Source organism: Hyla sarda, chromosome 10, assembly GCF_029499605.1.
Source record: "Hyla sarda isolate aHylSar1 chromosome 10, aHylSar1.hap1, whole genome shotgun sequence".
In the NCBI taxonomy this organism is placed as follows: domain Eukaryota; kingdom Metazoa; phylum Chordata; class Amphibia; order Anura; family Hylidae; genus Hyla; species Hyla sarda.
Genome location: NC_079198.1, coordinates 109516285 through 109588373, shown reverse-complemented (window position 1 = coordinate 109588373; position 72089 = coordinate 109516285). Strand labels below are relative to the sequence as shown.

The 72089-nt window shown below is 46.1% G+C and overlaps 1 long non-coding RNA gene across 1 annotated transcript; it reads left to right on the top strand.

Annotated features, from left to right (window-relative positions):
* Nucleotides 1–29302: 29302 nt before the first annotated feature.
* LOC130294020 (uncharacterized) lies at nt 29303–67823 on the top strand. Its single transcript, XR_008848358.1, has 3 exons — nt 29303–29409; nt 63702–63760; nt 67456–67823. It is a non-coding gene; the product is annotated as an uncharacterized LOC130294020 (long non-coding RNA).
* Nucleotides 67824–72089: the final 4266 nt, after the last annotated feature.

Here is a 72089-nt window from a genome sequence, read left to right as displayed (position 1 = left end):
CTAAAGTTGTTTGTCGTCCTCCTCCTTTGCCTGGTCTGCCTCCATCTTATCATGATTTCTCTGACGTATTCTGCATGAAGCAGGCTGAGTCTCTGTCTCCACATCGTCCTTACGATTGTCTTATAGATTTACTGCCTGGAACCACTCCTCCTCATGGAAGAATTTACCCGTTATCGGTTCCTGAGACCAAAGCCATGGCAGAGTATATCCAGGAGAACCTACAAAAAGGATTTATCAGTAAGTCCTCTTCTCCTGCCGGAGCAGGTTTCTTCTTTGTAGGGAAGAAGGATGGCTCACTCCGTCCATGTATTGACTACAGGGGACTCAACAAAATCACGGTCAAAAACCATTACCCATACCGTTTCTCGGCTACATTGTTCCTCATCAAGGCCTGCAGATGGTTCCAGATAAATTGTCTGGGGTTTTGGATTGGCCTCATCCTTCTGGCCTACGAGCTATTCAACGCTTTCTGGGATTCGCTAACTACTATTCTCAATTTATTCCATATTTCTCTTCTTTGGTTGCCCCCATTTGTGACTCTCACTAAAAAGGGCTCCAATCCCAAGTCATGGCTTTCTGAGGCTGAACAGGCCTTCACCTGTTTCAAGTCTGCATTTTCCACTGCTCCCGTGCTTTCTAGACCTGATCCAGAGAGGCCCTTTGCTTTGGAGGTTTATGCCTCTTCTGTTGGAGCTGGTGCTGTTCTGACCCAGAGAAATGCGAAGGGCAAGACTGTGACTTGTGGTTTCTTTTCCAAAACTTTCTCTCCTGCTGAAAGGAACTACTCCATTGGATATCGAGAACTCCTCACCATTAAGCTTGCCTTGGAGAAATGGCAACATTTATTCTCATCCGGACAGCATCTACACAGACCATAAGAATCATCTGTACTTGCAGTCTGCTCAGCGACTGAATCCTGACCATGCAAGGTGGTCTTTGTTCTTTTCTAGATTCAATTTCTACATTCATTTCTGTCCAGCTAACAAGAACATCAGAGCTGATGCTCTCTCCAGGTCCTCTGACGTCATAGGTTTGGACTCCTCGCCAAGGCATATTATTCCTCCAGATAGCTTGATTTCTGTCTCTACAGCCGAAATTCAGCAAGTGCCTCCTGGAAAATCCTTTGAGCCCTCCAGATTGACATGCAAGGCACCGAAGTGGGGTCATTCTTCTCTGTTGGCAGGTCCTCCTGGTGTATGTAAGAATTTACTCCTTATTTCTCGGCATACTGGTGGCCGCATCTTCACAGTTTCCTGTGAAACTTGTGCCCGTGACAAAACTTCTCGCCCATTCCAGAGACTCCCTGGTCCCACATTGCTATGGATTTTATCACCGATCTGCCTCCTTCCCGGAATAACATTTTTGGCACACTGAAGGTGTGGTTTAGAGGTGTGGTATGGCGGGGTGTGTGGTGCAGGGCAGATGTTGTTACCCTAGGGGCAGATGGCATTAACCCCTTTAGCCTGGAAGCCTGTGCTATCATTTCTCCTGCAATGTTGCTGCAGTGTTGCTATCAGTGTGTGAAGAGTGGGAGAAGAGGGTTGCATTGACAATGCAACACAATAGGCAGCACATTGAACACATTTTATAAGTGGTCAGAAACTTGTAAATAACTCATGAAAGAATAAAGTTACGTTAAAACCAACCACATCATTGTTTTTGTTGTGAAATTCCCAATAAGTTTGATGTGTCACATGACCCTCTTCCTATTGAAAAAACAAAAGTTGGATTCAAAATGGCCACTATGGTCACCACCCATCTTGAAAAGTTTCCCCCCTCACATATATTAATGTAGCAGAGTAACCCTTTAAGCTGAAATATCCACTACAGGATGACGGTCCTAACTCATAAGGGAAACGTGTGACATAACAGCATGATGTCTCTAGGCTTGGCCTGAAGCCCGGAAAGGTCCTAGACATTTAGTGAGGTACTCACCTCAAAGTCTCAGAAAAATACTCTTTAACTGCTCCTGTATTTCCTGAGATAGGGCTAGGTGTGACCTGGGATGTTCAGGCTTATCTTCGCAAAAGTCCTGGTAATACTCCCAGTGGTTAGGTCTACTGAAAGGGGTACTCCCCCCACAGACATCTTATCTCCTATCCAAAGGATAGGGGATAAGATGTCTGACCACGGGAGTCCCGCCGCTGGAACCCCCCTGCGATCTCCGTGCAGCACCCTCACCCAGCATGCCCCCTCCTATAGACATTAATGGAAGGGGCATGGCGTGGCGTCATGAGGGGGCATGGTGTGATGTCACGTCTCTAGCCGCAGAAACCCCGCGTTCTAAACATACTGTTTAGAATGCCGGGTGCAGAACAGATATCGGGAGGGTCCCAGCGATAGGGGATAAGATGTCTGTGGGCGGAGTACCCCTTTAATATAAGAAAAGGCTACAAGACACTCCTCTCACCTCCTTACTCTACCTCTAACTAGCTAACTTCCTTCCTTTAAGAGAAAAGAGGCCGGACTAAGTAAACTCCTCCCACACACCAGAACATTCTGTAATGTAATTCAATGTAATGTAGTGCTTCACATTAGGGTCCTCTCTCATTACCAGCGCACAAAGGTTTCACCACTAGGTGGCAGCATAATGCCATTACACAGTAATAGTGCATGTAAATAGAACTTAGGCATACACAATGCAATTCAATATTAATGACAGATGGTAAAGACAATGCAAATATTCTACAACCAACTTGTTCCATGTAACAGGACTCTGTCCTGGGATACTGCAAGCACAGCAAGAAAACTATTAAAAAGTAATCCTGGAAATGGTGAGGAAAGGTCTGTTAGAACAGTGGAGAACTGTCCATAGAGTGACATACCGCAGACTGCATCATCCCTTTAAAGCCCTTTCTCACCCTGCCCCTGTCCCTCACAGTCGTGTGAATGGCGCAGACTTGCGGGATGCAGATTCGCTCATGTTGCAGTTTATTTTTCTTTTTTCTCTCATTGGGTTTTCTCTGTTAAGTATCTCAGCAAGTTAATGTACTGCGGCTGGTAGCATGGCGGTGTCGAGGAGCAGAACGGTGATAAAATGACTGAAAGGTGATAAATTGTATCAGTTATCCAAATAAAACATTTTTATTGTTTCCAGCGATAACTCTGCGCAGATCGTAATTAAAAAAACAAAAAAACATCAAGAGCATTTCTGTCGTATCGAAGCCGAGACAGCAGCACAATGGGGACTCTGCGGAGAGGGGCGGGTGCAGAACAGAAACAAATCTGCTATCAGTATGAACTGTTACTTATGTCTCCATCCCACAGGTAATAGTTATCTTCTTTGCGAAAACATCTGTGCGGGATTCACTGGGGCTCATGTGTTCTGCCAGAGGTGATGGGATCTGATAATAGATGACCAGTGTTCCCCTGCCAGTGACTCTTCAGCTGTTGCAAAACTACAACTCCCACCGTGCCCTGACAGCCAAAGGCACAGGTTACAGAAAGACTCCATTGAACAAATGCTGACATGACACTTACCGTATTTTTCGCCCTATAGGACGCACCGGCATATAAGACGCACCCAATTTTAAAGGTGCAAAATCTATTAAAAAAAAGATTCTGAACCCAGCAGTGATCTTCAACCTGCGAACCTCCAGATGTTGCAAAACTACATCTCCCAGCATGCCCGGACAGCCAACGGTTGTAGTTTTGCAACATCTGGAGGTCCGCGGGTTGAAGACCACTGGTATAGGAGGTAGTTCTCACGTGTCCCCGCCGCTCTGGACCCATCACCGTTCGTCACCGCTGCCCTGGATGTCGCTCCATCGATGTCGCCTGTCCCCGTGGTGTCCCCGACGCTCCAGATGTCTTCTTCCCCGGGGTCCACGCTCTCCGTCGCTGTCATCATGTCGCCGTCATCACGTCGCTACGCACGCCGCTCCTGTTGGATGACGGGACGGCGTGCGTGACGACGTGATGACGTCGAAGGAGAGCGCCGGCCATGCAGGGGATCCCGGCACGGAGCAGACACCGAGGAGGCAGGTAAGGTCCCTCCCGGTGTCCTGTAAGCTGTTCGGGACGCCACGATTTCACCGCGACGGTCCCGAACAGCCCGACTGAGCAGCCGGGTTAGTGTCATTTTCACTTCAGACGCGGCAGTCAGCTTTGATCGTTGCGTCTGAAGGGTTAATACAGGGCATCACCGCGATCGGTGATGTCCTGTATTAGCCGCGGTTCACGGCCGTTGATGGCCGCAGGGACCGACCCGATAGGTGTGTGTATTCGCCATATAAGACGCACCAACTTTTCCCCCCCAGTTTTGGGGAAGAAAAAGTGCGTCTTATACGGCGAAAAATACGGTAACTAGGGTCCGGTGGAGCTAACCTTAAGGGTAGGGTCACACGTAGTGTATTTCTGTGCTAGCAAAGTCTATGGGATTAATAATAAACACCCATGGAGTTTTCTAGCACTGAAATATGCAGCGTCAAATACGCTACGTGTGACCCTTCCCTCACTGCTGACCACTCTGCATGTTTCCCATGTTCTGTGCTGCGGGTTTGGTATCTCTCAGTTATGGTTCTGGAACATTTTTGGACCTTGCTCTTTATTAGAACATTTTAGCTTAATATGTTATTGTACCAAGGGCCATATTAGAATTAATTTACCCATGAGGCTGAAGGGTATGATGAAAATATGAGACTCGGTGCTAACTTCCCCTGTCGGCCTCTTGGTAACCAGCTAAGACTTCTAACCCTGTGGTGATATACACTACGGATCCATCAGAAGGACGATCAATATCCTCTTAAGACCTCTGCAGCCAAATGAATATATGTGTAAGATTATTTATCACTCAAGTGTAATGGCTTCTTGTGGAAATACGCCAGATTGCATTTTGCATACTTCAGTGAGAAAGGAACTATTAGTTGGGAATATATTTTGCTTGTAACTGTTGGTAAAATCATGTGGTACAGAAGAATATTAAAGGGTTATTCCGGCCTTATACATCTTATCCCCTATCCAAAGGAGGCATGCCCCTTCCCATAGACATGAATAGAGGGGGTGTGACTGTGACATCACGTCTCATTGGCAGCTCCCGACACAGAATGTCGGGGGCTGCACTGAGATTGTGGGGGTCCCAGTGGCGGGTAGGGGATAGGGGATAGGATGTAAATACACAGAAAAGTACAGAACAAGTGACCTTACCCTAAAGGGGTTGTCCCATCTCGCTGTTTCACTTTTCCGGCCACCTACTGCCTGTTTGCAGCCACAAGAGGTGGTTGGGAAAGTTGGAAGCAGCTGAAGCATGGAATGTATACAATTTGCATTACTCCCATTGACTTTAATAGGAGATAAGCAAATAGTGTAGCTCTGTGGGCTACGTTGTTTGCGCAACTCCCATTAACTGAGTAATTACCTCTTGTGGCTGCAAACAAGCAGGAGGTGAAAAAGCAAGATGGAACAACCCCTTTAATTAAGGCAGAATATTCATTAACGGGGTACTCCAAAGGATAGGGGATAAGATGTCTACTCCCCAGCAACGGGACACTCTGCTGCTGCACTCCAATGATTTGGTGCACAGAGCGAACTCCGCTCTGTGCCTGGCGATGTTCTAGCCATGAATGGAGGGGACATGGCGTGACGTCACAAACGCAAAAGCTGCATGCTTCCGTGTTCCGGTAACCGTTGCTGCTGGCCCGAAGATCGCGGGGGTCCCCAGTGGCCGGACCCCCACAATCTAACATCTTATCCCCTATCCTTTGGATAGGGGATAAGATGTTTTCAGTGGAGTAACCCTTTAAGGGTAGGGTCACACATGCCATATTTTGCTGTGTATTTGCTGCTGCGTATTTTCCTATTCCAATGGGTAGGAAAATATGCAGCAGCAAATATGCAGCAAATTACCGCACATGTGACCTTACCCTTAAAAGAAATCTCTAAGACCTCTTCCCAAGAGGAAACATCTATGATATTAAACCAACACTGCTATCTCACTACTGAACGTCTTTCCAAATGCATTTGGTTTAATTCTCATCCAAAGGTACTTTATTCTATCTATGGTCATTCATTATGGTTATTTATACAATCTTATTGGACTTCAGTCTTTGCATTGATAACCAGAATTACCAAAAACAATGAGCCCAGATTTACCAATCTGTCCTCAGGCAGACTGGTAAATCCCGGTGTTCCCAGATCCCGTCACATATACTACATATACACAGAAATATAATAAATATTCTAAATTCTATCATTTTGGGTGTGGATAGATATTAATATCCAAAATCAACTATAGTTTAGGCTCTTAACCTATCTTCTGCAAGTCTAGCTGTGCTTTTCCTTCCCAAACTGTTAAAATATACATCATTGGAATAATGGACCAATTTTGTTTCTTTACTATTCTATACAAAAAGTTGAATTGCCTTTTCATGGAATGCCCTCTTTTAGGTTAGAGTTTTTCTATTTGCTGATCCTTAAGAAAACTTTAATAAAAATTACTTTTTAAGGAGATTTCATGGGTTCCACGTCTGCATCCTCCTGCACAAACAAGTTAACTCATTAGGACACAAAAACATAAAAATGCATTAACAATGCATTACAGTGCAATAAATTATACTGTCACGATGCCGGCTGGCAGGAGGTGGATCCTCTGTGCCAGAGAGGGATTGGCGTAGACCGTGCTAGTGGACCGGTTCTAAGTCACTACTGGTTTTCACCAGAGCCCGCCGCAAAGCGGGATGGTCTTGCTGCGGCGGTAGTGACCAGGTCGTATCCACTAGCAACGGCTCAACCTCTCTGACTGCTGAAGATAGGCGCGGTACAAGGGAGTAGACAGAAGCAAGGTCGGACGTAGCAGAAGGTCGGGGCAGGCAGCAAGGATCGTAGTCAGGGGCAACGGCAGGAGGTCTGGAACACAGGCTAGGAACACACAAGGAAACGCTTTCACTGGCACAATGGCAACAAGATCCGGCGAGGGAGTGCAGGGGAAGTGAGGTATAAATAGGAAGTGCACAGGTGAACACACTAATTAGAACCACTGCGCCAATCAGCGGCGCAGTGGCCCTTTAAATCGCAGAGACCCGGCGCGCGCGCGCCCTAGGGAGCGGGGCCGCGCGCGCCGGGACAGGACCGACGGAGAGCGAGTCAGGTACGGGAGCCGGGGTGCGCATCGCGAGCGGGCGCCACCAGCATCGCGAATCGCATCCCGGCTGGAGGCGGTATCGCAGCGCACCGGGTCAGTGGATCTGACCGGAGCGCTGCAGTAGCGAGAGTGTAGCGAGCGCTCCGGGGAGGAGCGGGGACCCGGAGCGCTCGGCGTAACAGTACCCCCCCCCCTTGGGTCTCCCCCTCTTCTTAGAGCCTGAGAACCTGAGGAGCAGACTTTTGTCTAGGATATTGTCCTCAGGTTCCCAGGATCTCTCTTCAGGACCACAACCCTCCCAATCGACCAAAAAAAAAGTTTTCCCTCTGACCTTCTTGGAGGCCAGTATCTCCTTTACGGAGAAGATGTCCGAGGAGCCGGAAACAGGAGTGGGAGAAACAAGTTTGGGAGAGAAACGGTTGATGATGAGTGGTTTAAGAAGAGAAACGTGAAAGGCATTAGGAATACGAAGAGAAGGAGGAAGAAGAAGTTTGTAAGAGACAGGATTAATCTGGCACAAAATTTTGAAAGGACCAAGATAGCGTGGTCCCAATTTGTAGCTAGGGACACGGAAGCGGACATATTTAGCGGAGAGCCATACCTTGTCTCCAGGAGAAAAAATGGGGGGAGCTCTTCTTTTCTTATCAGCAAACTTCTTCATGCGTGATGAAGCCTGTAAGAGAGAATTTTGGGTCTCTTTCCATATGGTGGAAAGATCACGAGATATTTCATCCACAGCGGGCAAACCAGAGGGCAAGGGAGTAGGGAGGGGGGGAAGAGGGTGACGGCCGTACACCACGAAAAATGGGGATTTGGAGGAAGATTCAGAGACTCTGAAGTTATACGAGAATTCGGCCCATGGTAGAAGATCTGCCCAGTCATCCTGGCGGGAGGAAACAAAATGCCGTAAATAATCACCCAGGACCTGGTTAATTCTTTCTACTTGCCCATTGGATTGAGGATGATATGCAGAAGAAAAGTTTAATTTAATCTTGAGTTGTTTACAGAGAGCCCTCCAGAATTTTGACACGAATTGGACGCCTCTATCCGAGACGATCTGCGTGGGCAACCCGTGAAGACGAAAAATGTGTACAAAAAATTGTTTTGCCAACTGAGGCGCTGAAGGAAGACCAGGAAGAGGGATGAAATGTGCCATCTTGGAGAATCGATCAACGACCACCCAAACAACAGTGTTGCCACGGGATGGGGGTAAGTCTGTAATAAAGTCCATACCAATCAGAGACCAAGGCTGTTCGGGGACAGGCAGAGGATGAAGAAGACCAGCGGGCTTCTGGCGAGGAGTCTTATCCCGGGCACAAACAGTGCAGGCTCGCACAAAATCCACAACATCCGTCTCCAGAGTCGGCCACCAATAGAAACGAGAGATGAGTTGCACGGATTTCTTGATGCCCGCATGACCTGCGAGATGGGAGGAGTGACCCCATTTGAGGATTCCGAGGCGTTGGCGTGGAGAGACGAAGGTCTTCCCTGGAGGAGTTTGCCTGATGGAGGCTGGAGAAGTGGAGATCAGGCAGTCAGGAGGAATGATGTGTTGCGGAGAGAGCTCTACTTCCGAGGCATCCGAGGAACGAGAGAGAGCATCGGCCCTAATGTTCTTATCGGCAGGCCGAAAGTGAATTTCAAAATTAAATCGGGCAAAGAACAGAGACCACCTGGCCTGGCGAGGATTCAGCCGTTGGGCAGACTGGAGATAGGAGAGGTTCTTGTGATCGGTGTAAATAATAACTGGAAATCTTGATCCCTCCAGCAGATGCCTCCATTCCTCAAGTGCTAATTTAATGGCTAGAAGCTCTCGATCCCCGATGGAGTAGTTCCTCTCCGCCGGAGAGAAGGTCCTAGAAAAAAACCCACAAGTAACAGCATGCCCGGAAGAATTTTTTTGTAGAAGGACCGCTCCAGCTCCTACTGAGGAGGCATCAACCTCCAATAGGAAGGGTTTAGATGGGTCAGGTCTGGAGAGCACGGGAGCAGAAGAAAAGGCAGACTTGAGCTGTTTAAAGGCGTCTTCCGCTTGAGGAGGCCATGACTTAGGATTGGCATTCTTTTTGGTTAAAGCCACGATAGGAGCCACAATGGTGGAAAAATGTGGAATAAATTGTCTGTAATAATTGGCGAACCCCAAAAAACGTTGGATAGCACGGAGTCCGGAGGGGCGTGGCCAATCTAAGACGGCAGAGAGTTTGTCTGGATCCATTTGTAGTCCCTGGCCAGAGACCAAGTATCCTAGGAAAGGAAGAGATTGACATTCAAACAGACATTTCTCCATTTTGGCATAAAGTTGATTGTCACGAAGTCTCTGAAGAACCATGCGGACATGCTGGCGGTGTTCTTCTAGGTTGGCAGAAAAAATCAGGATATCGTCCAGATATACAACAACACAGGAATATAAGAGATCACGAAAAATTTCATTAACAAAGTCTTGGAAGACGGCAGGGGCGTTGCACAGGCCAAAGGGCATGACCAGATACTCAAAGTGTCCATCTCTAGTGTTAAATGCCGTTTTCCATTCATCCCCCTCTCTGATGCGGATGAGATTATAAGCACCTCTTAAGTCCAGTTTGGTAAAGATGTGGGCACCTTGGAGGCGATCAAAGAGTTCAGAGATGAGAGGTAGGGGGTAGCGGTTCTTTACCGTGATTTTATTAAGACCGCGGTAGTCAATGCAAGGACGTAGGGAGCCATCTTTTTTGGACACAAAGAAAAATCCGGCTCCGGCAGGAGAGGAGGATTTGCGGATAAAGCCCTTTTTTAAATTTTCCTGGATGTACTCAGACATAGCAAGAGTCTCTGGGGCAGAGAGAGGATAAATTCTGCCCCGGGGTGGAGTAGTGCCCGGGAGGAGGTCAATAGGACAGTCATAAGGCCTGTGAGGAGGTAGAGTCTCAGCTTGTTTTTTGCAAAAAACATCCGCAAAGTCCATATAGGCCTTAGGGAGACCGGTTACAGGGGGAACCACAGGGTCACGGCAAGGAGTACTGGGAACCGGTTTAAGGCAGTCCTTGAAACAAGAGGGACCCCAACTCTTGATCTCCCCAGTGGACCAATCCAGGGTTGGGGAATGGTGTTGAAGCCAGGGTAGTCCAAGGAGAATTTCGGAAGTGCAATTGGGGAGGACCAAAAACTCAATTTTCTTGTGATGAGGTCCGATGCACATTAGGAGGGGCTCCGTGCGGAAACGTATGGTACAGTCCAATCTTTCATTGTTAACACAATTGATGTAGAGGGGTCTGGCGAGACTGGTCACCGGGATGTTGAACCTGTTGATGAGAGAGGCCAAAATAAAATTTCCTGCAGATCCGGAATCCAAGAAGGCCATAGTAGAGAAGGAGAAGGTAGAGGCAGATATCCGCACAGGCACAGTAAGACGTGGAGAAGCAGAGTTGACATCAAGGACTGTCTCACCTTTGTGCGGAGTCAGCGTACGTCTTTCCAGGCGGGGAGGACGGATAGGACAATCCTTCAGGAAGTGTTCGGTACCGGCACAGTACAGGCAGAGATTCTCCATGCGGCGTCGTGTCCTCTCTTGAGGTGTCAGGCGAGACCGGTCGACCTGCATAGCCTCCACGGCGGGAGGCACAGGAACGGATTGCAGGGGACCAGAGGAGAGAGGAGCCGGGGAGAAAAAACGCCTCTTGCGAACAAAGTCCATATCCTGGCGGAGCTCCTGACGCCTTTCGGAAAAACGCATGTCAATGCGAGTGGCTAGATGAATGAGTTCATGTAGGTTAGCAGGGATTTCTCGTGCGGCCAGAACATCTTTAATGTTGCTGGATAGGCCTTTTTTAAAGGTCGCGCAGAGGGCCTCATTATTCCAGGATAGTTCTGAAGCAAGAGTACGGAATTGTACGGCGTACTCGCCAACGGAAGAATTACCCTGGACCAGGTTCAACAGGGCAGTCTCAGCAGAAGTGGCTCGGGCAGGTTCCTCAAAGACACTTCGAATTTCCGAGAAAAAGGAGTGTACAGAGGCAGTGACGGGGTCATTGCGGTCCCAGAGCGGTGTGGCCCATGACAGAGCTTTTCCAGACAGAAGGCTGACTACGAAAGCCACCTTAGACCTTTCAGTAGGAAACTGGTCCGACATCATCTCCAAGTGCAGGGAACATTGAGAAAGAAAGCCACGGCAAAATTTAGAGTCCCCATCAAATTTATCCGGCAAGGATAGTCGTAGGCCTGAAGCGGCCACTCGCTGCGGAGGAGGTGCAGGAGCTGGCGGAGGAGATGATTGCTGAAGCTGTGGTAGTAGCTGCTGTAGCATCACGGTCAGTTGAGACAGCTGGTGGCCTTGTTGCTCTATCTGTTGTGACTGCTGGGCGACCACCGTGGTGAGGTCGGCGACAACTGGCAGAGGAACTTCAGCGGGATCCATGGCCGGATCTACTGTCACGATGCCGGCTGGCAGGAGGTGGATCCTCTGTGCCAGAGAGGGATTGGCGTGGACCGTGCTAGTGGACTGGTTCTAAGTCACTACTGGTTTTCACCAGAGCCCGCCGCAAAGCGGGATGGTCTTGCTGCGGCGGTAGTGACCAGGTCGTATCCACTAGCAACGGCTCAACCTCTCTGACTGCTGAAGATAGGCGCGGTACAAGGGAGTAGACAGAAGCAAGGTCGGACGTAGCAGAAGGTCGGGGCAGGCAGCAAGGATCGTAGTCAGGGGCAACGGCAGGAGGTCTGGAACACAGGCTAGGAACACACAAGGAAACACTTTCACTGGCACAATGGCAACAAGATCCGGCGAGGGAGTGCAGGGGAAGTGAGGTATAAATAGGAAGTGCACAGGTGAACACACTAATTAGAACCACTGTGCCAATCAGCGGCGCAGTGGCCCTTTAAATCGCAGAGACCCGGCGCGCGCGCGCCCTAGGGAGCGGGGCCGCGCGCGCCGGGACAGGACCGACGGAGAGCGAGTCAGGTACGGGAGCCGGGGTGCGCATCGCGAGCGGGCGCCACCCGCATCGCGAATCGCATCCCGGCTGGAGGCGGTATCGCAGCGCACCGGGTCAGTGGATCTGACCGGAGCGCTGCAGTAGCGAGAGTGTAGCGAGCGCTCCGGGGAGGAGCGGGGACCCGGAGCGCTCGGCGTAACATATACATTTAAACCTGAGTAGTGTGTCCGGCTTACACGCTCTAGGTGACATCCACCTGACAGGTCAGGAAGACAGGTGTATTCCGCACCAGGACACCACATCAGTTTATCTTGACCCACTCAGAGGGATTCCTAGCAGGAATCTCTTCAAATATTGGTATATTGGCTAAGATTAAAGCGTATCAGTCAGATCTCACAAAAAAATAAAAATAACAATATGTTACTCAATACCTAATCCTGACCACGTACATCTATTTTTTATGCCTCTATTACCTATATGTATTATAAAAATACCTCATAATTAGCTCACAGTGTTAGAAATCCTCTCAGGGAAGGGGGTGTGTCCCTTTTTTGTGGTAGTGGGAGGTGATTGGTGGGTCTGCTCATGCAGCCTTGTCCATGAGTTTTCTTTTGTCATGACTCATGGACAAGCCTGATGCGGCTGCAGGTCTGGATAGTGTCCCAGTAGGTATGGGGAACCTTTGCAGTGGCATTTTCAGGAGCAGTTTTCTTTATTTAATATTGAAAAAAAGAATTTAAGCAGCCATATTAAAAAATGTCTCTAATTTTTATTAGTAACAACATATAAAAAGATTTTGGATCTGAAAATGCCCATTTTACTAAAACTGTCTAATTCTTAGACAGTGTAAATGTAGACTCGGCAGAGTTAGGCTCTGTTCACACTATTATCAGAGGCTGCACTCTTCTTCCCATGAAAATACCCAACACCCCACTGGAACCCAACAGGCTCCATTACAGGTCAAGGAGGTCCATTGAGAACAGATGGTGTCCATTGAATGATGGGTCTGGCAATGCCGTCAGTTGAAATGAAACCATATTGGTGGTATGGTTAGAGGCCAAGAATGCATCAGATTTGTCACAGGAGATATTTGATAAATCTGTCATATTGTTACACTGTCTAGTTTAACTATAGTCATAACTACTCATTAGCTAAAACAATGGCAGAATCTTACCCAAGAATTCAGGCACACTTTTGACACACAGTGTTCCAACTTTTAAGGGGTAACCCTCATAATAAAAACTTATGCCCTGTCCACTGCAGTCGCCAGAAAGGCTAAGTGCTCTGGCCTCCACCTTTAGAACCAAACTGGTCTCAGCGGCAGCCCATTCACCCAATCATCAACTGAGCCAATCACCAACTGAGTGGGCCGTCACTATCAGGACTAGTACATGGGGTCCGGAGCACTCAGCAGTAACAAAACATTCCTGTAAGAAGATCATGGGGAAGGGTCAACTGACTGACCAGTCCATTCGGACATGGTACGAGGGCCCAGCCGGGGAGAGGGCTGCCGCTTCTATTGGGGATCCAGGACACTTGTCCAGCATCCCCAGGCAAGCGAGCGCTACTTTCAGTCGTATGCGCTTTTTAGGTGGAATAGCGGTGGGACAGAGGTGTGGCCAGGGGTGTCGTCTCACTGGGGGCCCTGATTGTTGTCAGTCCACCCCTGATCGTGGGGTGTCCCAGCAGTCAGCCCTCCCCCCCCCCCCCCCCCGTAATCAGAAATTTTCCCCCTATGCCTTAACCAGATAAGCTACATCCCTTTTTCTACCAGAGACAAAGACATGCCCCTTTTGTTGAACATGTCAGAAAAGTGTCTAAAACTCATAATAATGTGGGGCAAGTCACGTATGACAAGGTGTTTTTTTTTTAGCACATATTACCCCAGAATTCTGGCTCATTTGCAACAAAAATCTGCCCTGTTTTTTTTTCTTTGCTGATTTATTTAGTGTTTACTTCTCAGTGACATTTGCAAAACTGCTGTTATAATAAGGCACAAAACACCCGAATCTGCTTTGTTGGAGGGGGAGAGGCGGCGAGCGGAATAAAGAGGAATCTCTGCAGCTTCCAGACTGGAGATCTCTTAAAATTGTGCCATTAATTCTGCCAGCGGCGCACGGCTCTGGAATCCTAAACACGCGTCTCCATCTATAGCGCGAACCGCAATTAATCAGCAACAGACACAATTAGCCGAGCATAATCCTGTCACTTCTATAACTATTGCGCCAGAATCCGGGGGCTGGGGAACCACACATCCGTACTACAACATAGAAAAATTGCTTGTATGACAATTCCACAATGCCATCTCTGCAGCTCAGCCGTAACCCACAGAAACACGGATGATAATAATGTGCAGATAACACCCAGAAAACACACAGATAACGCAGAGATAACACACAGATAATAACACATAGATAACACAATGATAATAACACACAGATAATAACACATAGATAACACAATGATAATAACACACAGATAATAACAATGATAATAACACACAGATAATAACACATAGATAACACAATGATAATAACACACAGATAATAACAATGATAATAACACACTGATAATAACACATAGATAACACAATGATAACACACAGATAATAACAATGATAATAACACACAGATAATAACACACAGATAACAATGATAATAACACACAGATAACACAATGATAATAACACCCAGATAACAATGATAATAACACACAGATAACACAATGATAATAACACACATATAACAATGATAATAACACACAGATAACACAATGGTAATAACACACAGATAACACACTGATAATAACATGCAGATAACACCCTGGTAATAACATGAAGATAACACACTGATAATAACACATAGATAACACACAGAAAACACACTGATAATAACACATAGATATGTAATGGTCCTGCACTACACTTAGGCCCTGTCAGGTTGATTTCCTTAGTGATCTGGGGGCTTTCCTGCAGTGTCTCCCCTGCTGTTACTTTAATGTTATTTATTGTACTATATGTATAGTCAGTATACTAATGTATAGACAGTATAAAGGACCTTTGGTGGACTAATGTAATTGTCTAAAGGACCTGTGAGATGTTACATGTTATGTTTAAGTTAACCAGAGGGCACCAGCTTAACACATGACCCGCAGCATGACCTATGGGCTTCTGACTCAGCCCTCCTTTATAAGGGAGCGGCCATTACAATTCTCTCGCTTATTATTTTGCTGATTAACAGTGGAGACCAGATGTCTCAGTGCTAGTGTCTACCTGGAAGGCCTCAAATCTACAGTCACTTCCAGTAAGTCAAGTCTATGTCTGCTGTCACTGCCTAAAGTCAAGTCAAGCCTAAAGTCAATAAACTAAAGTCCATTACAAGTATAATTGGTCCCAACAAGCTGCGAGGTCCTTCTGTGTTCTTGGCCACCTCTCTGGGATTCTGGCCGAGCTATAGAGACTAGTGTTGAGCGGCATAGGCCATATTCGAATTCGCGAATATTCGCGAATATATGGACGAATATTCGTCATATATTCGCGAATATTCGCATATTCGTTATATTCCCGTTTTATTTTCGCATATGCGAACATTCGCGTATGCGAAAACTATCATATGTGCATATTAGCATATACAAAATTAACATACGCGAAAATTCGCATATGTGAAAATTCGCATGTGCTAATTTTCGCATATGCTAATTTTCGCATATGCGAATTTTCGCGCGCCAGTCTCACACAGTAGTATTAGAGCCTTCTTTACACCACACAAGCTGGAAGCAGAGAGGGATGATCACTGTGATGTGTACTGTGAAAAAAAAAAAAAAAACGAATATTCGTAATTACGAATATATAGCGCTATATTTGCGAAATTCGCGAATTCGCGAATATGCGATATTCGCGAATAATATTCGAATTGCGAATATTCGTGAGCAACACTAATAGAGACTATAACAACTGTCTGACCTCAGTAAAGCCTCCGTTAACCATAACCTGGTCATGGACTCTGATTTCACTGCCTAGCCATTGGGATAGCGGAGATATCTTTTAGGTTGTTCCCAATACACAAAAAACACTCTGGCGTCACAAACATTAGGGTTTAATAACACCTTGCCCCTAGGGTTAATACCATCTGCCCCATCCACCTACACCGCTACACCCCTTGGTCCCTCCATTCACTGTGGCTCGCCACAGAAAACACACATAACACATAAATAACACACTGATAATAACATGCAGATACCACACTGATAATAATGCACAGATAACAAACTGATAATAACACAACACACGCCCTGGTTTCCTAGAGTTCTCCTGTGTTAGGTTCAGTTTTGCAGAGTTTGTAGAGTTTTCACTAAAGGTACTTTCATTGACAGTGAGTAAGTCTTCAGGGATTGAGAAAATATCAGGAAAGTTAGTAGTTACTGTAGTTAGTAAGTTTTGTGTAGTTTGTTACTGTTCTTCATCCGGCTTTTTCTATTCCTGATCGCCATCTTCATCATTCCTTTGTGCCATTATCATATACAATGCCGCCCTACTGTAAGTCCTGGGAGTATGTGAGTACTAAAAAGCCACAGTTAGGACCCAGGAGAGTATCTGATATAGGTAAAGCCAAGATCTTCCATATATTGACCTGCCACCATTGTCACAGAGTGGAGCTGAGTTATTGGAATTAGACTAATAGAGAACCAAGTGCAAAACAGATACTGGAAGAAAAAATATATAAATCTCAGTCTACAATCAATGTACATGACTGTCACGATGCCGGCTGGCAGGAGGTGGATCCTCTGTGCCAGAGAGGGATTGGCGTGGACCGTGCTAGTGGACCGGTTCTAAGTTACTACTGGTGTTCACCAGAGCCCGCCGCAAAGCGGGATGGTCTTGCTGCGGCGGTAGTAACCAGGTCGTATCCACTAGCAACGGCTCAACCTCTCTGACTGCTGAAGATAGGCGCGGTACAAGGGAGTAGACAAAAGCAAGGTCGGACGTAGCAGAAGGTCGGGGCAGGCAGCAAGGATCGTAGTCAGGGGCAACGGCAGGAGGTCTGGAACACAGGCTAGGAACACACAAGGGAACGCTTTCACTAGGCACAAGGGCAACAAGATCCGGCGAGGGAGTGCAGGGGAAGTGAGGTATACATAGGGAGTGCACAGGTGAACACACTAATTGGAACCACTGCGCCAATCAGTGGCGCAGTGGCCCTTTAAATCGCAGAGACCCGGCGCGCGCGCGCCCTAGGGAGCGGGGCCGCGCGCGCCGGGACAGGACCGACGGAGAGCAAGTCAGGTACGGAAGCCGGGGTGCGCATTGCGAGCGGGCGCCACCCGCATCGCGAATCGCATCCCGGCTGGAGGCGGTATCGCAGCGCACCCGGTCAGTGGATCTGACCGGGGCGCTGCCGTAGCGAGAATGTTGCGAGCGCTCCGGGGAGGAGCGGGGACCCGGAGCGCTCGGCGTAACAGTACCCCCCCCCCTTGGGTCTCCCCCTCTTCTTGGAGCCTGAGAACCTGAGGACCAGACTTTTATCTAGGATATTGTCCTCAGGTTCCCAGGATCTCTCTTCAGGACCACAGCCCTCCCAGTCAACCAAAAAAAAGGTTTTTCCTCTGACCTTTTTGGAGGCCAGTATCTCCTTTACGGGAAAGATGTCCGAAGAACCGGAGACAGGAGTGGGAGAAATAAGTTTAGGAGAGAAACGGTTGATGATGAGTGGTTTAAGAAGAGAGACATGGAAGGCATTAGGAATACGAAGAGAAGGAGGAAGAAGAAGTTTGTAAGAGACAGGATTAATTTGGCACAAGATTTTGAAAGGACCAAGATAGCGTGGTCCCAATTTGTAGCTGGGAACACGGAAGCGGACATATTTAGCGGAGAGCCATACCTTGTCTCCGGGAGAAAAAATGGGGGGAGCTCTTCTTTTCTTATCGGCAAACTTTTTCATGCGCGAAGAAGCCTGTAAGAGAGAATTTTGGGTCTCTTTCCATATGGTGGAAAAATCACGAGTTATTTCATCCACAGCGGGCAAACCAGAGGGCAAGGGAGTAGGGAGGGGGGGAAGAGGGTGACGGCCGTACACCACGAAAAATGGGGATTTGGAAGAAGATTCAGAGACTCTGAAGTTGTACGAGAATTCGGCCCATGGTAGAAGATCTGCCCAGTCATCCTGGCGGGAGGAAACAAAATGCTGGTTAATTCTTTCTACTTGCCCATTGGATTGAGGATGATAAGCAGAAGAAAAGTTTAATTTAATCTTGAGTTGTTTACAGAGAGCCCTCCAGAATTTTGACACGAATTGGACGCCTCTATCCGAGACGATCTGCGTGGACAACCCGTGAAGACGAAAAATGTGTACAAAAAATTGTTTTGCCAACTGAGGCGCTGAAGGAAGTCCAGGAAGAGGAATAAAATGTGCCATCTTAGAAAATCGATCAACGACCACCCAAACAACAGTGTTGCCACGGGATGGGGGTAAGTCTGTAATAAAGTCCATACCAATCAGAGACCAAGGCTGTTCGGGGACAGGCAGAGGATGAAGGAGACCAGCAGGCTTCTGGCGAGGAGTCTTATCCCGGGCACAGATAGTGCAGGCCCGCACAAAATCAACAACATCCGTCTCCAGAGTCGGCCACCAATAGAAACGAGAGATGAGTTGCAAGGATTTCTTGATGCCCGCATGGCCTGCGAGATGGGAGGAGTGACCCCATTTGAGGATTCCGAGGCGTTGGCGTGGAGAGACGAAGGTCTTCCCTGGAGGAGTTTGCCTGATGGAGGCTGGAGAGGTGGAGATCAGGCAGTCAGGAGGAATGATGTGTTGCGGAGAGAGCTCTACTTCCGAGGCATCCGAGGAACGAGAGAGAGCATCGGCCCTAATGTTCTTGTCGGCAGGGCGAAAGTGAATTTCAAAATTAAACCGGGCAAAGAACAGAGACCACCTGGCCTGGCGAGGGTTCAGCCGTTGGGCAGACTGGAGATAGGAGAGATTCTTGTGATCGGTGTAAATAATAACTGGAAATTTTGATCCCTCCAGCAGATGCCTCCATTCCTCAAGTGCTAATTTAATGGCCAGTAGCTCTCGATCCCCGATGGAGTAGTTCCTCTCCGCCGGAGAGAAGGTCCTAGAAAAAAAAACACAAGTAACAGCATGCCCAGAAGAATTTTTTTGTAGAAGAACCGCTCCAGCTCCCACTGAGGAGGCATCAACCTCCAATAGGAAGGGTTTAGATGGGTCAGGTCTGGAGAGCACGGGAGCAGAAGAAAAGGCAGACTTGAGCCGTTTAAAGGCGTCTTCCGCTTGAGGAGGCCATGACTTAGGATTGGCATTCTTCTTGGTTAAAGCCACGATAGGAGCCACAATGGTGGAAAAATGTGGAATAAATTGTCTGTAATAATTGGCGAACCCCAAAAAACGTTGGATAGCACGGAGTCCGGAGGGGCGTGGCCAATCTCTCATTATTAACGCAATTGATGTAGAGGGGTCTGGCGAGACTGGTCACTGGGATGTTGAACCTGTTGATGAGAGAGGCCAAAATAAAGTTTCCTGCAGATCCGGAATCCAAGAAGGCCTTAGTGGAGAAGGAGAAGGTAGAGGCAGATATCCGCACAGGCACAGTAAGACGTGGAGAAGCAGAGTTGACATCAAGGACTGTTTCACCTTTGTGCGGAGTCAGCGTATGTCTTTCCAGGCGGGGAGGACGGATAGGACAATCCTTCAGGAAGTGTTCGGTACCGGCACAGTACAGGCAGAGATTCTCCATGCGGCGTCGTGTCCTCTCTTGAGGTGTCAGGCGAGACCGGTCAACTTGCATAGCCTCCACGGCGGGAGGCACAGGAACGGATTGCAGAGGACCAGAGGAGAGAGGAGCCGGGGAGAAAAAACGCCTCGTGCGAACAAAGTCCATATCCTGGCGGAGCTCCTGACGCCTTTCGGAAAAACGCATGTCAATGCGAGTGGCTAGATGAATGAGTTCATGTAGGTTAGCAGGAATTTCTCGTGCGGCCAGAACATCTTTAATGTTGCTGGATAGGCCTTTTTTAAAGGTCGCGCAGAGGGCCTCATCATTCCAGGACAATTCGGAAGCAAGAGTACGGAATTGTATGGCGTACTCGCCAACGGAAGAATTACCCTGGACCAGGTTCAGCAGGGCAGTCTCAGCAGAAGAGGCTCGGGCAGGTTCCTCAAAGACACTTCGAATTTCCGAGAAAAAGGAGTGTACAGAGGCAGTGACGGGGTCATTGCAGTCCCAGAGCGGTGTGGCCCATGACAGAGCTTTTCCAGACAGAAGGCTGACTACGAAAGCCACTTTAGACCTTTCAGTAGGAAACTGGTCCGACATCATCTCCAAGTGCAGGGAACATTGTGAAAGAAAGCCACGGCAAAACTTAGAGTCCCCATCAAATTTATCCGGCAAGGATAGTCGTAGGCTGGAAGCGGCCACTCGCTGCGGAGGAGGTGCAGGAGCTGGCGGAGGAGATGATTGCTGAAGCTGTGGTAGTAGCTGCTGAAGCATCACGGTTAGTTGAGACAGCTGATGGCCTTGTTGCTCTATCTGTTGTGACTGCTGGGCGACCACCGTGGTGAGGTCGGCGACAACTGGCAGAGGAACTTCAGCGGGATCCATGGCCGGATCTACTGTCACGATGCCGGCTGGCAGGAGGTGGATCCTCTGTGCCAGAGAGGGATTGGCGTGGACCGTGCTAGTGGACCGGTTCTAAGTTACTACTGGTGTTCACCAGAGCCCGCCGCAAAGCGGGATGGTCTTGCTGCGGCGGTAGTAACCAGGTCGTATCCACTAGCAACGGCTCAACCTCTCTGACTGCTGAAGATAGGCGCGGTACAAGGGAGTAGACAGAAGCAAGGTCGGACGTAGCAGAAGGTCGGGGCAGGCAGCAAGGATCGTAGTCAAGGGCAACGGCAGGAGGTCTGGAACACAGGCTAGGAACACACAAGGGAACGCTTTCACTAGGCACAAGGGCAACAAGATCCGGCGAGGGAGTGCAGGGGAAGTGAGGTATACATAGGGAGTGCACAGGTGAACACACTAATTGGAACCACTGCGCCAATCAGTGGCGCAGTGGCCCTTTAAATCGCAGAGACCCGGCGCGCGCGCGCCCTAGGGAGCGGGGCCGCGCGCGCCGGGACAGGACCGACGGAGAGCGAGTCAGGTACGGAAGCCGGGGTGCGCATTGCGAGCGGGCGCCACCCGCATCGCGAATCGCATCCCGGCTGGAGGCGGTATCGCAGCGCACCTGGTCAGTGGATCTGACCGGGGCGCTGCCGTAGCGAGAATGTTGCGAGCGCTCCGGGGAGGAGCGGGGACCCGGAGCGCTCGGCGTAACAATGACATTCAGCAACCAGGCTGTAATCCCTCCTGCCTCCAAAGGATGGCGCTATAATGACTACTGCTTTGGAGACACCTCTTACTTGCCTCTTACTATACTTCTGTAAAGTGCAGACCTTAATAATTCTACATGACTCACAGCAACCACGTCAGTGCAGCTGCTCGCCAGTCCTTTAATAACGTCTTTCTTTATTTAGATAACTTAATAGCTCTTCAGTTTTAGTGGCGAAGCTAAAACGGAAACAATTGTGAGACAATTGTCGCTTCTGCTTAATTGTGGAATCATTGAGGAGATAATTACAGATTTATTGCTGTTTGGTTCCCAGACTTATGTTTGTTGTAATCCGTCTGGACTAATGACTGGAGCGCAGCGCGAAGAGGAATCTACAGCGCAGAGAATCGCCAGGACATCTGAGACGCTAAGTGTGAGACATCAAATCTCAAAGGATTATAGGGAAATAGTGGGCCCACAAGGAACCTAGACAGAGGCTGTCCTGGAGGTAGAGGGAAAAGTGGGGCCAAGAGGACCCTACACAGATCCTGTACTAGAGGGTGAAGGATTAGTGGGGCCACGAGGAGCCTACACAGAACCTGTACTTGAGGGTGAAGGAATAGAAGGGCCACAAGGGGCCTTCACAGAACCTGTACTAGAGGGTGAAGGAATAGAAGGGCCACAAGGGGCCTTCACAGAACCTGTACTAGAGGGTGAAGGAATAGTGAAAACAAGAGGAAACTACACAGAACCTGTACTGGAGGGTGAAAGAATAGAAGGCCCACAAGGGGCCTTCACAGAACCTGTACTAGAGGGTGAAATAATAGAAGGGCCACAAGGGGCCTACACAGAACCTGTACTAGAGGGTGAAGGAATAGTGGGGCCACAAGGAGCCTACACAGAACCTGTACTGGAGGGTGAAAGAATAGAAGGGCCACAAGGGGCCTTCACAGAACCTGTACTAGAGGGTGAAGGAATAGTGAAACCAAGAGGAAACTACACAGAACCTGTACTGGAGGGTGAAAGAATAGAAGGCCCACAAGGGGCCTTCACAGAACCTGTACTAGAGGGTGAAATAATAGAAGGGCCACAAGGGGCCTACACAGAACCTGTACTAGAGGGTGAAGGAATAGTGGGGCCACAAGGAGCCTACACAGAACCTGTACTGGAGGGTGAAAGAATAGAAGGGCCACAAGGGGCCTTCACAGAACCTGTACTAGAGGGTGAAGGAATAGTGAAACCAAGAGGAAACTACACAGAACCTGTACTGGAGGGTGAAAGAATAGAAGGGCCACAAGGGGCCTTCACAGAACCTGTACTAGAGGGTGAAGGAATAGAAGGGCCACAAGGGGCCTTCACAGAACCTGTACTAGAGGGTGAAGGAATAGTGAAACCAAGAGGAAACTACACAGAACCTGTACTGGAGGGTGAAAGAATAGAAGGGCCACAAGGGGCCTTCACAGAACCTGTACTAGAGGGTGAAGGAATAGTGGGGCCACAAGGAGCCTACACAGAACCTGTACTGGAGGGTGAAAGAATAGAAGGGCCACAAGGGGCCTACACAGAACCTGTACTGGAAATGGAAGGAATAGTGAAGCCAAAATGACCCTACACTCAACCTGTACTGGAAGAAGAAAGAATAGTGGGGCCATGAGGACCCTACACACAACCTGTACTGGAAGAAGAAAGAATAGTGGGGCCATGAGGACCCTACACACAACCTGTACTGGAAGAAGAAAGAATAGTGGGGCCATGAGGACCCTACACACAACCTGTACTGGAAGAAGAAAGAATAGTGGGGCCATGAGGACCCTACACACAACCTGTACTGGAAGAAGAAAGAATAGTGGGGCCATGAGGACCCTACACACAACCTGTACTGGAAGACGAAAGAATAGTGGGGCCATGAGGACCCTACACACAACCTGTACTGGAAGAAGAAAGAATAGTGGGGCCATGAGGACCCTACACACAACCTGTACTGGAAGAAGAAAGAATAGTGGGGCCATGAGGACCCTACACACAATCTGTACTGGAAGAAGAAAGAATAGTGGGGCCATGAGGACCCTACACACAACCTGTACTGGAAGAAGAAAGAATAGTGGGGCCATGAGGACCCTACACACAACCTGTACTGGAAGAAGAAAGAATAGTGGGGCCATGAAGAGCCTATACAGAAACTGTACAGGAAGGAGAAGGAATAGTGGAGCCACAAGAAGCCTATACAGAACCTGTACTGAAGAGAAAAGGAATAGTGGGGCCATGAGGACTTTATACACAACTTGTACTGTTGGAAGAAAGAATGGTGGGGCCATGAGCCTACACAGAAACTGTCTTACACTATAAATCATATATTGAGGTGTCTTGCTGGGCCAGTGCCACCCATAGACAAAGTAAGCGCCAGCCTAGAGCACCTTCTTGAGAGGTGGGGGCCACCCAGCCTATGGACAGTATTTCTGTAAAGGTCAGAGCTTGCAGCTGGCAGATGTATGAAGAGCGCAGTGCTGAGCTCCGCATGGCCTCATGGGCACTTATTCTCGCCCGCTCTGACAGACAGTTTGGGATGGAGGCGGAGCTGTTGTACTTTAGGAACAGCAGTGCCCTGCACCCCTAGTGGTGGGAGAGGCCAGTGAACACCTAAAGGCTGCAGTGCTAAGCTGTGGCAGCCGAAATCAGCTACAGCCTGCCCTGGTGTGTGACCCTGCTGCACTGCCTACTGTACCTCAGCCTCGGCAGGGACTAGCGATCTCCCAAATGGAGCCGCTGTGTGCCAGCTAATGCCTCAGTGAGGCCGATGGTACACCCCCTTCCCATACAGCTCTATGGGAGCGTTCGTGCATCCCCGCCTCTACCATAGAACTACATGGAGGAGGTGTGTTGGCCGTGGCCTCCTGCACGGAAGAGCCATGGCCCCATACAGGAGTTTGCGGGGGTCCCTGCATTCGGACCCCCGCGATCAGACACTTATCCCCTATCCTGTGCAAAGGGGATAAGTGTTATATCACTGCATATGTCCTTTAACATCATACATCTGTGATACATACAGGGCCACCATCAGGGGGGTACAGCCAGTACTCCAGTAAGGGGCCCGAGCTCCCAGGAGGCCCGGGCCCCAGCTGCACCCCCCTTCAGTAGCCGGCAGCCCCAGTACAGAAGTAGCAGACTGCTGTTTAAAGCTTCCAGAGGCAAACAGAGGAGACCGCTGCTACCAGAGACATGAGGTACCTGTAATATCAGCGCAGGGGCCGACACTGCTGACTGACTGCTACAAGAGCAGAGAGGACGCCCCGCCCCTCCCCTCACACTATTGGTGGAGCAGGATCACATGATTTGTTTTTCCTTCTCCAAGACCCTGACACTCGGTTGCCACTGGTAATTGGAAGACTTCCTGTGCCTAAGGAAGCATCCATCAATCATTGTAAGTCGCTTTCTGGAGAGGGGGGTGGGGGGTGGGGGGAGTTTGTAATTTGGGGATTAGTAGGAGATAAATAGGCAATATCTCATGCAACAGCTGGAGGCACCTTAATTGAAAAACAATGAGATAGTGACTATTTACCTCCATCTCATTGTTTCTCAACCAGGGTGCCCTCAGCTGTTGCAAAACTACAACTCCCAGCATGTCTTTGGCTGTGTGCGCATGCTGGGAGTTGTAGTTTTGCAACAGCTGGAGCCACCCTATTTGGGAAACACTTTAATATCTATCTATTTATTTATTTATTTATCTATCATCTGTCTTTCTCATATCTATTTATCTATCTCTCTCTCCCCCAATAGGGCCCCTACTCACTAGACGCCAGGACTGGTTGCAGCCATATCTATCTATCTATCTAAGACGCTAGAAGATACAGCAGCACACCCAGTAGTAAAGTGCAAAAAATTGGATTTATTTAACCCATATCAGATGCGACGTTTCGACGGCATCCCGCCATCTTTTTCTTTTTTATCAATTCTTTATTTATGAATTTTCAAGACACAACAGTTGAGTCAATCACAGAATACAACACTAAGTATGTAAGTTCGCAAGTACATAGCGCCTAAGACATTCGACAGACTAATAAACGGTAGGTGTCTGCACAATGAGTCCCAAGTTTGTACAAGACCCTCGAAAAACCCACGTAAGAGACAATGCGGGCCAGGGCAAGACACACATGTAAGGACGTGAAAGAGGACCCACTGTCCACGAGCGAGGCCAGCTGCACTCGTGTACCATGGATAGTCTGTCTCAGGTGAAACGATTCAACTTACATGGTAGCGTGGAGAGAGATTGAGATGGAGAGAAAGATTAGGGGGGTGAAGAACATAGAGCAAGTGATCGGGAATTAGAAAGAGATGGAAGAGAAAGGTGGGGTGAGAAGGTGGAAGAAGGAGGGCGACCACAATAGGAGGGTAATGGAGGAGATGGGGGTGAGGAAGGACACAATAGGGAGAGGAAGTAGAGGTGAGGGGCGTGGGCGAACATGAGGGCAAGGGCCGACGCAAATGTGGGCTAAGTGCAGCACTGATGGAGTTCAATCGGTACTTCTAAACCAGAGTGCGTGGTTTGTGGGGAAAGGTTGGAAGAAACAAAGGAAACAGCGAGCAGTAATTAGGGAGTTCCAGGGGAGGCTAGGTACCTCCTCCACGGGGTCCATGTCTGCAGAAAACGGTCATGTGTGTGAGTCCCCCAGCTCGACAACTCCTCCAGGCGACATAACTGTGAGACTCTGCCCTTCCATTCATCAACAGTTGGCGGAGAGGTCTGACGCCAGTGTAGCGGGATAAGGGCCTTAGCCGCCGTGAGCAGATGTGCTGTCAGGGATTTGGGGTGCAAGGGGCACCCCGAGCCCGGGAGCCCTAGGAAGATCTGAAGTGGAGTAAGGTCAACCTTAGTGCCAGTCACTACAGTCATAGTCTCCCCCACATCCTTCCAAAAGTCAGTTAGGAGGGGGCAGTGCCACCATATGTGCGATAGTGAGCCAATGTCACCCCCACATCTCCAACACTCCGATGTCTGTGTGAGGCCCCAATGTCTGAGCAGCTCTGGTGTCCTGTACCACCTAACTAGCAGCTTATAATGTCCTTCCTGTAACTTAACGCATCTAGAGAACCCATGGGAGCTATCTAGAATCTTCTTCTTGTCAGCGTCAGTGAGGGTAATCCTCAATTCCTTTTCCCATGAGGTAAGGAAAAGCGGAGGAGTAGCACCATCTTCGTCCATATAATGTGAACGAAAGACAGAAAGCCGCGGCTTAGTGTCAATGTCTGTGGTGGCGAGAGCTAGTCTGTCTACCCAGGATAGGTCGGAGCCGATGGCATATTGCCTCAGTAAGGAGGCGCATGCGCGCCGTATAATGTAGTTTTGCATGAAATTTAGAGTCGTAGTCGGGATCAGCTCCCGGATTACCTCCTGAGACGATGGGTGGCCATCCCTACACAAAAGCTTCAGCGGTACGGATCTAAGATGTCTCCAAACACCATCCACCTCCGAGGCGCGTGGCGTCAGGATGTGCGGAATCAGTGAGCTCGGTAAAGCCGGGGACAGGGTAGGCCTGTCCCCCGCCATACGTCTGCCCGACCTATCAAAAGTCTTTTTAAGCAGGAGTGTGCCCCGCAGCAATGGGTTAGCTATCTGGGTATCCCGCCATCTTTTTCAAGCATGGTACACAGGTTACAACATCCACATTATATCAGGTGTGCAATTAACAAACAATCAAATGTAAACATTATCATAAAAGTGATCAAAAATACAATCATAAAATTTAAGTGTATACAATATATAAAGTGCATATATTACAAACCAATACAGTCATAACATCAAAATAAATTAAGCAAAATCCTCAAAAAATACACATATATCAGTTTCCCTAAACCGGAATCCCAGGTGTGCCCTATCAGCAGTGAATTAAAAACAAGTTAAAAACATGAAATCTACCTTGAGACAGATCCACATACTCCTGTACGCCCGTAGACGCCATATCGGCGTTCCTCACTTCCGCATCGGTACCCAGCAGTCACATGACCATCACATGATCACACAAGTCACATGGGCCTCAGCCGATTCGGCGCATGCGCATATGTTGCTGCATATCGAGCGTATAACTAGTGAATACCGTATTTTTTGCCGTATAAGACGCACTTTTCTGGGGGGAAAAAGTCGGTGCGTCTTATACGGCGAATACACCCCTATCGGGTCGGTCCCTGCGGCCATCAATGGCCGGGACCCGCGGCTAATACAGGACAACACTGATCGCGGTGATGCCCTGTATTAATCCTTCAGACGCGGACATCAAAGCTGATCGCCGCGTCTGAAGGGAAAGTGACACTAACCCGGCTGTTCAGTCGGGCTGTTTGGGACCGCCGCGATTTCACCGCGGCGGTCCCGAACAGCCCGACTGAATAGCCGGGTTAGTGCTTACAGGACACCGGGAGGGACCTTACCTGCCTCCTCGGTGTCTTCTCCGTTCAGGGATCCCCTGTATGGCCGGCGCTCTCCTTCCTCGTCATCACGTCGTCGCGTACGTGCGTCGGCGTGCGTAACGACGTGATGGCGGCGACCGAGAGTGAGGATACCCGGCCAGCAGCAGAGACGTTCCGGACGACGGGGACAGCGATGGAGCGACATCCAGGGCAGCGCTGACGGGTCCGGAGCGGCAGGGACACGTGAGTATTACCTCCTATGCAGTGGTCTTCAATCTGCGGACCTCCAGATGTGGCAAAACTACAACTCCCAGCATGCCCGGACAGCCAACGGCTGTCCGGGCATGCTGGGAGTTGTAGTTTTGCAACATCTGGAGGTCCGCAGGTTGAAGACCACTATTGGGTTCAAAATATTTTTTTAGATTTTGCACCAATAAATTGGGTGCGTCTTATACGCCGGTGCGTCCTATAGGGCGAAAAATACGGTAGTTATCAAAACTCTATATATAGCATTCTCAAAAATCTATTGAATATGTATAGATCTAACTACAGTGTATATAGCTCTCTCTCATTTCAGTGTGTAGACTACTGGAGGTTTATGCGTGTCCTCCAACACTCGTGGAGAACGCACAAAAACCGCAGTACAATGTGAACAAGGGCATAACTAAATAAACTAATAAAAGATTTATTTGTCAAATATAAAAAACAGTGAATTAGTGTTGTGATAAGACACATGTGGATGAGCTCCCGACGCGTCCCACCAGATAGCTGGAAAAACGCATCGAAAGCGCGTCCACGTGTGAAAGATGTACAAATAAGGACAAGGGAAGGTGAAACTAAAGATAGTGTTTGGGGGTATTTTATAACTCTATATTGATAAGTATGTGAAGATAAATTCTCACTGCGTCTCGCTAATAAAGTATAGGGAAAACGCACTAAAAACTACATGTGAAAAATAGAAATAAAAAAGCAAAATATGTGCTACATCATAGGGGGAGATTTATCAAAACCTGTGCAGAGGAAGAGTGGTGCAGTTGCCCATAGCAACCAATCAGATTGCTTCTTTCATTTTCCACAGGCCTCTTTAGAGGCCTGTGGAAAATGAAAGAAGCTATCTGATTGGTTGCTATGGGCAACTGCACCACTCTTCCTCTGCACAGGTTTTGATAAATCTCCCCCATAGTGATTAGTGAAAATGAATTCTAGCTGCACTAAATGAAGAATCGAAATAAATAGTGTCAATAATAACACTGAATGTATCTATATAATCATAACTATAGTTATGTCTTAAGATTATTGTAAGGAATTATAGAATTTCTTCACCAAATACAGGTGAACACCTCCTATAGCTGTTTGTCAGAGAATATATAAATTTACAAAAATACACTAAAATCAATTTATCATCACCAACATTAAATATATCCATGAGTCACAAAGGCTTAGATTTATCAAACTGTGTGAGAGAAAAAGTGGAGTAATTTTTCCATGCCAACCAATCACAGCTCAGCTAATGAGCTGAGGTAAAGTGAAAGCTGAGCTGTGATTGGTTGCTATGGGAAAATCCCTCCACTTTTTCTCTCTCACAGTTTGATAAATCTGGGCCAAAGTGATTATAGTTGGGCAGGAGAATTGTTGGATCTGTCTCTTCTGTATCATATTGCTTGAAATCTAGAAGAAAAAGAGAATAGTATCAGTATACTGAGGTATCATCAATGCTTATATACACAATATAAAGATTGGATTGTAATACATTCCTGTGTACTATTCTCCAATTATGGACACAGATTTAGGCTCTACAGATGGAGGGTGTAATGGCAAAGTCAACATTAAGTCCTTTGGGACGTAAAGATTCCAATTCAAATATCCAGAATAGCTCCCTCTTTTTTAACAGACTAACTCTGTCCCCCCCAAGCCCCCCCCCAAGCCCCCCCCCCCCCCACGTTTGGGCAACGGGACATGATCTACCAGTATATATCTCAAGTCGCCCTCTGTATGACCCGCCTCAATAAAATGTCCCGGATGGACTTACCGGTGTCGAAACATTTTGTTGAGGCGGGTCATACAGAGGGCGTCTTGAGATATATACAGGTAGATCATGTCCCATTGCCCAAATGGGCAAATGTAAGCGGATCCTCTGACCCAGGCTCCCACACAGCTTGCACCTTATCTCTATTTTGTCTTGCTTTTTTGGTTGTGCTGCTCTCCTGGAATACTATCTCATATCTATCTATCTATCATCTATCTATCTCATATCTATCTATCTATCTATCTATCTCATATCTATCTATCTATGTATCTCATATCTATCTATCTATTTATCTATCTATCTATCCATCTCATATCTATCTATCTATCATCTATCTATCTCATATCTATCTATCTATCATCTATCTATCTCATATCTATCTATCTCATATCTATCTATCTCATATCTATCTATCTATGTATCTCATATCTATCTATCTATTTATCTATCTATCTATCCATCTCATATCTATCTATCATCTATCTATCTCATATCTATCTATCATCTATCTATCTCATATCTATCCATCTCATATCTATCCATCTCATATCTATCCATCTCATATCTATCTATCTATCTCATATCTATCTATCTCATATCTATCTATCTATCTATGTATCTCATATCTATCATCTATCTATCTCATATCTATCTATGTCATATCTATCTATCTATCTCATATCTATCTATCTCATATCTATCTATCTATCTATCTATCTATCTATCTATCTATCTATCTAGACAAAGAAAGACAGACAAAGAATAAGTCAGCCAGCACTTTAGTTGATACCAAACTATTATATGGACCTGGCCTACAGGTGCACGTTACTAGGCTAGATATACAGCAACAGAAGAATGCAGCAGCACACTGCCAGCACAAGGATATAGGTGCAACATGAACATGCAGATAACACATGGAGAGCTATACAGCTATGGTGTAATAGATGCAAATGTGAAACTATAAAATAGTGAGGCACTTAGCTCGCAAATTTGTCTCCGCCGGCGGTCAAATAGCTTGGACCGTCCCACCGCGATAAGGTGGCCTCACATGTTCATGTTACACCTATATCTTTGTGCTGGCAGTGTGCTGCTGCATTCTTCTGTTGCTGTATATCTAGCCTAGTAGCGTGCACCTGTAGGCCAGGTCCATATAATAGTTTGGTATCAACTAAAGTGCTGGCTGACTTATTCTTTGTCTGTATTGCACATACGGGGGAGTGGCTACCTTCATGTTGGCCTTGCACCCCACCCACCTCTATCAAGTGTGTATATAAGGTGTCTTGGATGTTCCAGACCCTGCCATGCTTACTGAACTGTTCACACAGAGGCATATTCACAGTGTAGGGTCCGTCCCAATGAGGCCACCTTATCGCGGTGGGACGGTCCAAGCTATTTGACCGCCGGCGGAGACAAATTTGTGAGCTAAGTGCCTCATTATCTCATAGTTTCACATTTGCATCTATTACACCATAGCTGTATAGCGCTCCATGTTTTAACTGCATGTTCATGTTTCACCTATATCCTTGTGCTGGCAGTCGGCTCATAGACATACATTAACTATGGTTCCCGAATACGGCTGAGTGCGGGCGCCGCGATTAAGCCCCGCCCACCCCTCCTCCCAGCCGTATACGGGAACCGTAGTTACAAACCGTAGTGTGAACCCAGCCTTACATATATGGTACATAAATGGACCATACAACCGTCATACATACAGCAGTGTACATTACTGTATACATACATGCGCCATAGCTCTGTAATACCTTAACCTCACTCTTCAATTTATAGGATGTTAGTCAGTCATTTCTATCTATCTATAGGGGCATTATAGTTATTGTCAAAGGGGCCTGTGTGGGTGATAAAGATCAAATGTTTGTATAGAGGTGGGGGAGGGGTGCTAATGTGTGGAGCCTCAAATCAATGTCTGGAGGATTCTGCAGAGAGGTGTCATGGCTGGAGAAGCCTTCCTGATGGTGGGCCGGGCCAGATAGACCCACCCTGGTGTCTTGTGGCCTTCTCTCATTACATTTCTCCCCACTGCTGGCCATTTTTTTTGTTGTATTGCTAGATTATAGTTATGGAAGCAGGCGGATTGATAAGTGTGATACTCTGCAGTTGGACTCTGATCAATAAACATTTCCTATAAATATTTTATGGGTCTTTGATTTTTTTCCATCTCACTGACCCATAGGAAATCATTTCCATTATCGCTTCTCTTAGTTGCTCAGAGCGGAAGGCACAGAGATTTATTATGATCCAATAACTATAGGAAAAGCTGATTATAAAGGGGATGTACAGCAAGTCCTGACAGGGGTAAAGGGGAAGGTGCCCGTGAGGGGGATGGGTACAGGGCAGCTGAGGATAGAAGTCCCTCGGGCAAAGTCATTTCTTGTGGTCACGTATGGCTTGGTGGCTGGTTAACCCTGTATGCCCCCCTCTGTGGATCCTTGCACTTTTATAACTTGGGATTTGCACAATAGGTCATAGTTCTTGACCTCACAGTACACTTCGGTGTCTTGGGGGTGCACCCATTATGGTGTGTGCAGACACTGTGGTAACTTTACCAACAAGATATATACTCCTCACAGCACAGGGTAGCAGTTAGACTTTTGAGATGGATACTTGGAAATTGGTCCAGATTCCCTTTCTAAACTAACTCAGATTACATTCCCTAACTACTACTAACACCCCTCCGGTCCTTAAAAACTTGTTGTGAGCTTTATGTATCAGACCTTTCTCCTTGCTCACATTGTGTTTAGAATTTTAACAGCAAGTAAATAACCAAGTGTCTTATACAGTGACCCCTCGACCTACGATGGCCCCGACATACGATCATTTCAACATACGATGGCCTCTCAGAGGCCATCGCATGTTGAAGGCAGCATCAACATACGATGCTTTTGTATGTCGGGGCCATCGCATAAACGGCTATCCGGCAGCGCAGACTGCTTCAGCTGCCACCGGATAGCCGTTTACGGTGCCCCATGAGCTCCGGTGATGTCTCTTACCTGTCCTCGGGGCTCCGGCGCGTCATCTTCGGGATCCCCTGCATCATCGGCGCTCTCCATCGACGTCATCACGTTGCTGCGCATGCCGTCCCATCATCCAATAGGAGCAGCGTGCGTAGCGACGTAATGGCGGCGACGTAGCGCGCGGATGCCGGGGAAACAGAGGCCTTACCAGAGCGTAGTGGACACCTCGGGGACGCGGCGACAGCGATGGACGTCGACATCCCGGGCAGCGGTGACGGTCCGGAGCAGCAGGGACAGGTGAGTACAACTTCCTCTAACAGTGGTCTTCAAACTGCGGACCTCCAGATGTTGCAAAACTACAACAACCAGCATGCCTGGACAGCCAACGGCTGTCCGGGCATGCTGGGTGTTGTAGTTTTGCAACATCTGGAGGTCCGCAGGTTGTAGACCACTGTCCTATACTTTACATTGCACGGATCCCTCAACATACGATGGTTTCAACAAACGATGGTCCATTTGGGACGGATTACCATCGTATGTTGAGGGACCACTGTAATTGCATAAGGAACAATATATTAAATGCTTAGTTTGGTGACAGGTACTCTTTAAGTTGCATTGTTAGCAATAATACTGACTAGAAAGACTCTGAGTATGCTTTACACACTTCAGTGTTGCTAATAGTGAAGGATACAACCTTAGTAAATTTAGTAAATAATTATCTACCAAGCAGGGCCTTCACAGATTGGCTGACTGTTATTTAGAGATACTTGAGAAGACCTGTACTCACATTTGTAGGTATTACAGTTCCCTTATCACAGAGCATAACATACAAACAATTGCAGCAGTAATTCTGGCTGGAAGCGCACCAAGAGAAGTGTTTTGCAGAAGAGTACTTGTCCAGCTATTCACTCTTCTCTCTAGACAGAGAAGAAACAAGATAATTGAGACAAATTACCCTCTCGGTATGAACTGGAGACAGTCATGGGTAAAACCTCCTAAAGCCATTGTCACCCTGACCGACACAAACCTGACTGAACTAGAGCAACAGAAACTGGTTGTGGATGCACTGGCAAAGCCAGGACTTAATTACTTGCTTCACTGCAGGTTTTAGATGGAAACACAAAAACTGTACCAGACCTAAGTTTTTACTATGGTTATCTCTCCTGTTTGATATCTAGATTTTAGCTTGTCTTGTTTGAGTACTTTGTCAGGTTTTTATATTCTTGTACTTTTTGTTCTGCTTTGTGTTTCCTTAGGCCGTATTCACACTGTGCATTTTGTCAGTCCTGTTTTGACCTTGTTTGATTCTGAGCTAATCCGTCTATCTAGGAGTGAGTTAGTCTTGTGTTTGCATGTATTTGGATTTTTGTTTTCCTCCTAGGCTAGTATCCTGATCATTTGGTGGAGAGTGCCCCCTAGTTAGGAGCCTATTTGGCTTTAATATTGACTTCCCTCATTGATTGGAGTGGGGTGTCTAGTGTGTTCCATGTTCGGAGTCCAGTGTAAACAGTGCTCTTGTTATCCTGACCTGTTTAGTGTTCTGACATTCAGTTAACCTGTTCATTCCCTGCATCTCCTGGTTTTGTCTGCTGTATATTTTTCTTATCTGGTCTTGTTCATATTATCATATCTGCCGTTAATCTTGATCCCGGTTTCTGAACTGTATGTTAGTATGTTATTTCCGACCTTGTTTGTATTTAGATATTGTCACGATTCGGCTGGCAGGAGGTGGATCCTCTGTGCCAGAGAGGGATTGGCGTGGACCGTGCTAGTGTACCGGTTCTAAGTTACTACTGGTTTTCACCAGAGCCCGCCGCAAAGCGGGATGGTCTTGCAGCGGCGGTAGTAACCAGGTCGTATCCACTAGCAACGGCTCAACCTCTCTGACTGCTGAAGATAGGCGCGGTACAAGGGAGTAGACAAGAGCAAGGTCGGACGTAGCAGAAGGTCGGGGCAGGCAGCAAGGATCGTAGTCAGGGGCAACGGCAGGAGGTCTGGAACACAGGCTAGGAACACACAAGGAAACGCTTTCACTGGCACGATGGCAACAAGATCCGGCGAGGGAGTGCAGGGGAAGTGAGGTATAAATAGGTAGTGCACAGGTGAACACACTAATTGAACCAACTGCGCCAATCAGCGGCGCAGTGGCCCTTTAAATCGCAGAGACCCGGCGCGCGCGCGCCCTAGGGAGCGGGGACGCGCGCGCCGGGACAGGACCGACGGAGAGCGAGTCAGGTACGGGAGCCGGGGTGCGTGTCGCGAGCTGGCGCCACCCGCATCGCGAATCGCATCCCGGCTGGGAGAGGAATCGCAGCGCACCCGGTCAGCAGATCTGACCGGGGCGCTGCAGTTGCGAGGATGTTGCGAGCGCTCCGGGGAGGAGCGGGGACCCGGAGCGCTCGGCGTAACAGTACCCCCCCCCCCCTTGGGTCTCCCCCTCTTCTTGGAGCCTGAGAACCTGAGGACCAGACTTTTGTCTAGGATGTTGTCCTCAGGTTCCCAGGATCTCTCTTCTGGACCACAGCCCTCCCAATCAACCCAAAAAATTTTTTTTCCTCTGACCGTCTTGGAGGCCAGTATCTCCTTCACGGAGAAGATGTCAGAAGAGCCGGAAACAGGAGTGGGAGAAACAAGTTTGGGAGAGAAACGGTTGATGATGAGAGGTTTAAGGAGAGAGACATGGAAGGCATTGGGAATACGAAGAGAAGGAGGAAGAAGGAGTTTGTAAGAGACAGGATTGATCTGGCACAAGACTTTGAAAGGACCAAGATAGCGTGGTCCCAGTTTGTAACTGGGGACACGAAAGCGGACATATTTAGCGGAGAGCCATACCTTGTCTCCGGGAGCAAAAATGGGGGGAGTTCTTCTTTTCTTATCGGCAAACCTTTTCATGCGAGATGAAGCCTGTAGAAGAGAATTTTGGGTTTCTTTCCATATGGTGGAAAGATCACGAGTCACTTCATCCACAGCGGGCAAACCAGAGGGCAAGGGAGTAGGGAGGGGGGGAAGAGGGTGACGGCCGTACACCACGAAAAATGGGGATTTAGCAGAAGATTCAGAGACTCTGAAGTTGTATGAGAATTCGGCCCACGGTAGATCTGCCCAGTCATCCTGGCGGGAGGAAACAAAATGCCGTAAATAGTCACCCAGGACCTGGTTAATTCTTTCTACTTGCCCATTGGATTGAGGATGATAAGCAGAAGAGAAGTTTAATTTAATCTTGAGTTGTTTACAGAGAGCCCTCCAGAATTTTGACACGAATTGGACGCCTCTATCCGAGACGATCTGCGTGGGCAAACCGTGAAGACGAAAAATGTGTACAAAAAATTGTTTTGCCAACTGAGGCGCTGAAGGAAGACCAGGAAGAGGAATAAAATGTGCCATCTTGGAAAATCGATCAACGACCACCCAAACAACAGTGTTGCCACGGGATGGGGGTAGGTCTGTAATAAAGTCCATACCAATCAGAGACCAAGGCTGTTCGGGGACAGGCAGAGGATGAAGGAGACCAGCAGGCTTCTGGCGAGGAGTCTTATCCCGGGCACAGACAGTGCAGGCCCGCACAAAATCAACAACATCCGTCTCCAGGGTCGGCCACCAATAGAAGCGAGAGATGAGTTGCAAGGACTTTTTGATGCCCACATGGCCTGCGAGGTGGGAGGAGTGACCCCATTTGAGAATCCCGAGACGTTGGCGTGGAGAAACGAAGGTCTTCCCTGGAGGAGTTTGCCTGATGGAGGCTGGAGAAGTGGAGATCAGACAGTCAGGAGGAATGATGTGTTGCGGAGAGACCTCTACTTCCGAGGCATCCGAGGAACGAGAGAGAGCATCGGCCCTAATGTTCTTGTCGGCAGGGCGAAAATGAATTTCAAAGTTGAAACGGGCAAAAAACAACGACCACCTGGCCTGGCGAGGGTTCAGCCGTTGGGCAGACTGGAGATAGGAGAGATTCTTGTGATCGGTGTAAATGATAACTGGAAATTTTGATCCCTCCAGCAGATGCCTCCATTCCTCAAGTGCCAATTTAATGGCCAGTAGTTCTCGATCCCCGATGGAGTAGTTTCTCTCCGCCGGAGAGAAGGTCCTAGAAAAAAACCCACAAGTAACAGCATGCCCGGAAGAATTTTTTTGTAGAAGGACCGCTCCAGCTCCCACTGAGGAGGCATCAACCTCCAATAGGAAGGGTTTAGATGGGTCAGGTCTGGAGAGCACGGGAGCAGAAGAAAAGGCAGACTTGAGCCGTTTAAATGCGTCTTCCGCTTGGGGAGACCAGGACTTGGGATTGGCATTCTTCTTGGTTAAAGCCACGATAGGAGCCACAATAGTGGAAAAGTGTGGAATAAATTGTCTGTAATAATTGGCGAACCCCAAAAAACGTTGGATAGCCCGGAGTCCGGAGGGGCGTGGCCAATCTAAGACGGCAGAGAGTTTATCCGGGTCCATTTGTAATCCCTGGCCAGAGACCAAGTATCCTAGGAAAGGAAGAGATTGACATTCAAACAGACATTTCTCCATTTTGGCATAAAGTTGATTGTCTCGAAGTCTCTGAAGAACCATGCGGACATGCTGGCGGTGTTCTTCTAAGTTGGCAGAAAAAATCAGAATATCGTCCAGATACACAACAACACAGGAATATAAGAGATCACGAAAAATTTCATTAACAAAGTCTTGGAAGACGGCAGGGGCGTTGCACAGGCCAAAGGGCATGACCAGATACTCAAAGTGGCCATCTCTGGTGTTAAATGCCGTTTTCCATTCATCCCCCTCCCTGATGCGGATGAGATTATAAGCACCTCTTAAGTCCAGTTTGGTAAAGATGTGGGCACCTTGAAGGCGATCAAAGAGTTCTAAGATAAGAGGTAGGGGGTAGCGTTTTTTTACCGTGATTTTATTAAGTCCGCGGTAATCAATGCAAGGACGTAGGGAGCCATCTTTTTTGGACACAAAAAAAAATCCAGCTCCGGCAGGAGAGGAGGATTTGCGGATAAACCCCTTTTTTAAATTTTCCTGGATGTATTCAGACATAGCAAGAGTCTCTGGGGCGGACAGAGGATAAATTCTGCCCCGGGGGGGAGTAGTGCCCGGGAGGAGGTCAATAGGACAGTCATAAGGCCTGTGAGGAGGTAAAGTCTCAGCTTGCTTTTTGCAAAACACGTCAGCATAGTCCATAAAAGCCTTAGGGAGACCGGTTACAGGGGGAACCACAGGGTCACGGCAGGGAGTACTGGGAACCGGTTTAAGACAGTCCTTGAAACAAGAAGTACCCCAGCTCTTGATCTCTTCTGTGGACCAATCAAGGGTTGGGGAATGGCGTTGAAGCCACGGTAATCCAAGGAGAGTTTCGGAAGTGCAATTGGAGAGGACCAAAAACTCAATTTTTTCGTGATGAGGTCCGATGCACATTAGGAGGGGTTCCGTGCGGTAACGCACGGTACAGTCCAATCTTTCATTGTTAACACAATTGATGTAGAGGGGTCTGGCGAGACTGGTCACCGGGATGTTGAACCTGTTGATGAGAGAGGCCAAAATAAAGTTTCCTGCAGATCCGGAATCCAAGAAGGCCATAGTAGAGAAGGAGAAGGTAGAGGCAGATATCCGCACAGGCACAGTAAGGCGTGGAGAAGCAGAGTTGACACCAAGAACTGTCTCACGTTTGTGCGGAGTCAGCGTACGTCTTTCCAGGCGGGGAGGACGGATAGGACAATCCTTCAGGAAGTGTTCGGTACCGGCACAGTACAGGCAAAGATTCTCCATGCGGCGTCGTGTCCTCTCTTGAGGTGTCAAGCGAGACCGGTCAACTTGCATAGCCTCCACGGCGGGAGGCACAGGAACGGATTGCAGAGGACCAGAGGAGAGAGGAGCCGGGGAGAAAAAACGCCTCGTGCGAACAAAGTCCATATCCTGGCGGAGCTCCTGACGCCTTTCGGAAAAACGCATGTCAATGCGAGTGGCTAGATGAATAAGTTCATGCAGGTTAGCAGGAATTTCTCGTGCGGCCAGAACATCTTTAATGTTGCTGGATAGGCCTTTTTTAAAGGTCGCGCAGAGGGCCTCATTATTCCAGGATAATTCGGAAGCAAGAGTACGGAATTGGATGGCGTACTCGCCAACGGAAGAATTACCCTGGACCAGGTTCAGCAGGGCAGTCTCAGCAGAAGAGGCTCGGGCAGGTTCCTCAAAGACACTTCGAATTTCCGAGAAGAAGGAGTGTACAGAGGCAGTGACGGGGTCATTGCGGTCCCAGAGCGGTGTGGCCCATGACAGAGCTTTCCCAGACAGAAGGCTGACTACGAAAGCCACCTTAGACCTTTCAGTAGGAAACTGGTCCGACATCATCTCCAAGTGCAGGGAACATTGTGAAAGAAAGCCACGACAAAACTTAGAGTCCCCATCAAATTTATCCGGCAAGGATAGTCGTAGGCCGGACGCGGCCACTCGCTGCGGAGGAGGTGCAGGAGCTGGCGGAGGAGATGATTGCTGAAGCTGTGGTAGTATCTGCTGTAGCATCACGGTCAGTTGAGACAGCTGGTGGCCTTGTTGCGCTATCTGTTGCGAGTGCTGGGCGACCACCGTGGTGAGGTCGGCGACAACTGGCAGTGGAACTTCAGCGGGATCCATGGCCGGATCTACTGTCACGATTCGGCTGGCAGGAGGTGGATCCTCTGTGCCAGAGAGGGATTGGCGTGGACCTTGCTAGTGGACCGGTTCTAAGTTACTACTGGTTTTCACCAGAGCCCGCCGCAAAGCGGGATGGTCTTGCAGCGGCGGTAGTAACCAGGTCGTATCCACTAGCAACGGCTCAACCTCTCTGACTGCTGAAGATAGGCGCGGTACAAGGGAGTAGACAAGAGCAAGGTCGGACGTAGCAGAAGGTCGGGGCAGGCAGCAAGGATCGTAGTCAGGGGCAACGGCAGGAGGTCTGGAACACAGGCTAGGAACACATAAGGAAACGCTTTCACTGGCACGATGGCAACAAGATCCGGCGAGGGAGTGCAGGGGAAGTGAGGTATAAATAGGGAGTGCACAGGTGAACACACTAATTGAACCAACTGCGCCAATCAGCGGCGCAGTGGCCCTTTAAATCGCAGAGACCCGGCGCGCGCGCCCTAGGGAGCGGGGCCGCACGAGCCGGGACAGGACCGACGGAGAGCGAGTCAGGTACGGGAGCCGGGGTGCGTATCGCGAGCGGGCGCCACCCGCATCGCGAATCGCATCCCGGCTTGGAGAGGAATCGCAGCGCACCCGGTCAGCAGATCTGACCGGGGCGCTGCAGTTGCGAGGATGTTGCGAGCGCTCCGGGGAGGAGCGGGGACCCGGAGCGCTCGGCGTAACAGATATCTGCTGGTTATTGTACTCCCGTTATGTTCCTGGCTTGTTCCCCGACTTTGTACAGTTCTGTTTGTTTTGTTGACTTTGTCACCCATGCGTCACCCACCTGGTGTATAAAATCCAGGAAACTGTTCCAGATTAACAGCTTGACAATTCTACTGGTGCAGATGCTTGGTAGATACAACTTTTGTATATGTAGAGGCAGAGAACGTGCAGAAGAGTATAATAGTGGCTGATGATTTTGGCCACCATAGGTGTTATTAGGCTGTGCTCCTCCTTACTTCTGGCTTGGGCTGATAACATTCTGATCCATGTACATCTCTTGAGCAGAGCATTACTCTGCCCAAGTACTCAGCAGCAGTATCCTTCTTACCCTGCACTCTCAGACATAATTAGTGTTGGTGCATAAAACTGGACAAGCTGTTCCCGAACTATTACTGTGCAAGCTGTCTCTAAACACTCTCATCTGATGTATGCTGCAGGCTCTGGTATAACCCAAGACATACCTCTAGCTAGGGATCGACCGATATTGATTTTTTAGGGCCGATACCGATAATCTGTGACCTTTCAGGCCGATAGCCGATAATTTATACCAATATTATCAGCTATTTACCCCCCCCCTGGGCGCTTTAAATCAATGAACTGCAGCTGCTTTTGCAGGGACAGAGACCGCTCCCCCTGCCTGTCCTGAGGTCCTCCCTAGTCCAAACACCACCGCCGCCGCTGCCCCACTGCCTCCCCCATCCCCGGTTTTATAATTACCTGTTCCCGGGGCCCATGCTACTTCTGGCTCCTGAACTGTCACTGTGCGCACTGATGGTGACGTCGCGTTGAGGACGTCACTCGTCATTGCGCTGCGCAGCGCACAGCAATAGCGCAAAACGTCGCAGGAGCCAGTAGTAGCGCGGACCCTGGGAACAGGTAATTATAAAACCGGGGATGGGGGAGGCAATAGGGCAGTGGCGGCGGTGGTCTCTGGCCAGGGAAGTGGGGCATTATCGCCATATCGGCAAGGTAATTGCCAATACCGATAATGTCCAAAATCGTATCGGCCAAACCGATAATCGGTCCCTACCTCTAGCTATAGTAGACTGTCTGGGGGTTTTCCCTACATGTTTGCATCGCTCTACAACCCTGTGCTGGAGAACCAATGCAATTATGAAAGCGCATAAAGTATAGTATAGTCATATACAACAGAATACATAAGAAAATGAAATTAACATAATAAAAACTTTATTACGACATTGTAAAATAATCATGTGGTACACAACAGTTTTGACATCTGGGGTACTGTTCATGGGTATTTTTTAAGAAGAAGGAGGTGCCAAAGATATCTGGGCAGCAGATTCTGCAAAGGCAAATTATGTCTGTAAATAGCATTTATGGTGGTCTGAGCTCGATGGAGATAAAAAGAGAAAGTAATTTGGTGCAGATGGAAGGGGGACATGCTTATGGGGGGGGGGGGGCTGGTGTGGGTGTATGGGGCATGCTGATTGGGGGACAATAGTATGGTGGTGTTATTCATTGATTACACAGTGGTCATATTGACCACGGTTTAGAGGAATTTGTTCAGTAACAGTATGCTGGTATTATTCAGTTACTATATGGTGGCAATATGGGGTCATGGTCTTACAGTATTATATGGCCCATATATAATGTTATTATTTGTGACATTGATATGAGAATCAAGAAATTGATTTTTATTACATTGCTATGACTGTTTTTTAAGGATATTGATAATCTTCCCTAACTAGTAAAGCCTAAGCCTTGAATTAATTTGATGTTTTGCTCACTGCCATACAATCACTTTAATTATCCCTTCTGAGGTCCCCTCCCCCTATATTGTACTAATTGTAAGGTCCTAGTGAAGACAATTTTTTAGGAAATAAGCAGAAAAAAATTATATTCTGGTAAACATCATCCATAAAAAGCCACACCCTCAACCCACACCCTTATCAACCAAATCCAGAACAAACCACACTCTTAAAACCACAACCGTTACATGCCACATCCTTGAACTATACCCATAACAAGCCACACCCTCAAACCACACCTATAGCAAGCCATGCCCATGCTCAAAACAATAAAAATCCTTAAAGGAGTACTCCGGAGCGCTGGTACTTAAAAAAAGGTTTACCTCATCTGATAGCTCTTTCAAAGACCTTTCCAACGATACCTCATTTGTCAAATTTGGCCCAGCCATTCTCTTGTAATTGCCACCTGTAGCAGTAAGCAGCCATGTCATAAAGACTACATTTCCCATGACTCCCTGTACCAGCTTCCTGTTAGCTGCTGCTCTCTCCCCCTCCTCTCCCCCCCCCCCCCCCCCAGGAAATTATAATAAATTATAATAAAGTGACGCCCACAGCTCCTTCCCTTGTGGTTATCTCCTCCCATTATCCCCCTCCCAGCTCATCAGCCCTCTCCATGTGCCCACTAGCCCACTGATCCATGTGCCCACTAGCGCATTGTTTCCCAACCAGGGTGCCTCCAGCTGTTGCAAAACTACAACTCCCATATCAAGTCACACCAAAACCACACCTATAGCAAACCACACCCTCAAACCACAACTGTTGCAAGACATGTCCTCGCACCACATCCATAATAAGCCACGCCATCAAATCACATTCATAATAAGCCACACCCTCAAACCACACCCACAACAAGCCAAACCTTAAAACCACAACCATAGATAGCTACTCCCTAAAACCAATAGACCTTATTACCCTAGGGCAGTAAGGGGCCCTTAACTAATAATAATTACCAAACCCCAGGGCAGAAGCCCGGGGTAAAAAAAAAAACTTTTGGACAACCCCTAAAATTTATTGTATTATATGTTAAAATGATAATCCCCAACAGTGAATACAATTAATTCCAGAATGGACACTGTAAGCCGTAGTAATATAAGAAGTTAACACTCCATCTTGCAGTATATCGTGGACCTGCAGAGACCACTTTGCTTTTGTCCGCTCTGGTGTGTTAAAAAGCACTCAATTGCCCGCCTCTACATGTTTCGCCATCTCCATGGCGTTCTCAAGAGGCCAGAGTGGCAATGATGGTTGCAATATTGCAGAGGTGGTATGTATAATTATTGTTGTCCACATCATTGACCTGCGCCCAGTCTCTGTGACCATTCACAATTGTTGTTACAAAGTGTCTCACCTCATGTCAAATAAGGTATCGCTACTGCTAATTACTACCTGGGTCAGATAACCGAACTTACCTATCACCGCAGGTAGCGATCTTACATCATTAATTCTCACCGTAGAGTTGGTGCGCTGCCGGGTTGGCATCATTCTCCTGCGCCGCGTATGTCAATCAATGTGCCCGGGGAACTTTAACTTCTCCCGGCACCTGTGCTCCCTCTTGCTTATGAGCTAGAACTTAGTGTCTAAACCATCAGCGACTGTGTGGTGCACTTATGGTATTCATTGTGCTTACAGATGCACAGGTGCCAGGAGAAGATGTCACGACTCCGCCCCGTGTGACGTCAGGCCACGCCCCCTCAATACAAGTCTATGGGAGGGGCGTGACTGCTGTCATGCCCCCTCCCATAGACTTGCATTGAGGGGGCAGGGCCTGATGGCTCACGGGGGCGGAATCGTGACATCACGATCTTCCGTCCCCGTGGTTGGGAGCCAGAACCTCCAGCGGTTCCGGAAGCAGATACGGTGGATGCTGCATGCTATATTGCGGGGGTCCCCAGTGGCGGGACCCCGTGATCAGACATCTTATTCTCTATCCTTTGGATAGGGGATAAGATGTCTAGGGGTGGAGTACCCCTTTAACAAACCACACAATGGCATGCCATGCCCTCAAACCACATCCATAACAAGCCACACCCTTAAAACCCATTCAATAACAATTCAAACCTTCCAATAGACCTCACCTTGTCAGTGCCAAACTGTCCCTATAAAAAAATCAAACAGTGGTGGCTACGTATCCTGTGACTTCTGGTTCTAAAGTGAAGCTGCAGTCAGCGCTGGACCCGACGGATAAGAGCTCCGAGCCATAACCTCACTGGTGATCCCTTGTTCTGAATGGAATATTGATAAAAAGCAGGTTCCAGACTGTGCGATAATCTGCGGATAATTCTCTCCATGGGATGAAAAGAGAAACAATTACAGTAAATAATGTTTCCTTCAGAATCACGAAAACCGGAAAACGAAGATGATCTCATAAACGCCATCATCTAATATGGGATTAGTGCCCCCCGCTGCTCTGTAAACGCCAGACGCCTTCTCCGTGCTCAAAGTCTTCAGCGTAGTCACGTGATTGCGTCCTCCTGGTGTAATAATGGTCCTGTGTCCGCCTCGCTACCACATAACCGCCATCAGTCCGTAATCCCCTTAAATTTCACTCATCACCAGGACATCTCCAGCGCTTTATGTGATGATGTCTCCGCCTCTGGAAGTGAAAGCTAAAGTCTTCGGAAATAATAATCGAAATAAGCACAGTTCATTTACATTCAACATTTGCGCAATCACAGCTCTGCTTCATCATGCTACATGTCTATACAATGGTGAAGATTATTCCTTCTCAATACTGGAGCAGTAGTATAGATTGTGTGGTAAAGTGTATGGAAAAATGGTGGATGGGGTGTATATCTCACTTGGTTTCCATAGCCAGGCACGGTAAAGGAAATCCAGAAGGTTATATGCTGCTTAAGCAGAGCATAGTCTGCTAGGGCTCTCTTGTTTAAGTTACATGGGCTGGATTTCCTGGACTGGAGGACAGGTTGGAGGTGTCAGTGCTCCAGTCCACACCACTAGTCCTCTATGGGTTTTCCCTTCTCCAAGGTGTTCTCATGTGAGGCTTCCTGTGTTGATTGCTGGGGGAGGAAGCCTTAAAAGGGTACTCCGGTGAAAACCTTTTTTCTTTTAAATCAACTGGTGGCAGAAAGTTAAACATATTTGTAAATTACTTCTATTAAAAAATCTTAATCCTTCCAGTACTTATTAGCTGCTGAATGCTACAGAGGAAATTCCTTTCTTTTTGGAACACATGACATCACGAGCACAGTGCTCTCTGCTGACATCTCTGTCCATTTTAGCAACCATGCATAGCAGATGTATGCTAAGGGCAGCATGGTGGCTCAGTGGTTAGCGCTGGGGCCTTGGGTTCAAATCCCACTAAGGACAACAATAAATAAAGCGTCATTATTATTATTATAACGTCAGCAGAGAGAACTGTGCTCGTGATGTCATCAGAGAGCATTCCAAAAAGAAAAGAATTTCCTCTGTAGTATTCAGCAGCTAATAAGTACAGGAAGGATTAAGATTTTTTAATAGAAGTAATTTACAAATATGTTTAACTTTCTGCCACCTGTTGATTTAAAAGAAAAAAGGTTTTTACCGGAGTACCCCTTTAAAGTTAAACTGATTTGTGAATTACTTCTATTAACCTCTTAAGGACATACGCCCTATGCCCGGTCCCGGTGTTTAAAACTGGGTCAATGGCGTACGCGCAAAAAAATTCCAAAGTCCAAAATAGCGTATTTTTGGTCACTTTTTATATAATGGAAAAATTAATAAAAGGCGATCAAAAAGTCAGATCAATACAAAAATGGTACCGATAAAAACTTCAGAACACGGCGCAAAAAATGAGCCCTCATATCGGCCTGTATGCGGAAAAATAAAAAAGTTATAGGGGTTAGAAAATGAGAATTTTTAACATATACATTTTCCTGCATGTAGTTAGGATTTTTTTCCGAAGTGCAACAAAATCCAACCTATATAAGTAGGGTATCATTTTAATTGTATGGACCTACAGAATAAAGATAAGGTGTTATTTTTACCGAAAAAATAGCTGCGTAGAAACGGAAGCCCCCAAAATTTACAAAATGAAATTTTTTCTTCAATTTTGTCGCACAAGGAATTTTTTTTCTGTTTCGCTGTTGATTTTTGGGTAAAATGACTAATGTCACTGCAAAGTAGAATTGGTGGTGCAAAAAATAAGCCATAATATGGAATTTATGTGCAAAATTGAAAGCGTTATGATTTTTAGAAGGTGATGGGGAAAATAGCCGATAACTTATACCGATATTCCGGTATAAGTTATCGGCCTGAAAGGTCACCGATTATCGGAATCGGCCCTAAAAAAATCAATATCGGTCGATCCCTACTGAATACTACAGAGGAAATTATTTTCTTTTTGGAACACAGAGCTCTCTGCTGACATCATGACCACAGTGCTCTCTGCTGACATCTCTGTCCATTTTAGGAACTGTCCAGAGCAGCATATGCTTTCTATGGGGATTTTCTCCTACTCTGGACAGTTCTTAAAATGGACAGAGATGTCAGCAGAGAGCACTGTGGTCATGATATCACCAGAGAGCCTTGTGTTCCAAAAAGAAAATAATTTCCTCTGTAGTTTTCAGCCGCTAATAAGTACTGGAAGGAGTAAGATTTTTTAATAGAAGTAATTTACAAATCTGTTTATCTTTCTGGCACCAGTTGATAAAAAAAAAGAAAGTTTTCACCCGGAGAACCCTTTTAAAACAAAAGGCTGTTGGGGTTTGAAAGCTGGAGGAGAGATTGAGATGAGGAGCAGCCACAGGCAGCACTGCAACTCAAACTCACCAGGTCTGAACCTTCCTCTATGGACAATTTGTGAGTTTGTTTGGTGCCAGACATTAGGCCTACAGTAGGATAGAGAGGTATCCTGATGTTTAGTAGGCTGGGTTCACACCACGTTTTGTTAAATACGGTTCCCGTATACGGCTGGGAGGAGGGGGGGTGGGGCTTAATCGCGGCGCCCAGACTCAGCCGTATTCAGGAACCGTATTTAATGTATGTCTATGAGCCGACCGGAGTGAACCGCAGCCTCCTGTCGGCTTCGTTTTCGTCGGTATGCGGTTTCCCGACCGTAGGCAAAAACGCGGTCGACCACGTTTTTGCCTGCTGTCGGGAAACCGCATACGGCCGAAAACGAAGCCGACAGGAGGCTGCGGTTCACTCCGGTCGGCTCATAGACATACATTAAATACGGTTCCCGAATACGGCTAGGTGCGGGTGCCGCGATTAAGCCCCGCCCCCCTCCTCCCAGCCGTATACGGGAACCGTATTTAACAAAACGTGGTGTGAACCCAGCCTTAGAGCCGGACAGGCTTAGGTTTTGTTGTTTTGTTTGCACTGTGCTTTGTGCCAAAATCATTTAAATAAACATCCTATTGGACTTGTTGAAACCCGCTGCCCATGTGAATACTGTCATTGCCGACCCCACCGTGCAACACAAGCTTCACAGCGCTGCCCTTCCTACATCTCCTCCCTCATCTTTGTTTAACACCAGGCTCCACATTCCACACCCAGAGCTGCAGTCACTATTCTACTCTTACATCATTGTCATATACTCCAATCACATATAAAGCTGCTGTCACTATTCTGCAGTTTTTTTCATGTCTTATACTCCAATCACACCCAGAGCTGCAGTCACTAATCTCCTGTTACATCTTATCTTAAACACCAGTCAGATCCAGAGCTGCAGTCACTATTCTGCTGATACACTGACTTATACTCCAATCACATCCAGAGCTGCACTTACCATTCTTCTAATATATCATGTCTTACGCCACAATCACAACCTGAGCTGCACTCACTATTCTGCTGTAACACCATATATAATTATAAGATATAACACCAGAATAGTAGGGGAGAGTTACCAAAACCTGTGGAGAGAAAAGTTGCCCATAGCAACCAATCTGATTGGTTGCCCTGGCAAACTGGTCAACTTTTCTCTCCACAGGTTTTGATAAATCTTCCTGAGTGACTGGAGGAAACTGAAGTATAAGACATTATATAACAGCAGAATAATGTCTGCAGCTCCAGAGGTGACTAATGCATAATACAAAATGTAACAATCAGAATAGTGATTGCAGATCTGGGTGTGACTGGAGAATAAAACATGGAAGAACTAAGGATCTGTGTGCACATTATTTAACAAATGAATCTGGATGTGTGAGGTTTTGACCTTTCTTTGACATATTCTCTGCTCAGATTGAGCACGGGAACCGATGAGGACCATGGATGTGGGTGCAAGGGGGAACCCACTGAGGAATAGGGGGTAATAGGAATAGTGCGTCAAAGAGAACAGAGGTGAAATAAGAAAAGTGCGGATAGAAGACACTTGGCAGAACAGCTTGAAGTGGTATTAAAGCTCATTGGTACGTTTTCCTGTGCACTGTATGGTGCTGAGGGTGTTTTGGGCTTCTCACAGACTCATAAAAGCTCACAGCGTGATCACGGGGGGCAGGGGATCCACTTCTCCTTCACTGCCGCCTCCTGCACTGGCCTTATCAATCAAGCGCAGAGCACACAGATCAATGTGGTTTTATGGAACCACATTGATCTGTATGAGGAATCAAATGATTCCTCCTAAAAGTGTAAAAAAATTAAAAATTTAAAAATAAAAAAGTAAAAAAAACACATACCTTAACCCCTTCCTTATTAAAAGTTTAAATCGCCCCACTTTTCCCAAACTCCATATAAAAAACATATAAACATAATAAAAATAAACATATGTGGTATCGCAGCGTGTGTAAATGTCCGAACTATAAAAATATATTGTTAAACCGCACAGTCAATGGCGTACATGCAAAAAAATTCCAAAGTCCAAAATAGCGTATTTTTTTGTCACTTTTTACACCATAAAATTTTTTTTATAAAAAGCGATTAAAAAGTCTGATCAAAACAAAAATGGTATCAATAAAACTTCAGATCACGGCGCAAAATATAAAAAAAGTTTTAGGGGTCAGAAGAGGACAATTTTAAATGTATTAATTTAATTTTCAACAGAATCAAAGCTACAGTAGGGATCAAAAGTTTGGGCACCCCAAGTAAAAATTTGTATTAATGTGCATAAAGAAGCCAAGGAAAGATGGAAAAATCTCCAAAAGGCATCAAATTACAGATTAGACATTCTTATAATATGTCAACAAAAGTTAGATTTTATTTCCATCATTTAAACTTTCAAAATAACAGAAAACAAAAAAATGGCGTCTGCAAAAGTTTGGGCACCCTGCAGAGTTAATTTCTTGTACTTCCCCCTTTGGCAAGTATCACAGCTTGTAAACGTTTTTTGTAGCCAGCCAAGAGTCTTTCAATTCTTGTTTGAGGTATCTTTGCCCATTCTTCCTTACAAAAGTCTTCCAGTTCTTTGAGATTTCTGGGCTGTCTGTCACGCACTGCTCTTTTAAGGTCTATCCATAGATTTTCAATTATGTTGTGGTCAGGAGATTGTGAAGGCCATGGCAAAACCTTCAGTTTATGCCTCTTGATGTAATCCCCTGTGGATTTCGAGGTGTGTTTAGGATCATTATCCATTTGTAGAAGCCATCCTCTCTTTAACTTCAGCTTTTTCACAGATGGCATCAAGTTAGCATCCAAAATTTGCTGAAATTTTATTGAATCCATTTTTCCTTCTACTCGTGAGATGTTCCCTGTGCCACTGGCTGCAATACAACCCCAAGGCATGATTAATCCACATGCTTAACAGTTGAACAGAGGTTATTTTCATTAAATTCTGTTCCCCTTCTTCTCCAAACTTACTTTTGCTCATTCTAGCCAAAAAGTTCAATTTTAACCTCATTGGTCCACAGAACTTGTTTGCAAAATCCATCAGGCTTGTCTGTATGTTCATTTGCAAAGTTTAAATGCTGATTTTTGTGGTGAGGACGTAGAAAAGGTTTTCATCTGATGACTCTTCCATGAAGACCATATTTGTAAAAGTATCCCTTTATAGTGGAATAGTGTACCACAACTCCAGTGTCTGCCAGATCTTTCTGGAGGGATTGCGCAGTCAAACATGGGTTTTGAATAGTTTTTCTCACAATCCTGCGAGCTGTTCTGTCTGATATTTTTCTTGGTCTTCCAGATCTTGCTTTAACTTCCACTGTTCCTGATGACTGCCATTTCTTAATTACATTCCGAAACGGAGGATATTGACATCTGAAAACATTTTTCTATCTTCTTATAGCCTTCTCCAGCTTTGTGAGCGTCAACAATTTTCAGTTTCAGATTTCTAGACAACTGCTTAGAAGAACCCATGGTGCTGATTGTTGGGGCAAGGTCAGATGAGTCTGGGCATTTAAAACCTTTGAGATTGACATCACCTGGTCTTCCCAGATGATGATTGAGAACAATCCATGACTAGTGTTGAGCGGCATAGGCCATATTCGAATTCGCGAATATATATATTCGCGAATATTCGCATATTCGTTATATTCTCGTTTTATTTTCGCATATGCGAAAATACGCATATGCGAAAATTAACATACGCGACAATTCGCATATGCGAAAATTAGCATATGCGAATTTTCGCGCGCCAGTCTCACACAGTAGTATTACAGCCTTCTTTACACCACACAAACTGGAAGCAGAGAGGGGTGATCACTGTGATGTGTACTGTGAAGAAAAAAATAAATAAAAAACGAATATTCGTAATTACGAATATATAGCGCTATATTCGCGAAATTCGCGAATTCGCGAATATGCGATATTCGCGAATAATATTCGAATTGCGAATATTCGCGAGCAACACTATCCATGACACTGGCAGGTCTCAGCTTTGCAAAGGGGACAATGCATGCTATAAATTCTGCAGGGTGCCCAAACTTTTGCAGACGCCATTTTTTTGTTTTCGGTTATTTTGAAAGTGTAAATGATGGAAATAAAATCTAACTTTTGTTGACATATTATAAGAATGTCTAATCTGTAATTTGATGCTTTTTGGAGATTTTTTCCTCTTTCCTTGGCTTCTTTATGCACATTAATACAAATTTTTACCTGGGGTGCCCAAACTTTTGATCCCCACTTTATATAAGTAGGGTATCAATTTAATCGTATTGACCTACAGAATAAAGATAGTGGGGGAGATTTATTAAAACCTGTCCAGAGGAAAAGTTGCTGAGTTGCCCATAGCAACCAATCAGATCGCTTCTTATAATTTGCAGAGGCCTTGACAAAAATGAAAGAAGGGATCTGATTGGTTGCTATGGGCAACTCAGCAACTTTTCCTCTGGACAGGTTTTGTCCCCCAGTGTCATTCTTACAGAAAAATGGAAACGGAATAGAAACGGAAGCCCCCCCCCCGTATATTTCTGGGTAAAATGACTGATGTCATTACAAAGTGGAATTGATGGCGTAAAAAAAAGCCATCATATGGTTTTTTAGATGCAAAATTGAAAGGGTTATGATTTTTTTTTTAAAGGTAAGGAGAAAACAACGAAAATGGATAAACGCTTGGTGGGTACTCCGGTGGAAAACTTTTTTTTTTTTTAAATCAATAGTAAAATATCATGCAGACCTCAAGATATATGTATATAGTACAGTGTATATTGTCAGACTAGTTGTGACAATATACACTGTACTATATACTTCTATCTTAAGGCCTGCATCATATTTTACTATTTATTACTCTTTTGGCACGAGGGTTACGTGCAACGCAGTTACCTTGATATATATATTTAACTCTGTCGTTTTTTCTTTTTTTTTAAATCAACTGGTGCCAGAAAGTTAAACATATTTGTAATTTACTTCTATTAAAAAATATTTACCCTTCCAGTACTTTTTAGCAGCTGTATGCTACAGAGAAAATTATTTTCTTTTTGAAATTCTTTTGTTTTGTCTACATTGCTCTCTGCTAAAACCTGATGCCCGTATCAGGAACTGTCCAGAGCAGGAGAAAATCCCCATTGCAAACATATGCTGCTCTGGACATTTCCTGACACGGACAGAGGTGTCAGCAGAGAGCACTGTGGACAAGACAAAAAAGAAATTCAAAAAGAAAAGAATTTCCTCTGTAGCATACATGCTGCTAAAGAGTACTAGAAGGGTAAAGATTTTTTAATAGAAGTCATTTACAAATCTGTTTATCTTTCTGGCACCAGTTGATTTAAAAAAAAATAAAATAAAATGTTTTCCTCCGGAGTACCCCTTTAACTTTATCCCTAATCCACAGGATAGGGGATATATCCTTAAAGGGGTACTCCAGGGGAAAACAAATGTTTTCAAATAAACCTGTGCCAGAAAGTTATACAGATGTTTAAATTACTTCTATTTAAAAATCTTACTCCTTCCAGTCCTTATCAGCTGCTGTATGCTCCAGAGGAAGTTATGTAGTTCTTTTCAGTCTGACCACAGTGCTCTCTGCTGACACCTCTGTTCTTGTCAGGAACTGTCCGAAGCAGGAGAGGTTTGCTAAGAGGATTTTCTCCTGCTCTGGACAGTTCCTGACATGGACAGTGGTGTCAGCAGAGAGCACTGTGGTCAGACTGGAAAGAACTACACAACTTCCTCTGTTATATACAGCAACTGATAAGTACTGGAAGGATTAAGATTTTGAAATAGAAGTCATTTTCAATTTTTTATCATTTTCTGGCACCAATTGATTTGAAAATGTGTTTTTCACCGGAGTACCCCTTTAAGTACTGGATAACTCCTTTAAGGATTTCTTTATGCTGAATACCGCCGCAATGTTACCGTTACTTTCGGGAACCGCTGTAAAAATTGCACAATTTTTAACCAAAAAAATTGAATTTGAATTTTATAAAAAAATAAAATTGCAGCGGTAATTAGTGGCGGTATCGCTAGTTACCGCCACAATCTAAAAGGGACTTAAAAGGAAGATTCATCTGCAACTTCATTTTATGAGTTTGGTCAAATGTTCTCACTGGTTGAAGCCATTGGTGCTGTTGCAGTTTCCAAACTTGAGCCTGAGGGTACGTTCACATGTCGGAATGTCTGCGCAGAATTCCGCCGGAATATTTTGCACGGATATTCTGCTACAGTCCCATTGATATCAATAGGATTGTGCTACACTGTGCACATGGTGGAATTTCAGCGGCAGAATCCCTATTCCGGCATCCTCAGAAGAACAGGCATGTCTATTCTTTCTGCGGATTTCGCTCGGAAATGCATTGTCGTCTACGAGACGGCACATTTCCGAGCTGTCCTAGCGCCTGCCGAAACTTTCAAAACTGCGTAATGTCCACCCGTGCTTTCTGGACAGACATTCAGTGCAGCGTGAACATACCCTTAGGCTTCCAGACCATCTCCAGATTCCAAAGCCTTTTTCCCATAGTCACTCTCTATAAGGGTACATTCCCACACGGCGTATTTGCTGCGTATTTGCTGCTGCGTATTTTATTTTCTCTGTTGAAATCAATGGGTAGGAAAATACGCAGCACAAAATACGCAGCAAATACGCAGCAAAATACGCCGTGTGGGAACGTACCCTAAAACTTGCTTGTTTTTTTCGCCCATAGGTCTCTTCTTTGAAAAGTGTCAGGGAGCAGTCCTGTGCCCCAAACCAGAAAGTGGTGGTACACAAACGGCAAACCTCCAGATGTTGCAAAACTACAACTCCCAGCATGCCCAGACAGCCAACGGCTGTCCGGGCATGCTGGGAGTTGTTGTTTTGTAACATCTGGGGATCCACAATTTGGAGAGCATTACCATAGAGTGTTTGTCTTTAGAGATGAGCGAACTTACAGTAAATTCGATTCGTCACGAACTTCTCCGCTGGGCAGTTGATGACTTTTCCTGCATAAATTAGTTCAGCTTTCCAGTGCTCCGGTGGGCTGGAAAAGGTGGATACAGTCCTAGGAGACTCTTTCCTAGGACTGTATCCGCCTTTTCCAGCCCACCGGAGCACCTGAAAGCTCAACTAATTTATGCAGGATAAGTCATCAACTGCCGAGCCGAGAAGTTCGTGACGAATCAAATTTACTGTAAGTTCGCTCATCTCTATTTGTCTTGCTTGATGAGAGTCCAGACTTCACCATGAGTCACCTCCTGGCCACCATCTTTGTCCGGTCGTCTCCTCTGCTCGTTGCGCGGCGAGTGGACCCTCACTCCTGGCGATCATTGACCAGAGCAGAGCCTGCGTTACCTTGTCAATCAGTTACTCCTTACATCGATTTAACCCATGACCTGTGCCTTGTACTCCCCGCAGCTGTAGAAAGCAAATCTGTGCACGCTTCACGGCCGATCGTGCAGAGTCTTCTCGGCGTGAGTCTTGTGCCGGCGGCTTCGCGCTTGACGATTATTGCATGTTAATTTGGATTTCTTGTGTTTGTTGAGATTTTGTGAATTTCCTGTTTATTTCTTGTGTATTTTTTTTTTCTCCTCGAAACGCCGTTCATGCCACATAATTAAAGTTCGGATTGCGGCCTCACTATTCCAGGCGTAGATGTGAATAATGTTCATCGATAATGAGTCACATGAGTCTGCAGCCAGGATTAATCCACAGGCGCATCTCCGGCACCCACACTGCACAATATGGAGGATAGAGATCATTCGCTGTCCTATCAGCTGCTGCTCTCACATGGTGGTCACATAGGTGGTGCCGCGCAGAGATCCCAATCTAATCTCACTATCTCTCTCACACAGTGTATCACTCCCATCATCCTGACCCCAAGAGCTCATGATCTACTCTCCCTATCTCTTTCACGCAATGTATCACTCCTATCATCCCTGACCCGCCAAGAGCTCGTGACCTAATCCCTCTCTCTCACACAATGTATAACTCTCATCATTTTGTCAAAGAGCACATGCACTCGAAACGCGTCAAGATTGCTCAGACCATGTGAAGTGTATCTTGCCATGCTGTTTTCAAAGAGGATTCTATAAAGTTGGGAATTTCTTCAGTGCTGGATCATTTTTGTTCTTTTCTTCATTATCACTCTCATTATCCCTGACCCCAAGAAATCATGATCTAAGTTCTCCATAACACATAATGCATCATTCCCATCATCCCTGACCCCAGAAGCTCATCACCTAATCTCTTTATTAAACATAAAGTATCACTCTCTATCCACTTCCACTATCCCTTACTACAGGAGCTCATGATATATGCTATCTATCACATATAATGCAGGGGTGTAAAAATCTAATAAAGAACTACTTGTCCACGGGACTAAAACGGAGCAAAATCTACTTGTCCCTCATGATGATCCACTTGTCCGGGCCAATTTGGGATTTTACGCTCTCGTGTTTTCCTCCTCGCCCTATTATAGCCATAATTACCTACTATAATGATACCTTTTAATTTTTCAATAACATATTCTTCGAACCAAAAAAATATATATATATTATCGATGAAGTGAAATTGAAATAGTAAAATATAATTTAGCTAATTTGTTGGTTTTCTTTTCTATGCCATTTAACTTTTGTGGTTGAGATAACATGTTGTTTTTATACTTTAGGCCGGCCTGATTACAGCAATACCAGATCTGTATAGTTTCCGTCATGTTTTACTAATTTAAAAAAATTAAGAACTTTTTCGAATTTTTCCTCATACAGATCAATAGAGTTCTATTGAACTCATTGATCTGTGTGCTCTGCAATCCATTGATAGAGCCTAGTCCAGACAGGATCTATCAATGACAGAGCCAGGGACACCAGGGAACAGAGGTAAGTCCTCCGGTTACCTCTATAGTGGATCGCATCCCCCCCCCCACGATCGCACTGCAGGGGGGCGATCCACCCCACTAGCCCACCTGGAACCATTCACATGTCCCTTTAGATGCCACTGTCAGCAATCTAAAGGGTTAATAGCCAGCCGCAGCGATCGCTGCATGCTGGCTATTAGCGGGGGCACGAGTCGGGAGCCTGTTCCATACAGACTTCTGACCCCCGCTGGGCTTGTTAGGTCCGGCCCTGCTTGCCCAAAGTTGGGCTAAGGGCTGGAAAAATTCACCTGCCCGGCGCCTGGAACTGCGTATCACGGGTGTCGGGCGATAGGAATTCCACATACCTGTAGTGTTTTACTCTCATCAGGTAGTACCCCCAGATTAGACCCCCCTAGTAGACAGTTAGTAGTAACCCCAGATTAGACCCTCCCCCCGTAGGCAGGTAGTACCCCCAGATTAGACCCCCCCAGTAGACAGTTAGTAGTAACCCCAGATTAGACCCTCCCCCAGTAGACAGGTAGTAGTAATGCCAGATTAGCCCCCCCCCCTCAATAGACAGGCAGTACCCCCAGATTAGACCCCCCCCCCCAGTAGGCAGGTAGTATCCCCAGATTAGACCCCCCCAGTTGGCAGGTAGTACCCCCAGAATAACCCCTCCCCCAGTAGGCAGGTAGTACCCCCAGATTACACCCCCCCCCCATTAGGCAGGTAGTACCCCAGATTAGACTCCTCCCCCCCAGTAGGCAGGTAGTACCCCCAGATAAGACCCCCCCAGTAGGCAAGTAGTAGCCCGTAGCCCCAGATTAACCCCCCCCCCCCAATAGGTAGGTAGTACCCCCAGATTAGGCCCTTGAATTCTGGGATCGGGATGTGAGCAAGCATCATTACGCAGCGGCCCGCCGCCACGCGTAGCTGCGCTGGCTCTTATTTGGGAGCAGAGCAATAACAGGTGAGCCGGAGAGCAAATGCTAGGCAAAAGAATGGGAGCCAGAGGGCGAGCATTTTTACTCTCTGCCTCTCGCTCCGGCGCCAGGCTCTCGCACTACCAGCCCGGCCGGCCGACAGGGCTAGCGGCCGAACTGGGATATTTCCTGGTTGCCAGTCTGGCCCGTGTTACTGTACAGGGCAGGAGGACGGCCCGGACTGGTGTGCCCGATGGCCAGTCCGGCCCTGCTATGTATGTTGTTTATATGTTACTGTACCCTTAAGCAGAGGAGCAGTGTACCCCATGTGACGCTGCCTGCCAATGGGAACCCCTAAATTCTTGCCCATATAGTGTAGTGGGGGAGGAGTTGCCCCAGTTCAGTCTAGAGCTGAGAGCAGAGCAAGTGTGGTAAAGGTGTAAGGTGTGTTGTGTGCTCTAAGGGAAGGCCCAGATCAAATCTACTTTATCCGGTCATTCTGCAAGGATCGCCCGCACGGTGGAAGTTCATGCCCTGGTGGAGAAAGCTAAGACACCTTGATAGAACTCGGGCTACCAGGATCAATCATCTACTATTTCAAGTCAGTATCAATTCATTTGGTGAAAGCACCACAACCAGCAAGGCAACAGGGCTCCCAAGAGGTAACGCTGCACCCTCTCACTCTGAACCATACTGTCCGTGTAATACCATCTGCCCCCTGCTCAGTAAAGACAGTTATCCGTAACCTGATGTCAGTGTGTTCATTTACTCCCCGTGTCTGGCCCAGGAGAAGCTGTCTCCAACCTCGGACAGTGTATAGGATAATGAATCCCTGGCGTCACAAAGTGATAAGGTATTTCTCCTAACACCTCGTGGCTACCACATGTCACTCCCATCATCCCTGACCCAAAGAATTTACAATCTAATCTTCATCTCTCACACACAAAGTACTATCCCATACAGCCCTGAACCTGGGAGTTCCATTTCACACACAACATCCCTGATCCCAGGAGCTCACAATCTAATCTCCCTATCACATAGACAGTGTGCCACTCCCATCATCCACTATCCACAAGAACATGTGGAGAAAGCACATTTATCTGTGGCCCCTGGTGGGATGTGAACCTAGGCCCCTTGCTCTTTAAGCACTGATGCTCCCGTAGACCTCCAGAATATAGAGGAGACATTTATAAAAAAAAATAAAAAAAAAAAAGGTCAGGGGACAGCTATTTAACCCCTTAAGGACCGGGGTTTTTTCCGTTTTTGCATTTTCGTTTTTTGCTCCTTGCCTTTAAAAAATCATAACTCTTTCAATTTTGCACCTAAAAATCCATATGATGGCTTATTTTTTGCGCCACCAATTCTACTTTGTAATGACGTCAGTCATTTTGCCCAAAAATCTACGGTGAAACGGAAAAATCATTGTGCGACAAAATTGGAAAAAAATGCAGTTTTGTAACTTTTGGGGGCTTCCGTTTCTACGTAGTACATTTTTCGGTAAAAATGACACCTTATCTTTATTCTGTAGGTCCATACGATTAAAATGATCCCCTACTTATATAGCTTTGATTTTGTCGGACTTCTGGAAAAAATCATAACTACATGCAGGAAAATTAATACGTTTAAAATTGTCATCTTTTAACCCCTATAACTTTTTTATTTTTCCGTGTATGGGGCGGTATGAGGGCTAATTTTTTGCGCCGTGATCTGAAGTTTTTAACGGTACCATTTTTGCATTGATAGGACTTATTGATCGCTTTTTATTCATTTTTAAATTATATAAAAAGTGACCAAAAATGCACTATTTTGGACTTTGGAATTTTTTTGCACGCACGCCATTGACCGAGCGGTTTAATTAATGATATATTTTTATAATTCGGACATTTCCGCACGCGGTGATACCATATATGTTATTTTTATTTTTATTTACACTGTGTTTTTTTTTTATTGGAAAAGTGGGGTGATTCAAACTTTAAATAGAGAAGGAGTTAAATGATCTTTATTCACTTTTTTTTTTCACTTTTTTTTTTTTGCAGTGTTATAGGTCCCATAGGGACCTATAACACTGCACACACTGATCTTCATCATTGATCACTGGTTTCTCATAGGAAACCAGTGATCGACGATTCTGCCGCATGACTGCTCATGCCTGGATCTCAGGCACTGAGCAGTCATTCGGCGATCGGACAACGAGGAGGCAGGTAGTGGCCCTCCCGCTGTCCTGTAAGCTGTTCGGAATGCCGCGATTTCGCCGCGGCTATCCCGAACAGCCCACTGAGCTAGCCGGCAACTTTCGCTTTTAGCCACGCGGCTCAGCTCTGAGCGCGCGGCTAAAGGGTTAATAGCGCGCGGCGCCGCGATCGGTGCTGCACGCTATTAGAGGCAGGTCCCGGCTTCACTATGACGCCGGGCCCACCGTGATATGACGCGGGGTTATTGTGTAACCCCGCGTTATATCAGGAGAGCAGGACCAAGGACGTACCGGTACGTCCTTGGTCCTTAAGGGGTTAAATAACTTCACCACTTGTCCCTTAGTTGCTTTTTTGACAACTAATATGGCCGACACTACAGTCCACAGAGGTAGTCACCCATCTCTTCTGGAGTCATGAACAGCACATGTACAGAACTAAAACAACATTGCTTTGTAACCTGGTAGATCAGGAGTTTTGGGGTAGGTGAGTTACAACCCGCATGGTGACTATACATGGCTGCTTTCTTCAAAAAACTGTGCAACACCTGTCCTCAGGTTGTGTGTGGCATTACAGCTCAGCTCTATTCACTTCAATGGAACTGAGCTGCAATACCACACACAGACTGAGAATGAGAGTGGAGCTTTTTCAGGAAGAAGGTAGATATATTTCTGTAATCCTGGAGAATCCCTTTTGAGAAAGTGACGTATCCAGTGCTGAAATTTACTGGGGATTTCCTAATTTAAAGGAAAAGAGCCATCTTACTCATCATCACCTCTCCCATCTTCTTCATCACATTATCTTCTTCATAATCCCAACATATTCTCCAACACCATCATCTTTATGTTCATCGCCATCATCAACATCATCTTTCCCACCATCATCTTTTTCATCATCGCCATCATATTCTCCATCACCAGCATCAGTATCTTCATCACCATCATCTTCTTCCTCACCACCATCATCTTCATCACCCCTTTCAACTTTTCCATCATCACCCCTATCATCTTCTTGATGACCCCCATCATCACCTATATCTTCATCACCCTACTGATCTCTATGCTGTACAGCAGTGAGTGGCTGTCAGTGGCAGTTGTATACCACGCCGGCTCCCTGCCTGTGAGCCCCCACCCCAGCCTACTCTGTGCCCCCCTACATCAAGGATTAGCGGGTTCTTTGCAGGTCTTTGTAGCTGTGAATTTAGGTTAACAGTGGAGTGAAGAGCGGCGCCCTCGCCTCTCCGTCGCTGCACGCTGAGCAGTAATTAGAGAATAACCCTAATTTAAATGCAAATGAGCCTGCAATTAACATAGCAACTCGGGCAGTCGCTGATTTCCCGGCCAACGCAGGACTGGGCAGGCAGTGCTTGCGGATTCCGCAGCTGTGCTTGTCAGGGTGACTCGGGTGAGGGGGAAGCGTTCTGTGGAAATTAACTGTTTCTGCAGAAAATATGCTGATCATTCCCTGAAGAGGAGTTATACGAGCCCTGGCCGGGCCTGACACTCCATAAATCTGAGGTGATGTCCCCAATTATAACTTTCCTCTCATACCCCAATGTTGGCTTTGTTCTCAGGCCTCACTGGCATTAAAGGATATGTAATAACTTCTTGTCCTACAGTTGGGCTCAAAATACTGTGTTAATACTATCAATCGTCCATTTTAGCATCAATAACAGCGTTCAGCATTTTGTAATAGTTGTCTATGAGGCCCCGTATATTTGCCGGTGGTATAGCTGCCCATTCGTCTTGGCAAAATGGCTTCAGGTCATGCAAAGTCTTTGGTCATCTTGCATGAAGTACACTTTCGAGATCTCTTTAGAGTGGCTCAATGATATTAAGGTCAAGAGACTGTGATGGCCACTCAAGAACCTTTACATTTTTCTGAGTTAACCACTACAAGGGTCAACTTGGCCTTGTGCTTAGGGTCCTATGCATAACTTATGTCGCATTGTGCTCTATTAAACAACCACACTGGGGGAGATAATCAGAAACTGGCTTTTATTATTGACTTGGGCTGTTTAAAATCTGCTGCATCTATTAGTTGGCTTAGTTTAAGCCAAAAATGTTCACACACGCGTTCACACACTATTACTAGCAGCGGGTTTCCCGCTGCAGGAATCCCGCTGCGAGTTACGCTACCATTGATTTAAATGGGTCCACAGACTGTCCTCAATAGTGTCAGATTTGCGGACTGTCCGTGGACCCATTCAAATGAATGGTAGCGTAACTCACAGCGGGAAACCCGCTGCTAGTTACTAGTGTGTGAACGCACCCATAGTGGGAGATTTATCAAAACCAGTGTAGAGAGAGGGGTGTAGTTGCCCATAGCAACCAATGAGATTGCTTCTTTCACATTTCCCAGGCCTCTTTAAAAATGAAAGAAGTTATCTGACAGGTTGCAACATGGGCAACTGCACCACTCTTCCTCTGCACGGGTTTTGATAAATCTCCCCCTAAGAGTACAAATATTTAACACATCTTAATCCCCATTTCTCTAACAAAAAAATACAAAATAAAACTTGGCACAAAGGGTGTGCAGCACTTTTTAATGAAATAAGTTGTAAAATACACAATAAAGGTGCAAAATCCTTTGTATATCCCCTCCATTGATTTTTTTTTTCTAGAGCAGCCTGTATTTCTCTGAAGAGATCCCCATGTGATTGAACAGTACTGACTGGCATGTTTAAAGGGTAACTCTCATTAAAACTAATTTTTGCTATTGCACTCCTTAAAAATATTTCTAATATACTTTGTTTAAAAAAAATGAAGTTTTCTATGTTTTATTTGTGTTTACAAAAGCTCAAGAGCACATTTTCCTCCATCTCATACACAGACTTTGGATAGAAGTCCAAACACAGAAAGTGCAGCCTGGAGTGCAGAGGGGGGTGTGTCCAGCCTCATCCAATCATAGCTCCTCTCAACTGCCATATGCTGTTGGTTGGACACACACCCTCAGCACTCCAGGCTGCACTTCCTGTGTTTGGACTTTGGTCCAAAGTCTGTGTATGAGGTGGGGGAAAATGTGCTCTTGAGCTTTTTTAAGCACAAATAAAACATAGAAAACTTCATTTTTTTTAAACATAGTATATTAGAAATATTTTTCATTTACCATAAGGAGTGCAATAGCAAAAATTAGTTTTAATGAGAGTGACCATTCAAAGTTTTGGATATGTGTTTTTTTTTCTTTTTTTTCTTTTTATCCTTTTCTATTTTTATAAAGTTCTGTTAACTTGTTAGGCAGGTCTATTGACAGCTCTGTTCTGCTCCCCATTGCTCAGTATCTAGCCTGCTCAGTGTACACACTTAATTACATAATTACATTACATAATTACAAGTGAAAAAACCACAGGTAAATAAACTTTAATTGTTATTTTTATCAGTGTGTGTCATTTTGTGTGTCTATATCAAGGTCAAACATTCAAGCGTATATAAACTTTTAATCAGGGCAATTAAGATGATTTAATTTTTATATTTACGGTAAAACTGACATGTGCTCTTTATTCTGTAGGTCAATACGATTAAAACGATACCAATATTTACATACTTTTCTATTATCATACTACATTAAAAAAATGAAACTTTTTAAACAAAAGTCTGTTTAACCGGTTGTTGTCTAAGGACGAGCTAGCTTGTCCTGAGACGGCAACCATTGCATGGCGCGGGCTTGATTTGAGAGTAGCTAGGGGCCGGCGTTAATAGCCAACATGCGACGATTGCCGCGGCCGGCTATTAACCCCTTAGATCGCAGCTATCAAAGTTGACAGCGGCATCTAAATGGACATTTAAACCATCCCTGGTGGTCTAGTGGGGTGGATCACCCACCCGCAGCGCGATCGCGGGGGGAGGGGGGGCGATCCACTGCTGAGGTAGCCGGAGGGCTTACGTCTCCTTCCATGCTGGCTGCTGCACTGTGAATGATAAAGCCTGGCAGGACCAGGCTTTATCAATCGAGCACAGAGTACACAGATCAATGTGGTTCTATGAAACCACATTGATCTGTATGAGGAAAAAAATTCCAAAGTTCAAAATAGCATATTTTGTTCACTTTTTATGTAATGAAAAAATGAATTAAAAGCGATCAAAAAGTCAGATCAATACAAAAATGGTACCGCTAAAAACTTCATATCACGGCGCAAAAAATGAGAACTCATACCACACCGTACGCAGAAATATAAAAAAGTTAAAGTGGTCAGAATATGACAATTTTAAACATATACATTTTCCTGCATGTAGTTATGATTTTTTCCAGAAGTACGACAAAATCAAACCTATATAAGTAGGGAATCATTTTAATCGTATGGACCTACAGAATAAAGATAAGGTGTCAATTTTACCAAAAAATTTATTTCATAGAAACAGAAGCCTCCAAAAGTTACAAAATGGTGTGTTTTTTTCTTCAATTTTGTCGCACAATGATTTTTTTTTTGTTTTGCCATAGATTTTTAGGTAAAATGACTGATGTTGTTACAAAGTAGAATTGGTGGCGCAAAAAATAAACCATCATATGGATTTTTTGGTGCAAAACTGAAAGGGTTCTAATTTTTAAAAGGTAAAGAGAAATAAACAGAAGTGCAAAAACAGAAAAACGCTATGTCCTTAAGGGGTTAAAATTGTCCCTTTTTGACCCCTGTAGATTTATTTTTCCATATATAGTACTGTGTGAGGGTATCCATTGGGATTTTTTTTAAATAACATTATTTCTTTTTTACTCATATATGATGTGACCAAAAATCTTTTTGTTTTTATTTTTATATAAACATTTACGCCATTTGCTGCATGGGATCACTAACATCATATTTTAATAGTTCGGAATTTTTTTTTGTTTAAAATGGGAGAAGGGGTGATTTAAATTTATATTAGGGGAGGACCTATTTATATTTTGAAAAACATTTTTTAATTTACACTTTTTAAGTCTTCCGATGGGACTATTGTAAGCAATCGATTGCTTACATTGTTCAGTGAAATGCTCAGTGATAATGGTGCTCTACTAATAGAGTCTGCCTTAGCCAGTGGGGGGACTCCGACTGCCATTTTAACCCAACATTCCCCCACACATACACACAATCGCATTTTAGAGGCTCTGATCATCCTTTAGATGCCGTTTCGTTGATCACGACATCAAAAGGGTTAATGGTGGACATCAGCCGGATCACTAACGTCCACCACTTGTAGTCCCGCCATCAATGAATCGAGTGAAGGTCCTGCGCTCACTTCATGAACATAGAGTAAAGGTAAGTCTTGGAGCGCTAAGTAGTCGGATACCATGATGTACAATTATATCCTGTGTCCTCTAGGGGTTAAAAAGAAGCCAAACGACTATGTGACAATAAATGGCTTTATATAATCACTATTCTTAAATAAAAGACAGTTTGCATGATCAGCCATGTTTTATAAGTCAATGCCAAAATGTCACAATTCCTGCAAACTTTTGAGCACAACTGTATACACTTATCACATCCAGAGCTGCATTTATAATTCTGCTGGTTATATATGAATTTACAACTTGATTCAGTGAGGATGGGATCTGCTCTCCCACAATGCACCAGCAGAATGGTAAAGTTCCAGTGGTGATTGGAGTATAAAACATAAGCTCCAGATTTACCATGGGCCCACCTTATGAGTGACCAGCTTGGGATACTCCCTACTAGGCTATGTGGCTCCCCTTGATATGGGTCTAGAATTTAGGTTTTAGAGCAGCGTTTTGACAACCAAGTCTGCGAGCACCTTCTCTCCTGGCTGCCCAAGCCACACACAAGATAAGTGCCGATTGTTCCCCCATTATAACTCCTCCTGCTACATGATTACCTCAATTTAGCTTCTCTCTCTCTCTAGCTATATATCTATCTATCTAATCTCTATCTATATATCTATCTAATCTCTATCTATATACTGTGTGTATATATATATGTATATATATATATATATATATAATCTCTATCTATATATCTACAGTCATGGCTGTAAATGTTGGTACCCCTGAAATGTTTCTAGAAAAGGAAGTATTTCTCACAGAAAAGGATTGCAGTAACACGTGTTTTGCTATACACATGTTTATTCCCCTTGTGTGTATTGGAACTAAACCAAAAAAGGAGGAAAAAAAGCAAATTGGACATAATGTCACCAAACTCCAAAAATGGGCGGGACAAAATTATTGGCACCCTTAACTTAATACTTGGTTGCACACCCTTTGGAAAAAATAACTGAAATCAGTGGTTTCCTATAACCATCAATAAGCTTCTTACACCTCTCAGTCGGAATGTTGGACCACTCTTCCTTTGCAAACTGCTCCAGGTCTCTCTTATTGGAAGGGGCCTTTTCCCAACAGCAATTTTAAGATCTCTCCACAGGTGTTCAATGGGATTTAGATCTGGACTCATTGCTGCCACTTCAGAACTCTCCAGCGCTTTGTTGCCATCCATTTCTGGGGGCTTTTTGACGTATGCTTGGGGTCATTGTCCTGCTGGAAGACCCAAGATCTCGGACGCAAACCCAGCTTTCTGACACTGGACTGCACAGTGCAACCCAAAATCTGTTGGTAATCCTCATATTTCATGATGCCTTGCACCATATTTCACTGTAGGTACTGTAGGTACTGTGTTCTTTTCTTTGTAGGCCTCATTCTGTTTTTGATAAACAGTAGAATGATGTGCTTTACCAAAAAGCTCTATGTTGGTCTCACCTGTCCACAAGACGTTTTCCCAGAATGATTTTGGCTTACCCAAGTTCATTTTGGCAAAATGTAGTCTTGTTTTTTTATGTCTCTGTGTCAGCAGTGGGGTCCTCCTGGGTCTCCTGCCATAGCGTTTCATTTCATTTAAATGTCGACAGATAGATTGTGCTGACACTGATGCTCCCAGAGCCGGGAGGACAGCTTGAATATCTTTGGAACTTGTTTGGGGCTGCTTATCCACCATCCGGACTATCCTGCGTTGACACCTTTCATCAACTTTTCTCTTCCGTCCACACCCAGGGAGATTAGCTACACTGCCATGGGTTGCAAACCTCTTGATAATGTTGCGCACTGTGGACAAAGGCAAATCTACATCTCTGGAGATGGACTTGTGACCTTGAGATTGTTGATATTTTCCCACAATTTAGATTTTCAAGTCCTTGGACAGTTCTCTTCTCCTCTTTCTGTTGTCCATGCTTAGTATGGCACACACAGACACACAATGCAAAGACTAAGTGAACTTCTCTCCTTTGTATCTGCTTTCAGGTGTGATTTTTATATTGCCCACACCCGTAACTTACCCCAGGTGAGTTTAAAGGAGAATCACATGCTTGAAACAATTCTATTTTTCCGCAATTTTGAAAGGGTGCCAATAATTTTGTCCAGTCCATTTTTGGAGTTTGGTGTGACATTATGTCAAATTTGCTTTTTTTCCTCCCTTTTTGGTTTAGTTCCAATACACACAAAAAGGAATAAACATGTGTATAGCAAAACATGTGTTATTGCAAGCCTTTTATGTAAGAACTACTTCATTTTCTAGAAAAATTTCAGGTGTGCCAACATTTACGGCCATGACTGTATATCTCTATCTCCTCATACATAATAACCCTAATATAGCTATGAATATGCAAACCCTTAAGCGGTATGGGGGCTAAACCACGGCACAGAGAGCTAAATACCCATTTCCAGTCCTATCCTAACTGAAGTATTCCACCAGATATAATTTAAGTCTATTGGCAAGAGAACTAATATTATTCAGCAATGATAATTTACTGAATACAAGAGCCTTGTTGAAATTCAGGACCTAATGGGTTTCTGGCCAGGCCTAGTTAATAATGAGTGGCTAAAAATTCTATACCCCGCAGCTGGGAACTGTAGAAAAGTCAAGTAACTACACGTAATAGGAGTAATCCCCTAACAGCCCATTGGAGCCAAATCCTGTGATCCTTTTGAGGAGAATTGCCTATTGGGACTGTGAGTGATCTTAACCCTTACCACGTGGCTGAGCAAAGACAGACCAATAAGTTAAGGGCGTCCCTATTGTGCCAGAAACTTCTGTGGTCAAGAAGAAAAAATGTGATTATTGTTACAGTTATTTTTGTGTTGGCTACCTCTACATTCACACCGCCCTGCCCACACCTACATACTGCAGTAGGCCTTCTCCAGCCCATCGAGACAGAGACCTTCTTGAAACCCTTCATGCCTATGATCTGTAAGAAGGCTGTGGAACTGCATAGCCCAGCTTGCCCAGAGGTGTCCCTTTCCACTATGACCATAACAAGTAGAATCCAAAGAGGCCAGATCCTGCTCTGTGTGTATTGCGTACCTTCTCCCACATAATTCCCTCAATATAACTTCTCCAAGATGATCCCCAATATAGCTCCTTCTACATTATTCCTAATTTAGCTCCTCCTACATCATTTCCCCAATAGATTCCTCATACGTGATCCCCCCACCCCCAATATTGCTCTTCCTACATCATTTCCCTAATAGATACTTCCTACATGACCCCCCCTCCATTATTGTTCCTTCTATATTATTCCCAATATGGCTCCTCCTATAATAACCTCCATAATATGATCCACAATATACCCCATTTGTTTTTCTTCTACCATTCATGTGAACTCTCCTTTCATTACTCCAGGTAACCTAGGTGACATTTTGCCTCATACGGTGTCGGACCTGCTGTCTCGCTGTGCTCCCTTATTAACAGTGGCCGTCCCTTTAATGCATTAAAGACTCTTCTGGATTGTTGTACATTATCAGATATGTTCAGAATATGATGATTTTACTGATATAAAGAGAAGCAGTATTTGTGGGAGAAGCAATCTGACTGATTTCCGACCTTCCTGTCGCTGCAGTAATTTCACAATGAGCCGGTGCAGCAGATTGTGGCTCCTGTGGGATTTGCGTTTGCTGTTTCCTGATGTGGAAGGAAATGATTGTGATTTGCTGCTTTTTCTCTTTCCTTGTCAGAATCCCTGGAGCTTCTCCCTTCTGTGGGCCGCGAAATGAAGAAAAGACTGTGAAGGGCGCAGGACGCCTCACCTGCTGACGAACGCCGAAGACAAGGAAGACAAATAGAAACTCTTAAACTTGGAATTTTAGGGTCCATGCACACTATGCAAATTCCGCTTCAAATTTTTCAATTGTGAAATTCCGCTTGCAGTAACCTCTTGCGGAATCGGCACTTAACGGCGGTTATGGCATTAAAGGGGTACTCCACCCCTAGACATATTACCCTTTTTCCCAGTGGCGGGACCCCCGAGATCTCGGCTGTGGCACCCAAGTCATCAAGTGCACGGAGAAAACTTCACCGGATGACTGGCGATGCGGTGCGGAGGCTCGTGACATCACGGACACACCACGCTTGTGATTTCACAGCCACGTCCCTTCAATGCAGGTCGTGACATCACGAGTGGAGCGTGGTCATGATGTCACGAACCTCAGGCACTACACCCGATGCTCTAAACGAACTCCAGGTGCAGCAGGGAGATCGCGCGGGTCCCCATTGGCGGGACCCACGCGATCAGACATCTTATCCCCTATCCTTTGGAATAGGGGATAAGATGTCTAGGGGCGGAGTACCCCTTTAAGTGCCATCCCATTGACTGCAATGCACTTTTGGTGAAAGAATGACCATGATTACTGGAAATTTCGCTACGGAACTTCTGTAGTGTGCACAGTGTAGGGAAATCTTATTGAGATCAATGGGGTTCTGCTGCAAGTGGAATTCCACTCGCGTAGTGCACAAGGGCCTTAAGACAGTCCCACTGCAGAGTAACTGCTTATCCCAGTATTATAGGAGCTCATCTGTGCACAAACGTACTTATTGTTCCCTCTAACACTTCACTTTATTGTGAGTGCAGGTCTGGAATATAATACAGATATGTGTGTAGTATCTATATTGGTACCGGTAACATCGTCCTTTCAAAGATATCAAGGATCAGTGAATCTCCCCCCATATAATGGAATATGATGCTACAAGCTACGCTGGAAGCTGCTCATTCTGCAGAGGCTTTGTCACATTGTTCCGTGGGTTTGTGTTCTGCAGAGATCCGGCCTTTGTTTCACTATCAGCGCCTGTTATTCCAAAGTATTAGACAAAGGAATGAATGGACAAAAGAGCCACGTCTCACCGGTGCCGAGGCGCAGAACAGAGCGCTGTGATCAAGCGCAGATATATTAATTTAAAGGCACATCAGGGGAGCAAAAGTTCGAAATAGGTCTCGTGTTTCCATGACAACTGTTATAAAGTAATTAGGAAAAAAGTCACAACAAAAGAAGAAAGGCGAATAAAAGATCGATGGGAAAGAAAGGTAAATGAAGGAGACGAAGAGCGCAGGCGACATCGGGGAATCCAGCGCATCAAGCCACAGCCTACAATGGGGTAAAGAGAATTGGAGGTGTAGGCCGGGTCACCCATAAACCAGCTCTCACCTATGATTTCAGAAACGCCTTTTCCAGCCACACACTCCTACCATCACTGTCATTTATGGAAGCTGCCAGCAAAGTGCCATTGTGCATAAGGGAGGACAGAATGATGACGGTGGCTTTGCGGATCTGGCATCCCCCCCAAAAAAAATCTGGCATACCCCCAAAAAAAAGTAACTCTGAGAAGTCTCCTGCACCCATATAGTGCCCTGCGACTCCCATATGTCCTGCAGAGCATCACTCTCACCCCATTGGATAGACTCTCCAGGGTTCTCCTTTATAACTAACTTTAGATATGAAACATGGGAAGAGCACAGACCGTCCAGCACCGTGACTAAATCCTCCAGCAGGAGCACATGGAGGTCAGACATGACAGGAAATCCCATCAGGTACTTAACATTTTCCGAGCTCAGCTTTTCCTCCGAGTGAACGTAAAGTGAAGGAATCACCGGCTGTAGCAAGAGATAAAGTCCAGATCGAATCTCCTCTCATCAATATCAGCAAAACCTCCGGAGCAGATGGCGGGGTGGACCCGAAATATTACCTTTAGAGCTGCACTCGGAAAACTATCACTTCCATCATCCCAAACCTGGGATCACCTGATCCCAGAAACTCACAATCTAATTTTTCTTATCTTACACTATGTATGATCCCCATTATTCCTGATCACAGAAACTCACAATCTAATTTTCCCATCTCACACTATGTATCACCCCCATTATTCCTGATCCCAGAAACTGATCACTCTATTTCACACAATGTTTCACTCTCATCATCTCTGACCCCAGGAACTCACAATCTAATCTCCCTATCTTATACAGTGTATCACTCTCATCATCTCTGACCCCAGGAACTCACAATCTAATCTCCCTATCTTATACAGTGTATCACTCTCATCATCTCTGACCCCGGCAGCTAACTATATATTAACTCTCTTTCACACAAAATGCATCACTTCTATAATGCCTGACTCCAGTAGCTCCCAGAGGCCACTAGGTGTATAACCCCTGAACGAGGCACACAAGTTCCAACAACCTGCAGGACCCCTATGGTCCACTAGGTGTCAGCCTTCCCTTACATCCTGAGCGGACACTACACACAGCAGATTGATATTCTCCACAGATTCCACAGCTTCCTCTCCATTGGGGGGGACAGAGGGGCTCACCGCCAGTTTGTTGCAGACAGATATCACTGCTCTTATTTTTCCTCTGATATAGGGCCCCCCAGTCCTCGGACAGGTTGGAGCAGTTACATCAGCACCATAATGTCTGCATCCACTTCATGAATATACAGTGGTCCCTCAACATACGATGGTAATCCGTTCCAAACGGACCATCGTTTGTTGAAACCATCGCATGTTGAGGGATCCGTGCAATGTAAAGTATAGAACAGTGGTCTACAACCTGCGGACCTCCAGATGTTGCAAAACTACAACACCCAGCATGCCCGGACAGCCGTTGGCTGTCCGGGCATGCTGGGTGTTGTTGTTTTGCAACATCTGGAGGTCCGCAGGTTGTAGACCACTGTTAGAGGAAGTTGTACTCACCTGTCCCCGCTGCTCCGGACCGTCACCGCTGCCCGGGATGTCGCTGTCCATCGCTGTCGCCGCGTCCCCGGGGTGTCTCCGATGCTCCGGCAAGGCTTCTGCTTCCCCGGCATCCGCGCTCTCCGTCGCCGCCATCACGTCGCTACGCACACCGCTCCTATTGGATGACAGGACGGCGTGCGCAGCAACATGATGACGACGATGGAGAGCGTCCACAATGCAGGGGATCCCGAAGAGGACGCGCCGGAGCCCCGAGGACAGGTAAGTGATCGTCAGCGGACCACACGGGGCACCGTAAATGGCTATCCGGTGGCAGCTGAAGCAGTCTGCGCTGCCGGATAGCCGTTTATGCGATGGCCCCGACATACAAAAGAATCGTATGTTGATGCTGCCTTCAATATGCGATGTCCTCTGAGAGGCCATCGTATGTTGAAATGATCGTATGTCGGGGCCATCGTAGGTCGAGGGGTCACTGTACAGGTGGAGCAGAATTCAGCAGACTCCACTGTGAACGTCTCTATGGATTCTGCATCGTTCTGTCCCCCACATTTTTTCCATTACTACACCAGCTTTGAGCAGAGGACAGGGGAGACCAGAAAACATCTTTGTTCTTCATGGTGCATGGGGTAAATCCTTCCAGGAGGTGTTAACCAGGTCTTACATTTATCAGGGGCCATCTTTCTAGACCTGTCTACAATCAAGAACATCTGCCTAACCATTGTCCCACTACAAGGATAAAGGTCCCTACAGAAATGAACACCAAGTCTGGGGTAGCATTTGGGAGATATATATTTCTGGGGCCCAATTGCATCAGAAAACAGCGTCGTTTGCCTCCAGGTCCTGTTCCAGTAGTATCCTATTAAGGCCCCTTTCACACTACCGTTGTCACACGGCAGTGCGACGGCCATCGGGGGCCGCCAGGTAAAATAGCAGGAGAAAAAATATAGCTTGTGCCCTCTTTTTCTTCCCATAATCCTGCTGAAAAAACAGCAGCGCCCAACCGACCCCATTGACAATAATGGGGTCCATCGGGACCTGCTGTTGCCCGTTGCACCCCCATCAAAATGACGGCTGTCAAACTAAAAAAAAAAAAAAAGTGATGGCCATTCTCGACGGGGCACAAGGGCTGTGTCTGAGCAAACTCCATAAAAGTAAGTGGAGGGTAATTCTGAACATTTACCATGGTCCACCCCATGAAGATCCTTGTCAGTTTGCTCAGTTAAAGGGGTACTCCGGTGAAAACCTTTTTTCTTTTAAATCAACTGGTGCCAGAAAGTTAAACTGATTTGTAAATTACTTCTATTAAAAAATCTTAATCCTTCCTGTACTTATTAGCTGCTGAATACTACAGAGGAAATTCTTTTCTTTTTGAAATGCTCTCTGATGACATCCCGAGCACAGTGCTCTTTGCTGACGTCATTATAATAATAATAACAATATCTCTTTATTTATTGTTGTACTTAGTGGGATTTGAACCCAAGTCCCCAGCACTGCAAGGCAGCAGTGCTAACCACTAAGCCACCATGCTGCCCTTAGCATATATCTGCTATGCACGGTTGCTAAAATGGACAGAGATGTCAGCAGAGAGAACTGTGCTCGTGATGTCAACAGTGTTCCAAAAAGAAAGGAA